The sequence below is a fragment of the Petromyzon marinus genome, chromosome 37, assembly GCF_048934315.1.
Source record: "Petromyzon marinus isolate PM22_M1 ecotype Great Lakes invasive population chromosome 37, UKy_Petmar_22M1.pri1.0, whole genome shotgun sequence".
In the NCBI taxonomy this organism is placed as follows: Eukaryota; Metazoa; Chordata; class Hyperoartia; order Petromyzontiformes; family Petromyzontidae; genus Petromyzon; species Petromyzon marinus.
Genome location: NC_133703.1, coordinates 3,866,323 through 3,938,411, shown reverse-complemented (window position 1 = coordinate 3,938,411; position 72,089 = coordinate 3,866,323). Strand labels below are relative to the sequence as shown.

General features: G+C 46.2%; 1 protein-coding gene across 45 annotated transcripts; it reads right to left on the bottom strand.

The window, feature by feature from the left end:
- Nucleotides 1-20,315: 20,315 nt before the first annotated feature.
- Nucleotides 20,316-47,981, bottom strand: LOC142930149 (uncharacterized). 45 transcript variants are annotated; one of them, XR_012946138.1, is made up of 13 exons: nucleotides 45,569-45,646; nucleotides 43,934-45,041; nucleotides 42,376-42,478; nucleotides 41,512-41,669; nucleotides 29,593-29,724; nucleotides 26,862-26,938; nucleotides 25,812-25,885; nucleotides 25,176-25,280; nucleotides 24,719-24,936; nucleotides 24,336-24,408; nucleotides 23,290-23,444; nucleotides 22,125-22,188; nucleotides 21,437-21,461 (listed from the first exon to the last, which is right to left on the bottom strand). XR_012946138.1 is itself a non-coding variant. In XM_076072217.1 (11 exons), the coding sequence occupies exons 2-11, from the start codon at nucleotides 45,635-45,637 to the stop codon at nucleotides 21,289-21,291; spliced, it is 1,011 nt and encodes a 336-aa protein (XP_075928332.1). In that variant the 5' UTR covers nucleotides 45,638-45,646; nucleotides 47,628-47,981; the 3' UTR covers nucleotides 20,316-21,288. The 45 variants fall into 45 exon arrangements, 20 of the variants coding, with proteins under 20 accessions (XP_075928332.1, XP_075928335.1, XP_075928327.1 ...); XR_012946140.1 differs by having other exon boundaries at nucleotides 25,176-25,237; XR_012946146.1 differs by lacking the exon at nucleotides 26,862-26,938 and adding an exon at nucleotides 26,546-26,598.
- Nucleotides 47,982-72,089: the final 24,108 nt, after the last annotated feature.

Genomic DNA, 72,089 nt, shown 5'->3' with positions numbered 1-72,089 from the left:
TTTTTTACTTGCCAATTTTTTTCGACTGCTCTTTTTTAACAGGCCAATTATTTTTTGGTAGGCCACTGTTTTTTTAATGGCCACTCTTTTTTAACCGGTCACTTTTTTGGATGGCCATTCATCTTTTTTACCGGCCAATTTTTTCGACTGGTCTTTTTTTTTTATGGGCCAATTCTTTTTTGATCGGCCACATTTTTTTAATGGCCACTCTTTTTTAACCGGTCACTTTTTTTGATGGCCATTTATCTTTTTTACCGGCCAATTTTTTTCACTTTTTTCATGGCCATTTTTTTTTTACCAGTGAAATTTTTTTCATTAATGTCCACTCTTTTTTAACCAGTCACTTTTTTTGATGGCCAATTATCTTTTTTACTGGCCAATTTTTTCAGTTTGACTTTCTTTACCATTTTGAATTAAAGCTTTCGTGACTGCAAGGATTCATATTCTTGGTTCTTTCGGTAAAGCCACGTAGAAGGGAATTTAATTGTTTTGTATATATATATTTTTACCAGTCAAACTTTTTCATGGCCACTCATCTTTTTTTACTGGCCAATTATTTTACTGCTCTCTTTTTTTACAGGCCACCTACCTCTTCCGCCTCCTCCTCCTCCTCCGCCTCCTCCGCCTCCTCCACCTCACTGTGTGATGGCCAATACATTTTTTTACTGACCAATTTTGCTTGACTGGTCTTTCCTTTTTTACGGGCCAATTTTTTGTAGTCATTTTTTTTAATGGGCAATTTTTTTAACCGGTCACTTTTTTTGATGGCCACTTATCTTTTTTACTGGCCAATTTTTTTCGACTGGTCTTTTTTTACGGGCCAATTATTTTTTGGTAGGTCACTGTTTTTTTAATGGCCACTCTTTTTTAACCGGTCACTTTTTTGGATGGCCTTTCATCTTTTTTACCGGCCAATTTTTTTCGATTGGTATTTTTTTTATGGGCCAATTCTTTTTTGATCGGCCACTTTTTTAATGGCCACTGATTTTTTAACTGGTCGCTTTTATTGATGGCCATTTATCTTTTTTACCGGCCAAATTTTTTCACTTTTTTCATGACCATTTTTTTTTAACAGTCAGATTTTTTCAATAATGGCCACTCTTTTTTAACCAGTCACTTTTTTTGATGGCCAATTATCTTTTTTACTGGCCAATTTTTTCAGTTTAACTTTTTTACCATTTTGAATTAAAGCTTTCGTGACTGCAGGGATTCATATTCTTGGTTCTTTCGGTAAAGTCACGTAGAAGGGAATTTAATTGTTTTATATATATATTTTTTACCAGTCAAACTTTTTTTATGGCCACTCATCTTTTTTTTCCTGGCAATTATTTTACTGGTCTCTTTTTTTATGGGCCACCTACCTCTTCCGCCTCATCCTCCTCCTCCTCCTGCGCCTCCTCCTCCGCCTCCGCCTTCTCCTCCGCCGCCTCCTCCTCCGCCTCCTCCGCCTCCTCCGCCTCCTCCACCTCACTGTGTGATGGCCAATACATTTTTCTACTGACCAATTTTGTTTGACTGGTTTTTCCTTTTTACGGGCCAATTTTTTGTACTCACTTTTTTTAATGGGCAATTTTTTTAACCGGTCACTTTTTTTGATGGCCACATATCTTTTTAACTGGCCAATTTTTTTCGACTGGTCTCTTTTTTACGGGCCAATTATTTTTTGGTAGGCCACTGTTTTTTTAATGGCCACTCTTTTTTAACCGGTCACTTTTTTGGATGGCCATTCATCTTTTTTACCGGCCAATTTTTTTTCGACTGGTCTTTTTTTTATGGGCCAATTCTTTTCTGATCGGCCACTTTTTTAATGGCCACTGATTTTTTAACCGGTCACTTTCATTGATGGCCATTTATCTTTTTTACCGGCCAAATTTTTTCACTTTTTTCATGACCATTTTTTTTTTACCAGTCAGATTTTTTCAATAATGGCCACTCTTTTTTAACTGGTCACTTTTTTTGATGGCCAATTATCTTTTTTACTGGCCAATTTTTTCAGTTTAACTTTTTTACCATTTTGAATTAAAGCTTTCGTGACTGCAGGGATTCATATTCTTGGTTCTTTCGGTAAAGTCACGTAGAAGGGAATTTAATTGTTTTATATATATATATTTTTTACCAGTCAAACTTTTTTTATGGCCACTCATCTTTTTTTTCCTGGCAATTATTTTACTGGTCTCTTTTTTTATGGGCCACCTACCTCTTCCGCCTCATCCTCCTCCTCCTCCTGCGCCTCCTCCTCCGCCTCCGCCTTCTCCTCCGCCGCCTCCTCCTCCGCCTCCTCCGCCTCCTCCGCCTCCTCCACCTCACTGTGTGATGGCCAATACATTTTTCTACTGACCAATTTTGTTTGACTGGTTTTTCCTTTTTACGGGCCAATTTTTTGTACTCACTTTTTTTAATGGGCAATTTTTTTAACCGGTCACTTTTTTTGATGGCCACATATCTTTTTAACTGGCCAATTTTTTTCGACTGGTCTCTTTTTTACGGGCCAATTATTTTTTGGTAGGCCACTGTTTTTTTAATGGCCACTCTTTTTTAACCGGTCACTTTTTTGGATGGCCATTCATCTTTTTTACCGGCCAATTTTTTTTCGACTGGTCTTTTTTTTATGGGCCAATTCTTTTCTGATCGGCCACTTTTTTAATGGCCACTGATTTTTTAACCGGTCACTTTCATTGATGGCCATTTATCTTTTTTACCGGCCAAATTTTTTCACTTTTTTCATGACCATTTTTTTTTACCAGTCAGATTTTTTCAATAATGGCCACTCTTTTTTAACCAGTCACTTTTTTTGATGGCCAATTATCTTTTTTACTGGCCAATTTTTTCAGTTTAACTTTTTTACCATTTTGAATTAAAGCTTTCGTGACTGCAGGGATTCATATTCTTGGTTCTTTCGGTAAAGTCACGTAGAAGGGAATTTAATTGTTTTATATATATATTTTTTACCAGTCAAATTTTTTTTATGGCCACTCATCTTTTTTTTCCTGGCAATTATTTTACTGGTCTCTTTTTTTATGGGCCACCTACCTCTTCCGCCTCATCCTCCTCCTCCGCCTCCTCCGCCTCCTCCTCCGCCGCCTCCTCCTCCGCCTCCTCCGCCTCCTCCTCCGCCTCCTCCACCTCACTGTGTGATGGCCAATACATTTTTCTACTGACCAATTTTGTTTGACTGGTTTTTCCTTTTTACGGGCCAATTTTTTGTAGTCACTTTTTTTAATGGGCAATTTTTTTAACCGGTCACTTTTTTTGATGGCCACATATCTTTTTAACTGGCCAATTTTTTTCGACTGGTCTTTTTTTACGGGCCAATTATTTTTTGGTAGGCCACTTTTTTAATCGCCACTGTGGCCAATTTTTTTCAACTGGTCTTTTTTTACGGGCCAATTATTTTTTGGTAGGCCACTGTTTTTTTAATGGCCACTCTTTTTTAACTGGTCACTTTTTTGGATGGCCATTCATCTTTTTTATCGTCCAATTTTTTTCGACTGGTTTTTTTTTATGGGTCAATTATTTTTTGATCGGCCACTTTTTTTAATGGTCACCCTTTTTTAGCCAGTCACTTTTTTTGATGGCCAATTATCTTTTTTACTGGCCAATTTTTTTAGTTTGACCTTCTTTACCATTTTGAATTAAAGCTTTCGTGACTGCAAGGATTCATATTCTTGGTTCTTTCGGTAAAGTAACGCGTGTAACACTCACACGAGTGTAACACTCACACGAGTGAAACACTCGCACGAGTTTAACACTCGCACGAGCGTAACACTCGCACGAGTGAAACACTCACAATAGTGTAACACTCACACGAGTGTAGCACTCACACGAGTGTCGCACTCACACGAATGAAACACTCACACTAGTGTTACACTCACACGAGTGTAGCACTCACACGAGTGTAGCACTCACACGAGTGTAGCACTTACACGAGTGTTACACTCACACGAGTGTTACACTCACACGAGTGTTACACTCACACGAGTATTACACTCACACGAGTGTAACACTCACACTAGTGAAACACTCACACGAGTGTAACACTAACACTAGTGTAACACTCACACGAGTGAAACGCTCACACGAGTGAAACACTCACTCGATTGTAACACTCACTCGAGTGAAACACTCACACGAGCGAAACACTAACTCGAGTGAAACACTCACACGAGTGTAACACTCACACGAGTGAACGTGATACTCACACGACTGAAACACTCACTCGACTGAAACACTCACACGAGTGAAACACTCACTCGACTGAAACACTCACATGAGTGTAACACTCACTCGAGTGAAACACTCACACGAGTGAAACACTCACTCGATTGTAACACTCACACGAGTGAAACACTCACTCGAAAGAAACACTCACACGAGCGAAACACTAACTCGAGTGAAACACTCAAACGAGTGTAACACTCACACGAGTGAACGTGACACTCACACGAGTGAAACACTCACACGAGTGTAGCACTCACTCGAGTGAAACACTCACTCGACTGAAACAATCACACGAGTGAAACACTCACACGAGTGAAACTCACACGAGTCGCTCTAACACTCAGATGAGTGAAACACTCACTCGAGTGAACCTCACACGAGTCGCTCAAACACTCACATGAGTGAAACACTCACTCGAGTGAAACACTCACTCGAGTGTAACACTCACTCGACTGTAACACTCACTCGACTGTAACACTCACTCGACTGTAACACTCACACGAGTCGCTCTAACACTCACACGAGTGAAACACTCACACGAGTGAAACACTCACACGAGTAAAACACTCGCACGAGTGTTACACTCGCACGAGTGTAACACTCGCACGAGTGTAACACTCACTAGTGAAACACTCAAAATAGTGAAACACTCACACAAGTGTAACACTCACTCGACTGAAACACTCACACGAGTGAAACACTCACTCGACTGAAACACTCACACGAGTGTAACACTCACACGAGTGAAACACTCACACGAGTCGCTCTAACACTCACATGAGTGAAACACTCAGACAAGTGAAACACTCACACGAGTGTAACACTCACACGAGTCGCTCTAACACTCACACGAGTGAAACACTCACACTAGTGTTACACTCACACGAGTGTTACACTCATACGAGTGAAACACTCACACTAGTGTAACACTCATACGAGTGTAACACTCGCACGAGTGTAACACTCACACTAGTGAACGTGACACAAACACGAGTGAAACACTCACACGAGTGTTACACTCACACGAGTGTAGCACTCACACGAGTGTTACACTCACACGAGTGTTACACTCACACGAGTGTAGCAATCACACGAGCATTACACTCACACGAGTATTACACTCACACGAGTGAAACACTCACACGAGTGTTACACTCACACGAGTGAAACACTCACACGAGTGTTACACTCACACGAGTGTAACACTCACACTAGTGTAACACTCACACTAGTTTTACACTCACACGAGTGTTACACTCACACGAGTGTAGCACTCGCACGAGTGTAACACTCACTAGTGAAACACTCACGATAGTGAAACACTCACACAAGTGTAACACTCACTCGACTGAAACACTCACACGAGTGAAACACTCACTCGACTGAAACACTCACACGAGTGTAACACTCACACGAGTGAAACACTCACACGAGTCGCTCTAACACTCACATGAGTGAAACACTCACACAAGTGAAACACTCACACAAGTGAAACACTCACACGAGTGTAACACTCACACGAGTGTTACACTCACACGAGTGTAACACTCACACGAGTGTTACACTCACACGATTGAAACACTCGCGCAAGTTAAACACTTACACGAGTGTTACACTCACACGAGTGTAGCACTCACACGAGTGTTACACTCACACGAGTGAAACACTCACACGAGTGAAACACTCACACTAGTGTTACACTCACCCTAGTGTTACACTCACACTAGTGTTACACTCACACGAGTGTTACACTCACACGAGTGTAGCACTCGCACGAGTGTAACACTCACTAGTGAAACACTCACACGAGTGAAACACTCACTCGACTGAAACACTCACACGAGTGTAACACTCACACGAGTGAAACACTCACACGAGTAGCTCTAACACTCACATGAGTGAAACACTCACACAAGTGAAACACACACAAGTGAAACACTCACACGAGTGTAACACTCACACGAGTCGCTCTAACACTCACACGAGTGAAACACTCACACTAGTGTTACACTCACCCTAGTGTTACACTCACACTAGTGTTACACTCACACGAGTGTAGCACTCACACGAGTGAAACACTCACACTAGTGTTACACTCACACGAGTGTAGCACTCACACGAGAGTTACTCACACGAGTGTTACACTCACACGAGTGTTACACTCACACGAGTGTAGCACTCACACGAGTGTTACACTCACACGAGTGTAGCACTCACACGAGTGTAGCACTCACACGAATGAAACACTCACACTAGTGTTACACTCACACGAGTGTAGCACTCACACGAATGAAACACTCACACTAGTGTTACACTCACACGAGTGTAGCACTCACACGAGTGTTACACTCACACGAGTGTTACACTCACACGAGTGCAGCACTCACACGAGTGAAACACTCACACGAGTGTTACACTCATATGAGTGTTACACTCACATGAGTGAAACACTCACACGAGTGTTACACTCACACGAGTGTAACACTCACACTAGTGTAACACTCACACTAGTGTTACACTCACACGAATGTTACACTCACACGAGTGTAGCACTCACACGAGTGTTACACTCACATGAGTGTAACACTCACGAGTGAAACACTCACACGAGTGTCACAATCACACGAGTGTAACACTCACACTAGTGTAACACTCACACTAGTTTTACACTCACACGAGTGTTACACTCACACGAGTGTAGCAATCACACGAGTGTAACACTCACTAGTGAAACACTCACACTAGTGTTACACTCACCCTAGTGTTACACTCATACTAGTGTTACACTCACACGAGTGTAGCACTCACACGAGTGAAACACTCACACGAGTGTAACACTCACACTAGTGAAACACTCACACGAGTGTTACTCACACGAGTGTTACACTCACACGAGTGTTACACTCACACGAGTGTTACACTCACACGAGTGTAGCACTCACACGAGTGTAGCACTCACACGAATGAAACACTCATACTAGTGTTACACTTACACGAGTGTAGCACTCACACGAGTGTAGCACTCACACGAGTGTAGCACTCACACGAATGAAACACTCACACTAGTGTTTCACTCACACGAGTGTAGCACTCACACGAGTGTTACACTCACACGAGTGTAGCACTCACACGAGTGTTACACTCACACGAGTGTTACACTCACACGAGTGTTACACTCACACGAGTGTTACACTCACACGAGTGTAACACTCACACTAGTGTAACACTCACACTAGTGTTACACTCACACGAGTGTAGCACTCACACGAGTGTTACACTCACACGAGTGTAGAACTCACACGAGTGTTACCCTCACACGAGTGTAGCACTCACACGAGTGTTACACTCACACGAGTGTAGCACTCACACGAGTGTTACTTTCACACGAGTGTAACACTCACTAGTGAAACACTCATACCAGTGTAACACTCACACCAGTGTAACACTTACACCAGTGTAACACTCACACCAGTGTAACACTCACACTAGTGTAACACTCACACTAGTGCTACACTCACACTAGTGTTACACTCACACGAGTGTAGCACTAACACGAGTGTTACACTCACACGAGTGTAGCACTCACACGAGTCTAGCACTCACACGAGTGAAACACTCACACTAGTGTTACACTCACACGAGTGTAGCACTCACACGAGTGTTACTCACACGAGTGTTACACTCACACGAGTGTAGCACTCACACGAGTGTTACACTCACACGAGTGTAGCACTCACACGAATGAAACACTCACACTAGTGTTACACTCACACGAGTGTAGCACTCACACGAGTGTTACACACTAGTGAAACACTCACACGAGTGTTACTCACACGAGTGTTACACTCACACGAGTGTTACACTCACACGAGTGTTACACTCACACGAGTGTAGCAATCACACGAGCATTACACTCACACGAGTATTACACTCACACGAGTGTTACACTCACACGAGTGTTACACTCACACGAGTGAAACACTCACACGAGTGTTACACTCACACGAGTGTAACACTCGCACGAGTGTAACACTCACTAGTGAAACACTCACGATAGTGAAACACTCACTCGACTGAAACACTCACACGAGTGTAACACTCACACGAGTGAAACACTCACACGAGTCGCTCTAACACTCACATGAGTGAAACACTCACACAAGTGAAACACTCACACAAGTGAAACACTCACACGAGTCGCTCTAACACTCACACGAGTGAAACACTCACACTAGTGTTACACTCACACGAGTGTTACACTCATACGAGTGAAACACTCACACTAGTGTAACACTCACACGAGTGTAACACTCGCACGAGTGTAACACTCACACTAGTGAACGTGACACAAACACGAGTGAAACACTCACCCGAGTGTTACACTCACACGAGTGTAACACTCACGAGTGAAACACTCACACGAGTGTTACAATCACACGAGTGTAACACTCACACTAGTGTAACACTCACACTAGTTTTACACTCACACGAGTGTTACACTCACACGAGTGTAGCAATCACACGAGTGTAACACTCACTAGTGAAACACTCACACTAGTGTTACACTCACCCTAGTGTTACACTCATACTAGTGTTACACTCACACGAGTGTAGCACTCACACGAGTGAAACACTCACACGAGTGTAACACTCACACTAGTGAAACACTCACACGAGTGTTACTCACACGAGTGTTACACTCACACGAGTGTTACACTCACACGAGTGTTACACTCACACGAGTGTAGCACTCACACGAGTGTAGCACTCACACGAATGAAACACTCATACTAGTGTTACACTTACACGAGTGTAGCACTCACACGAGTGTAGCACTCACACGAGTGTAGCACTCACACGAATGAAACACTCACACTAGTGTTTCACTCACACGAGTGTAGCACTCACACGAGTGTTACACTCACACGAGTGTTACACTCACACGAGTGTAGCACTCACACGAGTGTTACACTCACACGAGTGTTACACTCACACGAGTGTTACACTCACACGAGTGTTACACTCACACGAGTGTAACACTCACACTAGTGTAACACTCACACTAGTGTTACACTCACACGAGTGTAGCACTCACACGAGTGTTACACTCACACGAGTGTAGAACTCACACGAGTGTTACCCTCACACGAGTGTAGCACTCACACGAGTGTTACACTCACACGAGTGTAGCACTCACACGAGTGTTACTTTCACACGAGTGTAACACTCACTAGTGAAACACTCATACCAGTGTAACACTCACACCAGTGTAACACTCACACCAGTGTAACACTTACACCAGTGTAACACTCACACCAGTGTAACACTCACACTAGTGTAACACTCACACTAGTGCTACACTCACACTAGTGTTACACTCACACGAGTGTAGCACTAACACGAGTGTTACACTCACACGAGTGTAGCACTCACACGAGTCTAGCACTCACACGAGTGAAACACTCACACTAGTGTTACACTCACACGAGTGTAGCACTCACACGAGTGTTACTCACACGAGTGTTACACTCACACGAGTGTAGCACTCACACGAGTGTTACACTCACACGAGTGTAGCACTCACACGAATGAAACACTCACACTAGTGTTACACTCACACGAGTGTAGCACTCACACGAGTGTTACACTCACACGAGTGTTACACTCACACGAGTGTAGCAATCACACGAGCATTACACTCACACGAGTATTACACTCACACGAGTGTTACACTCACACGAGTGTTACACTCACACGAGTGAAACACTCACACGAGTGTTACACTCACACGAGTGTAACACTCGCACGAGTGTAACACTCACTAGTGAAACACTCACGATAGTGAAACACTCACTCGACTGAAACACTCACACGAGTGTAACACTCACACGAGTGAAACACTCACACGAGTCGCTCTAACACTCACATGAGTGAAACACTCACACAAGTGAAACACTCACACAAGTGAAACACTCACACGAGTCGCTCTAACACTCACACGAGTGAAACACTCACACTAGTGTTACACTCACACGAGTGTTACACTCATACGAGTGAAACACTCACACTAGTGTAACACTCACACGAGTGTAACACTCGCACGAGTGTAACACTCACACTAGTGAACGTGACACAAACACGAGTGAAACACTCACCCGAGTGTTACACTCACACGAGTGTAGCACTCACACGAGTGTTACACTCACACGAGTGTTACACTCACACGAGTGTAGCAATCACACGAGCGTTACACTCACACGAGTATTACACTCACACGAGTGAAACACTCACACGAGTGTTACACTCACACGAGTGAAACACTCACACGAGTGTTACACTCACACGAGTGTAACACTCACACTAGTGTAACACTCACACTAGTTTTACACTCACACGAGTGTTACACTCACACGAGTGTAGCACTCGCACGAGTGTAACACTCACTAGTGAAACACTCACGATAGTGAAACACTCACACAAGTGTAACACTCACTCGACTGAAACACTCACATGAGTGAAACACTCACTCGACTGAAACACTCACACGAGTGTAACACTCACACGAGTGAAACACTCACACGAGTCGCTCTAACACTCACATGAGTGAAACACTCACACTAGTGTTACACTCACACGAGTGTAGCACTCACACGAATGAAACACTCACACTAGTGTTACACTCACACGAGTGTAGCACTCACACGAGTGTTACACTCACACGAGTGTTACACTCACACGAGTGCAGCACTCACACGAGTGAAACACTCACACGAGTGTTACACTCATATGAGTGTTACACTCACACGAGTGAAACACTCACACGAGTGTTACACTCACACGAGTGTAACACTCACACGAGTGTAACACTCACACTAGTGTAACACTCACACTAGTGTTACACTCACACGAGTGTTACACTCACACGAGTGTAGCACTCACACGAGTGTAGCACTCACACGAGTGTTACACTCACACGAGTGTAACACTCACACTAGTGTAACACTCACACTAGTTTTACACTCACACGAGTGTTACACTCACACGAGTGTAGCACTCGCACGAGTGTAACACTCACTAGTGAAACACTCACGATAGTGAAACACTCACTCGACTGAAACACTCACACGAGTGTAACACTCACACGAGTGAAACACTCACACGAGTCGCTCTAACACTCACATGAGTGAAACACTCACACAAGTGAAACACTCACACAAGTGAAACACTCACACGAGTCGCTCTAACACTCACACGAGTGAAACACTCACACTAGTGTTACACTCACACGAGTGTTACACTCATACGATTGAAACACTCACACTAGTGTAACACTCACACGAGTGTAACACTCGCACGAGTGTAACACTCACACTAGGGAACGTGACACAAACACGAGTGAAACACTCACACGAGTGTTACACTCACACGAGTGTAGCACTCACACGAGTGTTACACTCACACGAGTGTTACACTCACACGAGTGTAGCAATCACTCGAGCATTACACTCACACGAGTATTACACTCACACGAGTGAAACACTCACACGAGTATTACACTCACACGAGTGAAACACTCACACGAGTGTTACACTCACACGAGTGAAACACTCACACGAGTGTTACACTCACACGAGTGTAACACTCACACTAGTGTAACACTCACACTAGTTTTACACTCACACGAGTGTTACACTCACACGAGTGTAGCACTCGCACGAGTGTAACACTCACTAGTGAAACACTCACGATAGTGAAACACTCACACAAGTGTAACACTCACTCGATTGAAACACTCACACGAGTGAAACACTCACTCGACTGAAACACTCACACGAGTGTAACACTCACACGAGTGAAACACTCACACGAGTCGCTCTAACACTCACATGAGTGAAACACTCACACAAGTGAAACACTCACACAAGTGAAACACTCACACGAGTGTAACACTCACACGAGTCGCTCTAACACTCACACGAGTGAAACACTCACACTAGTGTTACACTCACACGAGTGTTACACTCATACGAGTGAAACACTCACACGAGTGTTATACTCACACGAGTGTAACACTCACACGAGTGTTACACTCACACGAGTGAAACACTCGCGCAAGTGAAACACTTACACGAGTGTTACACTCACACGAGTGTTACACTCACACGAGTGTAGCACTCACACGAGTGAAACACTCACACTAGTGTTACACTCACACGAGTGTAGCACTCACACGAGAGTTACTCACACGAGTGTTACACTCACACGAGTGTAGCACTCACACGAGTGTTACACTCACACGAGTGTAGCACTCACACGAGTGTAGCACTCACACGAATGAAACACTCACACTAGTGTTACACTCACACGAGTGTAGCACTCACACGAATGAAACACTCACACTAGTGTTACACTCACACGAGTGTAGCACTCACACGAGTGTTACACTCACACGAGTGTTACACTCACACGAGTGTTACACTCACACGAGTGCAGCACTCACACGAGTGAAACACTCACACGAGTGTTACACTCATATGAGTGTTACACTCACACGAGTGAAACACTCACACGAGTGTTACACTCACACGAGTGTAACACTCACACTAGTGTAACACTCACACTAGTGTTACACTCACACGAGTGTTACACTCACACGAGTGTAGCACTCACACGAGTGTTACACTCACATGAGTGTTACACTCACACGAGTGTAGCACTCACACGAGTGTTACACTCACATGAGTGTAACACTCACTAGTGAAACACTCACACCAGTGCAACACTCACACTAGTGTAACACTCACACTAGTGTAACACTCACACTAGTGTTACACTCACACGAGTGTTACACTCACACGAGTGTAGCACTAACACGAGTGTTACACTCACACGAGTGTAGCACTCACACGAGTGTAGCACTCACACGAGTCTAGCACTCACACGAGTGAAACACTCACACTAGTGTTACACTCACACGAGTGTAGCACTCACACGAGTGTTACTCACACGAGTGTTACACTCACACGAGTGTTACACTCACAAGAGTGTAGCACTCACACGAGTGTAGCACTCACACGAATGAAACACTCACACTAGTGTTACACTCACACGAGTGTAGCACTCACACGAGTGTTACACTCACACGAGTGTTACACTCACACGAGTGTAGCAATCACACGAGCATTACACTCACACGAGTATTACACTCACACGAGTGTTACACTCACACGAGTGTTACACTCACACGAGTGAAACACTCACACGAGTGTTACACTCACATGAGTGTAACACTCGCACGAGTGTAACACTCACTAGTGAAACACTCACGATAGTGAAACACTCACACAAGTGTAACACTCACTCGACTGAAACACTCACATGAGTGAAACACTCACTCGACTGAAACACTCACACGAGTGTAACACTCACAGGAGTGAAACACTCACACGAGTCGCTCTAACACTCACATGAGTGAAACACTCACACAAGTGAAACACTCACACAAGTGAAACACTCACACAAGTGAAACACTCACACGAGTCGCTCTAACACTCACACGAGTGAAACACTCACACTAGTGTTACACTCACACGAGTGTTACACTCATACGAGTGAAACACTCACACTAGTGTAACACTCACACGAGTGTAACACTAGCACGAGTGTAACACTCACACTAGTGAACGTTACACAAACACGAGTGAAACACTCACACGAGTGTTACACTCACACGAGTGTAGCACTCACACGAGTGTTACACTCACACGAGTGTTACACTCACACGAGTGTTACACTCACACGAGTGTAGCACTCACACGAGTGTTACACTCACACGAGTGTAGCACTCACACGAATGAAACACTCACACTAGTTTTACACTCACACGAGTGTAGCACTCACACGAGTGTTACACTCACACGAGTGTTACACTCACACGAGTGTAGCAATCACACGAGTGTTACACTCACACGAGTGAAACACTCACACGAGTGTTACACTCACACGAGTGTAACACTCGCACGAGTGTAACACTCACTAGTGAAACACTCACGATAGTGAAACACTCACACAAGTGTAACACTCACTCGACTGAAACACTCACACGAGTGAAACACTCACTCGACTGAAACACTCACACGAGTGTAACACTCACACGAGTGAAACACTCACACGAGTCGCTCTAACACTCACATGAGTGAAACACTCACACAAGTGAAACACTCACACAAGTGAAACACTCACACGAGTGTAACACTCACACGAGTCGCTCTAACACTCACACGAGTGAAACACTCACACTAGTGTTACACTCACACGAGTGTTACACTCATACGAGTGAAACACTCACACTAGTGTAACACTCTCACGAGTGTAACACTCGCACGAGTGTAACACTCACACTAGTGAACGTGACACAAACACGAGTGAAACACTCACACGAGTGTTACACTCACGCGAGTGTAGCCCTCACACGAGTGTAACACTCACACGAGTGTTACACTCACACGAGTGTAGCAATCACACGAGCATTACACTCACACGAGTATTACACTCACACGAGTGAAACACTCACACGAGTGTTACACTCACACGAGTGAAACACTCACACGAGTGTTACACTCACACGAGTGTAACACTCACACTAGTGTAACACTCACACTAGTTTTACACTCACACGAGTGTTACACTCACACGAGTGTAGCACTCGCACGAGTGTAACACTCACTAGTGAAACACTCACGATAGTGAAACACTCACACAAGTGTAACACTCACTCGACTGAAACACACACGAGTGAAACACTCACTCGACTGAAACACTCACACGAGTGTAGCACTCACACGAGTGAAACACTCACACGAGTCGCTCTAACACTCACATGAGTGAAACACTCACACAAGTGAAACACTCACACAAGTGAAACACTCACACGAGTGTTACACTCATACGAGTGAAACACTCACACGAGTGTTACACTCACACGAGTGAAACACTCACACGAGTGAAACACTCACACTAGTGTTACACTCACCCTAGTGTTACACTCACACTAGTGTTACACTCACACGAGTGTAGCACTCACACGAGTGTTACACTCACACGAGTGTTACACTCACACGAGTGTTACACTCACACGAGTGTAGCACTCACACGAGTGTTACACTCACACGAGTGTAGCACTCACACGAGTGTAGCACTCACACGAATGAAACACTCACACTAGTGTTACACTCACACGAGTGTAGCACTCACACGAATGAAACACTCACACTAGTGTTACACTCACACGAGTGTTACACTCACACGAGTGCAGCACTCACACGAATGAAACACTCACACGAGTGTTACACTCATATGAGTGTTACACTCACACGAGTGAAACACTCACACGAGTGTTACACTCACACGAGTGAAACACTCACACGAGTGTTACACTCACACGAGTGTAACACTCACACTAGTGTAACACTCACACTAGTGTTACACTCACACGAGTGTTACACTCACACGAGTGTAGCACTCACACGAGTGTTACACTCACACGAGTGTAACACTCACTAGTGAAACACTCACACCAGTGTAACACTCACACTCGTGTAACACTCACACTAGTGAAACACTCACACTAGTGAAACACTCACACTAGTGAAACACTCACACTAGTGAAACACTCACACTAGTGAAACACTCACACCAGTGTAACACTCACACCAGTGTTACACTCACACGAGTGTTACACTCACACGAGTGTAGCACTCACACGAGTGTAGCACTCACACGAGTGTAGCACTCACACGAATGAAACACTCACACTAGTGTTACACTCACACGAGTGTAGCACTCACACGAGTGTTACACTCACACGAGTGAAACACTCACACGAGTGAAACACTCACACTAGTGTTACACTCACCCTAGTGTTACACTCACACTAGTGTTACACTCACACGAGTGTAGCACTCACACGATTGAAACACTCACACGAGTGAAACACTCACACTAGTGTTACACTCACACGAGTGTAGCACTCACACGAGAGTTACTCACACGAGTGTTACACTCACACGAGTGTTACACTCACACGAGTGTAGCACTCACACGAGTGTTACACTCACACGAGTGTAGCACTCACACGAGTGTAGCACTCACACGAATGAAACACTCACACTAGTGTTACACTCACACGAGTGTAGCACTCACACGAATGAAACACTCACACTAGTGTTACACTCACACGAGTGTAGCACTCAAACGAGTGTTATACTCACACGAGTGTTACACTCACACGAGTGCAGCACTCACACGAGTGAAACACTCACACGAGTGTTACACTCATATGAGTGTTACACTCACACGAGTGAAACACTCACACGAGTGTTACACTCACACGAGTGTAACACTCACACTAGTGTAACACTCACACTAGTGTTACACTCAAACGAGTGTTACACTCACACGAGTGTAACACTCGCACGAGTGTAACTCACACTAGTGAACGTGACACAAACACGAGTGAAACACTCACACGAGTGTTACACTCACACGAGTGTAGCCCTCACACGAGTGTTACACTCACACGAGTGTTACACTCACACGAGTGTAGCCCTCACACGAGTGTTACACTTACACGAGTGTTACACTCACACGAGTGTAGCACTCACACGAGTGTTACACTCACACGAGTGTAGCAATCACACGAGCATTACACTCACACGAGTATTACACTCACACGAGTGAAACACTCACACGAGTGTTACACTCACACGAGTGAAACACTCACACGAGTGTTACACTCACACGAGTGTAACACTCACACTAGTGTAACACTCACACTAGTTTTACACTCACACGAGTGTTACACTCACACGAGTGTAGCACTCGCACGAGTGTAACACTCACTAGTGAAACACTCACGATAGTGAAACACTCACACAAGTGTAATACTCACTCGACTGAAACACTCACACGAGTGAAACACTCACTCGACTGAAACACTCACACGAGTGTAACACTCACACGAGTGAAACACTCACACGAGTCGCTCTAACACTCACATGAGTGAAACACTCACACAAGTGAAACACTCACACAAGTGAAACACTCACACGAGTGTAACACTCACACGAGTCGCTCTAACACTCACACGAGTGAAACACTCACACTAGTGTTACACTCACACGAGTGTTACACTCATACGAGTGAAACACTCACACGAGTGTTACACTCACACGAGTGAAACACTCACACGAGTGAAACACTCACACTAGTGTTACACTCACCCTAGTGTTACACTCACACTAGTGTTACACTCACACGAGTGTAGCACTCACACGAGTGAAACACTCACACTAGTGTTACACTCACACGAGAGTTACTCTCACACGAGTGTTACACTCACACGAGTGTTACACTCACACGAGTGTTACACTCACACGAGTGTAGCACTCACACGAGTGTAGCACTCACACGAATGAAACACTCACACTAGTGTTACACTCACACGAGTGTAGCACTCACACGAATGAAACACTCACACTAGTGTTACACTCACACGAGTGTAGCACTCACACGAGTGTTACACTCACACGAGTGTTACACTCACACGAGTGCAGCACTCACACGAATGAAACACTCACACGAGTGTTACACTCATATGAGTGTTACACTCACACGAGTGAAACACTCACACGAGTGTTACACTCACACGAGTGAAACACTCACACGAGTGTTACACTCACACGAGTGTAACACTCACACTAGTGTAACACTCACACTAGTGTTACACTCACACGAGTGTTACACTCACACGAGTGTAGCACTCACACGAGTGTTACACTCACACGAGTGTAACACTCACTTGTGAAACACTCACACCAGTGTAACACTCACACTCGTGTAACACTCACACTCGTGTAACACTCACACTCGTGTAACACTCACACTAGTGAAACACTCACACTAGTGAAACACTCACACTAGTGAAACACTCACACCAGTGAAACACTCACACCAGTGTTACACTCACACGAGTGTTACACTCACACGAGTGTAGCACTCACACGAGTGTAGCACTCACACGAGTGTAGCACTCACACGAATGAAACACTCACACTAGTGTTACACTCACACGAGTGTAGCACTCACACGAGTGTTACACTCACACGAGTGTTACACTCACACGAGTGTAGCACTCACACGAGTGTAGCACTCACACGAGTGTTACACTCACACGAGTGTTACACTCACACGAGTGTTACACTCACACGAGTGAAACACTCACACGAGTGAAACACTCACACGAGTGTACAGCCTTAGCGCCGGCATTCCTAGTATCGGCTGGCCATAGCAAATGTTGTGGTAAAGCGGTGTCTAGTTGTGCGGTCGTGGTGGAAGTGTACAGCGTGTTAATAGTCGTGTGGTAGTGTTGTGGTACAGTGCAGTCGTGAGGCGGAGCGCAGTTGAGCCAACTTGAAATTGATGTCGCCTTAAGTTTGACCCGCACCGCACTTTCACCCGCCCCTCGATGTCCGTCGACTCCACTCGAGGCTCAAACCGCGTGCGTGCGGAGAGACGCCCAAAGACTTGGCGCTCTCCGCCGCGACGTAATAAGAGGGCGTGGTAGACGTCGCCCCCTTCCTTCACGCCCATAAACGCAAAGGGCGCTGTACGAAACGTTGCAGCGCAACAACCACACGAGCAGACGTGACACAAACACGACTGTAACGTACGGAGCCCGGCGGTCGCTTGACCGTTGGTCCAGCCTTAGCGACGGCATCCCTAGCAACGGCCGGGTATAGCAAACGGCGTGATTAAGCGGTATAGAATGTAGTGTATTCGTACAACGTAATAAGTCGCAGTGGTAGCGCAATTGTAGCTACTTGTAATTAATGTATCCTTCAACGTGACCTGATTCACACGTACTCACCCGTATCTGCTCCGCCACTTGGATGTCTGTCGTTTCGAATGTCGACAGAGCTTAAAACCGCGTCCGTGCGGCGAGACGACTTCGTGCTGCCGCAACTTCCGCCGTTGTGCATTCTGTTGCTAGGCGACGTAGTAGGGAAGGGGGCGTGGTGAACAAGGCCACGCCCATCGACTCGAGGAATGGTCACGTGCCCGCTCATGAACATCGCCAGTAAACGATGCACGCACTACCGCCATTCACCACTAGGTGTCGGCGCCGATAACAACGGCGAAGTGCACAACATACCCAGGTGCCGTGGGCTGAGATGACTGACTGGAAGACACACCATGGTCCCAACTGCTAACCTGGGTTTTAACCGTATAGCGCTCTGCTCGTTGTCACTGGAGGGCGACTGCCTCCAACTCCCCAGCGGCGTCCTTCACGAACCTCCTCCACAGTGGCCGATCTTGACACCGCTGGTACCAGTAATCGGCAGTCCAATCAGCTCCGCATCCTTCTGCACCACTGTATTCCATCTCCCTAGTATGTGCCACACCCATTTATCCCTATCTATCCGGCCAAACAGAAGCTGGCATGCAGTGGCTAGGTATGCAGGCTACATGTCACCGATGGAAGTGTCCAGATCTTTCAAGGTTCTGTGGGTTCCTCGCACAATCCAGTCTGGTTAAATCCAGAATGGATCGTATGGCTAGCCTGAAGGTTTAAAAGTTACGCAGATGTTCCATTAAGAGGGCTACACGTTTCACAAGCATAGAGGGCATAACAAGCCAGGTAGCTTCTACATAGCGTTACACAGCTGATGAAAAGATGTCGCTCGACTGATTCAGAGACCTCGGCTGCCAAACCAGAGCTGGTCATAAGCGCACTGCCCAAGTACAGAGACTTCTCTACTCTCCCCACAACTCTCCCATCACTTATGAGGAGTTAATGGAGGGGAGCATGTGATGACATAAAATACCCAGGCAGGTACTTTGTTTTTGTGGGGCCAATGGCAAGGCGCTATTTCTGAAGTAGCATGCTCCAGGTTCAGCAGTAGGATCTGCAACTCTTTCTCAGTGGGAAGCAATCGCCAGATAATCCGCATACGTAGTATGGTTGACACAGACATGTAGACATGCAAAGATTCCCCCAACTCATGTACTGTACCACTAGGACTGCACTAAACAGCATCTTGGATGAAATACAATTTTATACAAAACTGTGTTGCCTTTAAGGACTAGCCTTATTCAAAATCAGTCAAATTCACTACGGGGTTGCACAAAACTTTCAACATGCAAACCATAGGATATCACATAATCCACATTCATAATTCTCAAAAAATTAATACTCAATTGAAAGTGTGCACTATTGACTTTTTAGGCTGAATTTGAAGAAATATTCTGACACAGCAGGTTGCTGGACGTATGTGGAACGTCTTTCGTACCATACATATCCAACCATGCTAATAAGTACTTAAATCAGTTCTAAATAATGTTAGTTAATGCTGGAGCACCTGGATGTAACATCTTTCAAAAACAGATATCTTGGGCCGTCATCATCCTCTTCCACACAAAAGAGAGAGAGAATAGTGCGTGAGCAACATCTTCCATTTTTAAACCATGAGACTTTCTTTAAAGTAGCAATCACAGTACAAACGTGTAGGGACTGTGTTGGATACCGTCTCCTTTACTAAAACAGATGCTCCCTGCTTCCCCATCTCAATCTCTCCACTGTCAAGTGGTTCAGATGGACAAGCCTCTGAAGGAACCGGAATGGCGCAAGGGTCACGTGCGGCTGCACCGAGCCCTGCTGCAGAGAACATGGGAGAGCCCTCGTCTGCATAGACTGGCTGCTCAACACTTTTAAGATGCCCGGCGCTTGCTGTACACCTTTGTGATCACGCCATTAGTGCGGGTTCCATCCAAGGGTGAGGCGATGGGGGTGATCGCATCCCCCTTGAGACGCCAAAATAGCTTTTCTAGTGTTATTTCTTCTATCTACGTGGCTTTCCCAAAAGACCCAAATAATCTTTTATTGATATTTACCAGTAAGACGTGTTTTAAGCAGCTTAAAATGTCGGCGCTACCGTCTCTCCCGTTACGAAGTTTATAGACCCGCCTCTGCACTACTGTGCACTGCAACTCTAATCCAGTGTTGTTGCGCTGCTAGGTGTCATTCAGTGGGCAGGCAGGAACATCGAGACGTCGCTGCTGGGGTTCACTCGAAGTGTGCAGCGCGTGTGGTCCTCGGTGGAGAATGGGGGTCTGGGACAAGTCCGTCGTCCACATCTTCACAGAAGAGGAATACTGTTTGGAATCGGAGACGTCCACATACGAATCTGCCAGCATCACAAAACAAATATTGGCGATGAGTAAAATTCCATCTTTGGTCACAAATTTTCTTTTGAAATGTGAAAATAAGTACATTTAACTTCACATTGTTTTAGTGTAAGTGCTCATCTCAGAAATATCCACATGCAGCTGATTGCTCACACCATTGCCGGCAGAAGGAACTCAACTGGGGGAGCTCTGGAGAGCTCCTCGAGGATTATCAATTATCTTTAAAGATGGACAGGCGTCTTGGAAAGGAAGTACCCACATGCGTATTGCCGATAAACTCGTTGCAGTGCGCCTATTTTACTGCTGGGTGGACAGGCACTGTGAATTTAGGAAACATGCTTTCACCTTTAGGTCAACCCAGCCTTAAATTAGTCTGAACCTATACTAGGTCTCCCCTAGGTCAAATCAGCCTTAAGTTAATACAAACCTAAATTGGCCCTCCCTTATGGTTTACTTTGGATACATACAAGGCACAATTATTACAACTAATACTCATAACCATACTATCCACCCTACCCCTAAATCTATTCCGAACATTTGCTCCTGTCTGTAGCCGGAAGGTTACACTTCATATGAAAGTGTATGTGCTTGTATTTTAGATGTAAATTTGCAGCATGGGTCTTGCAACGTTGTCATGTACACTCAATGGGGAGAAAACTCGCCACGCAGGAAGTTGCCCATGGTGGAAATGGAACGATGAGATGGGCTGTGTGCAGGGGACGGGTCCTGGCATCACAGGACAATGCAGGGTGGTAAGTGGCCTTGATCAGTGACCATCATGGCTGCTGATTGAGAGCATACAGTAATGTTTCACGACGGATTACCACAACATTTTTTCTTAATAGTAGAGTTTTGTTATGGGTATAGTGCAACAAAACATTCCGTAAAAGTAATCTTCCTACAATATATACATTGCAAGCAGTATTTGAACATGACTTTCTCTAATTTTGTACAAACTTTTTGTGTTTAAAAAGGAAAACATTTCATTTCAATGTTTGTTTGCAATCTGTCCCTTTGAATATTATACGTATGGAAATTAACCAGAGAAAGCCCACAGAAACCACGGGATAACACTCAAGCTAAGTCATTCAGTACTACGTCGCATATCCGACTTGCTGGGGAGTGTGGTATAGGCATATCGGTGAAACGTTTGTATGTGACTGAACATCTATATACAATGACAGTCAATACATGCAAAGATGCTGCACTGGGTGTGGCCGGTGAATTGATCAGGACGAACATGCAACGTACTCTATGTCAAGCATTCTTGCTGTACCAAATCCTACAGGTACCATCCCATCACCCTGCAGGCGCGTGCCCCCAGCAAACACGATGGCTCCATCTCCACAAATCCCACCAAACCCCAACTACAAACCACTGGTTCACAGGCTCATGTCACAGTGGTTATCATGCTGATTTACCCAGCAAAGCGTCACTGAGCAGTGACTATTTTTCAGAAGAGTCTTGCCAGGTTCTCACAGGAGGGGGTTACGATTGCTATGTATATTCCCAATTGAATCATTCGGGCACAATTGTTCATGAGAATAACATGACTCATGATGCCGCCACACAATGGCCTAACCTTGCGAATGACGTCACAAGATCTTTAATGTCCACTCTGAAGCAGACTGAGTGTATGTTTACAGTTAATAAACCCGCAGTATCAAATCCGAGCAGCCGCTGGATTCTAACCGCGCACCTTCGTAATAAGCGGCAAACGCACGACTGCTAGGCGGTCACCGCCCATTTGATTTTCGACCTCCCATTATCTTTGCATGAAAACAAATCACTTTGTTGACGTTTGTTTTCGCCACTAATTTCACGAACCAAATGAACCGTGACCCGGTGAATGTCACCGGAGCGCAGTGGCGACAATGGAGCCTCCAGACGGCGCTCTGCCAGAAGCGCGGAGCGAGTCCCGTGAGCCAGGCCGGCTCCAGTGCCATCACTTTCCTCACGAAGAAGCGAGACGTCTGCACCATCTCGTTCAACACCACCCAAACGCGCGTGCACAAAAGCACGCAGAGAGTGACCTTCGTTTAGAATTAAATACTGGAGGGGGCTGCTGTGGTGCAATGCCTAGCACGCTGGCCTGGCAACAGAGAGGTTGCTCGTTAGACCCTCTGGCACAGCAGTTGAAACAAATGGTCAAGTAATCTTAAATTCCCCTGCCTATCTACCAAGCGGTAAAACATATGACCAGTGTGGAAGAGTAGACCAAATATTTTGTAAAGGGGCTCTCACACGAGCATCCTCGTGGAAATTCTTTCTGCCAGCAGAGGCATGAGAAAAAGCAATATCATGACTGTGCCACAGCTCCACAATCCCAATTGTTTTGGCAAAGTGGTCAAAGAATGTTGCTAATTAAAAAGGTTGCTTATGTATTTAACACGTGGGTGTTTAGAGGCCAGAGCACTAAACTGGCACCACCGAGTACCTGAGTTTGAATCCAGGCAGCTGCCTGTGATTAAAGCGGGTTCTCAAATCGAGTGAGTTAATGGTCTCAGTCCGGTCGTCATTGACTGCACAAAATAATGCATCACATTACTGTCACTCTGCACTTTATTGGGATATATTTCCAGCTATGAGAAGTCACAACATTATTACGATTAACATTACTCCCATATGAGGAACGGGTGGGAAAGTCCTGCCCTTTACTATGTGGACGAAAGGTCAATTTAAAGGGTACAAAGTAGCTCTGTGATATCAGATTTAGTGGGCTATGATCTAACACAAGGCTTGTATTGCTCTGTAAGACACGAATGACTACTTGGGGACCCATGACATGATGGCGAGAGCACAGTCGCGGTAAATTGGGAAAATATGGAAAAAAAATGCAGGTTTACGAATAAAAAACATTGCGGGTTTATTACCAATACAGTGGCTTCTTGGAATTGAGCACGGAGGTGGGTGTGGATGTGGAGCTGAAAGTCATCTCATACCTTCCTGTTCCAATAAAAAGTGTAAAATCAGAGTACTAGTCAACAGACGTCTACTGCCATTAATATCAACAAAAAATATATAACACACACATTTGCATGAAATTGTCCACGTCTACAACATGGCCGTGATGAACCCAGTGAGACAGTCAAAGCTGGGGACAGCATGAAGAATCTCAGTACTGTTAGATCAGTTTCTCTGGCAAAGACACTGACACAGAAGCATGTACACATACAAAGACACCCCATATAGCCTTTACCAAACTTTTGGAACAAGTGGTGTTTTTGCAAGAACCCATGAAGTCCGGCTGGCATACTTGGAGCTGGGTGGCCAGCACCACGCCCGGCCGCCTTCGTCTCCCAAGTGGGTATGTTTACACACCGCACCAGGTACTGATTTCAGGTTGAGTCGACATAGAGGAGGCCGAAGACCGGTTCGGATAATCGTCACTGGTGTTGGCCATGAGCGGGACCGAACTCGGGTCACCAGGTTCGTAGTGCAGCTCGCTAAGCGCTACAATACCACTCCCCACCACTGCACACATACGTACACTCACACACAAAACAAAAACACAAAGAGTCACATCGTTTATACAGGCTGCCAGGCAAGTGCTGCTGGTATGTGCCTATTAAGACTGGCAATGTGCACAAGGGGGTGGTGGGGCCAGTTCCAAGCCTAGCTCCCTTTGCTGATGTTAATACACGCTGAAACATGCACTTATTTGGAGCTGAGACTACATACAGGAGACTCGAATTGGTTAAGATATCACTCACCACTGATGTGAGCCATGGCACGGAATCAAACTTAGGTCGCTGGATTTGTAGCCACTAGCCTCCTGCAACACATACGCCAATTTCTACACACGTACACTCAGACCCCTGAAAAAACAAACAGAAATTACCAGGGATCCAACCTCAGGTGTCAACAGTGCCAGCGTAGTGTATCTGACCCTGGCCATTGTGAACTCTTTCAGAGCAGCAGGTAGATACCCCTCTTAATCCAGGAGCTCAGCAGTGCTCACTTCATGTAGGACATAGCCATTCTGATTGCCCTGAACCACACAACCAACTTTTCTTATTCCAAGCCAAACGTTCCATTATTGCATGTAGTCAGCTGCTTCTATTTCCTTTCTCCGTGAGCTTCCATTCCGTGCCTCTTTTCTCGTCATATCCACCGTCCTCGTGTCTCGTGCCACCGCAGCCTCCCATCTCCCCCTCGGTCGCGCTCTACTCCTTTGGTGCTGCATCGGTAGCATCTCCATAGCAACTTTCCCTTACACCTCCTTTGTCTCTTCTCAACACATACCATCAAAGTCTAACCTCTCTAACCTTCGCGATAATCTCAAAAACCCCTAAGGCACATGACCACTTCGTCACATTAAAACATGAGGCAGGATGGAGAAACTGCACCTGTAAGATTCACTGTGGTGCAGTTTGGCAGCATTGGTGAAGAAACCGGACACAATGCACGGGGTTGGCATCTCCTACTCATGCAGATGGAGCGGAAAACAAGACACACAACACACACATTGGGAATAGTGACTCAAATCCAATTCTTTGGTTCTTTCAGTAAAGTCACGAAGACAGAAAAATAAAACAAAAAATAATATATCACGACGTTAGGATCGCAACACAAGCGCTGCTTCAGCAGTTCCGCTGCTGGATTATTTTTTCTGCCTGAGGACGACCGCTTGTGTTGCGATCGAAACGTGATATATATTTTTTAATTTTCTACCTACGTGACTTCACTGAAATAACCAAAGAGTATGGATTCCTGCAGTCACAAAAGACTCAAATCAAAATTAAAATCCAATTATCTGTGATTCAATTTTCGCCTTATCTGTATTTGTCCACGGGTAAGAGCAGATAATGAGAAAGTTGGCAATGTGGGAAATATCCTGGGTCAGCTGGGGATTTGATGAAAATAACGCTGCAAATAAAAATGGAAAGGAGAAGGGGAAGAGGGAGGAACTGATCAGTTGGTGGAAAAATGTGAACAGTTAGACGGGACTCTCCATGAGAAGAGCCTGAAGATCACGAAAGATGAAGAGCATCGTTCTTGGGCATCAACCCTCGGTTATAACGACGACAAGAGATGGACAAGAGCAATGAGATAAGAGTTGTCATGCAACATGTAACATTACATTTGGTTTTGCACTTCAGCCAGGCAGAGGTGGCGCAAGCCTGTGATCCAGTACTGTGGAGGCAAGAGTTGGCGTCACACAAATGTTTGTTAGAATGCAGCACAGCACAAATCTTGACGCCACCTGTTCCATCTGTATGGGAAGGAATGTTGCACTCCTCCGCACTCAGAGACTGATCTAGGCAACCATACTAAAGGAAAGTGTGCTACTTGAAGGTGAATTGCGAATAAAATTACGATGAACGCTTACAAACCACTGCATTGACATAGTTGGGAACCCAGGTAACCGCAACTACCGGTCAACCCGATATGTTTACCTGTGACACTTGGATCGGACTCGCACGAGTTCAGCCCGTGAGTCTGTCACTCCACATGGTCTCAAAGTGCCCCTAGCCTGGGCAGAAGCAGACATCGTCGGGAAGTCATCTGTACTTGTAGAACATCTCTGAGAGATGGTTGCATCCCTCCACGGTTAGGACGGTGCTCGTGTACTTGTGGTTGAAGAGCTTTGGAATTTCTGGATTAAAAGTAGAAAGTCATGGTGCAGTTCTACAATTATTTGCTTGTGTCACTGCTGGCAGAAGGGCCTCCACTCGAGAGACCGTGCAGTGGCTGGTGCACCAAGCAGTGGCGAGGCCTTTGTGTTCCTGAGGTTGGTGATCATCAGTGTTGATTTCGTCAGCATTTCACTCGTTTAGTATTCGTCTACAATAACCTGCAACATTTTAGTCAACCCATCATCTGTTTTATTTAGACATTAAAATAAACATGCCAACTAAATGAAATCCACAGAATAAGACGTTACGTAAATTCCACAGGTATTTGGTAACTAACAAAATTAACGCTCCTGTTGATACATCAGAAGCCACCGACTACTTTTACTCAGAGTTGACCTACAATAATGGGAACAAAGCAGCATGGGTCAGTATAACCGTAGCACTGAGAACCAACACGGCCTGCTCATCACATGCAATAGCACGGCATCGATACTTGCATTTTAAAGCCACGCTAGCATCAACCACACAATCAACTCAAACCTCTATATCAAAAGTAGCAGATGTAATAATCCTCAGCTCTTCTCTCTTCTTCTTGATTTGCCAATAAAAAGAATACCATGTGTAAGTATGTATGTTGAAACTTCTTTTGCACCATTCAAAGTCAACTGTGCTAATCGGAGGTGTGGAAATTTAAGGTGAATTGTGAATAAAAGTATGAAATAAAGACAATTAGGGCAGGAGATAGTGCTTTTGGAATATCGATTTGATCATCAAAAGCAGCACGACAAAGTGCCTGAATAATAAAGGTTGTTTCCAATCGGTACACATTACCCACTGTGAAAATGATCAGAAAACAATGACACTAAGCTGAAACTTATGCAAAGAACAGAGTTGCATTCTTGGGATTGCAGTGAAAGACAGATAGGGGAACATGTGATTCAGGGAACAAACAGAATCAGAGAAATCTTATTGTAGATGTAGAGGTGCTAACTACTCACTGTTCGGTAACCTGCATTGCCACTAGGTATCAAAGGGGCAGTGCAGCGCTACCTCTGTGTGAATAACGGTTGGGGTCAGACGAGGTGAACTGGATCGTAGCCACAGTTTGGTAACAACCAATCAGACAGTTCCACGTGGGAATGTGGGATTGGTTACACCTGGCCACAAACGGGTATAAGAAGGGTGAGCGCGCGAAGCGCGGGGAGTTCTCTCCCTACACGAAGACCGAAGCCCGGGCTGAAGATAGCCAGGACCCTGGACCCAGCCTTCCAGCCCTTCTGAGGGCTAAGGCTCAGCGTATCCAATGGTCAAGACCCACCGGGCCAGCAGTGGGTCAGATAGCCTCCCCTAGGTCCCAGCCGGAGGACTCTAGGATAGCGGTAGACTCGAGAGTAAGTCCCGCCAAGACAGGAAGCTGTACTTCCTTAGGTTAGCAAGAGACCTGTGTAGGTCCCGCTAAGTCTAGAGGCTGTACCTCCTTAGGTTAGCAAGAGACCTGTGTGTAGGTCCCGCTAAGTCTGGAGGCTGTGCCTCCTTAGGTTAGGAAGAGACCTGTGGGTAGGTCCCGCTAAGTCTGGAGGCTGTGCCTCCTTAGGTTAGCAAGAGACCTGTGTGTAGGTCCCGCTAAGTCTGGAGGCTGTGCCTCCTTAGGTTAGGAAGAGACCTGTGGGTAGGTCCCGCTAAGTCTAGAGGCTGTACCTTCTTAGGTGAGGGGACCGTATACCCCTTTGTGTGTTAAGGACTGTGTAAGAGAAGACAATAAAGAGTGTGCCTCATAAGAAGTGTATTTATCATTATAAACACTACATATGTATGTACAACTTCTTTCGTACAGTATAAAGCCAACCACGCCAATCAAACTGTTAAGAAAAGCAAGGAGGGGCTTAGGCTGGACACCACTCGATGGGATGATAGCCGATGGACAAAACCGGTGCCGGAATTGCAGCCAAAGAAGAAAACAAGGGCAAGACAGAGCGATGAGATTAGTTCAAGAGCGCGATGGATTGTGGCACCGCGCAGGGCAATGAGGGATGCCGATGGCATGGGGATCTGTTCATTCAGCAGTGCAGATACCAGGGCTGATGTTGACAATGTACATTTACATATACAGTACATTGACGATTAATTCTGTACAGAAAGTACAGCTGTTCCATTACGATTACTGTCAATCTTAGCTCATTACACCGAGGTTAAAACGTTCCCATATAAATAAGGTAAATTGTTCTAACTTTCTCAGCAGCCCAAGCGTAATGAATATTGGTGTACAGTGTCCACTCATGTGCTTCATCAAATATAATGGCATAGCGGGCACAAAAAACAAAACTCAATTAACCCTCGCACAGCACTCACTAAACACTACACCAGGAAGCAGAGTGCATTAGACACATTGTTTAAGGGAGGATGAGATACAATCCTGAACTGTATGACTGAAACCACTGCTGGCTGCAGGGCCTCAACTAGAGGGAACCCTAGAGAGGTGAGTGTGACAGTGAGACAGACCAAGGTGAGTGAGCAAGCGCGTGAGTCGCGAGCAAGGCAGCGTCCCTCTCACCGTTGCGTGGGGGGTCGGGCACGAGGCTGTGGCTGCCACTGCAGGTCGTGCACCCCCACGCGTAGCTCCATCGTGTGGCTGGCAAAGATAGTTGTCACCGATGGTGGCCGTGAGCAGGAATCCACCTACACCCTACACATACATAGACAGAGTTGTCATTAAAATGGATCCTCGAGTTGTATTGATTTCATGGTTTCAGCACAGCCACCAATGATTTACATCAAGACCCAGTGTGTCGCACAAGACACCCATAAGCGCACATAGAGACACAGACTCCCAATGAGTTGTGATTAAACCTGATCCTCCATTTCAGTGAGTTGATGGTCTCAGCTCAATCACCGATGACTTACGTAAAGAACAATAGACTATTCTGGAGATACGACTCCTCTACTTAGCCTGGCACCATCAGTAAACCTCATGGCACCTGGGTTTCCCCCGTGACCTTCTGCACCTAGCCTGGCACCATCAGTAAACCTCATGGCACCTGGGCTTCCCCCGTGACCTTCTGCACCTAGCCTGGCACCATCAGTAAACCTCATGGCACCTGGGTTTCCCCCGTGACCTCCTGCACCTAGCCTGGCACAATCATTAAACCCCTTGGCACCTGGGTCTGTCATATGACCTGCTGCACATTGCCTGGTAACATCAGTTAACCCATAACACCTAGGTCTGTCACGAAACCTCCTGCACCTAGCCTGGCACCATCACTCAAACCCGTGGCACCTGGGCCTGCAGAATGACCTTCTGCACCTTGCCTGGCATCATCAGTAAACCCCTTGGCACATGTGTCTGTCCAATGACCTCCTACACCAACCATGTCACAATCAGACAACCCAAAGTACCTGGGTCTATCCTGTGATCTTCTGCAGCACATAGCCTGGCATTTTCAACAACCCCTTGGCACCTGGGGTTGTCCTGTGACATCCGGTACTTAGCCTGGCACCACCAGTTAACACCTTGACACCTGGGTCTGTAGCGTGACCTCCTGCACATAGCCTCGCACAATCTATGAACCCCATGGCACAAGGATCTACCAGTTACATCCTGCACCTGGTCTGGCACCATAAGTCAACCCCTTGACACCTGGGTGTGTCCTGTGATATCCTGCACATAGCCTGGCACCACCAGTCAACCCCATGGCACAAAAGTCTGACATGTGACCTTCAGCACCACTCTTCCTGCCTGTACCCTCTCATCTCACTCTACCTCCCTCCACACACTCACCTGTCTCTCATCTCACTTTACTCCCCTCCACAAAGTGACTTGTCTCCCATTCTAGATTTGAAGTTTTCGTGACTGCAAAGATCCATACTCTTTAGTTCTTTCGGTAAAGTCACGTAGGTAAAAAATAAAATAAAACAAAAAGTGAAAACTAAATCAAATCACGGCGTTTCGGAGGCAGCACAAGCTTCCGTCATCAGGTGGCAACAGTCACAGCAAAATTACTGTGGTGAGTCGAGAGAGCTGTTTGTGACAAGAGATTATATCGGGTAAGAAGGGGGGAGGAGCCAGGGAGGACGGATGCAGGGTGGGGGGGTGTTGGGGGACGGAGATTAGAGAAGCTCCTGGGCATGGTACTCATGTACCACGGATGGGGGGGGGGGAGAGTGGGATGAGGGACAAATTTGCACGACTGAAACATTGCACGTCAAATTTCATAGTGATGGTAGTGTGTAAGGCTGGGAGTAAAAGACCGGAGATATGAATATAAACTATAAGGCAGTTAAAGTTTAACTTGGTTAATAACATCCTTCCAATGATTGCTCAATTGCTCAACACTCTCGTCCACTCACCTACCTCTCCCCTCTCATATCACTCTAGTCCACACGCTCACCTGTTTCTCCCCTCTCCTCAATCTACTTCCCTCCACAAACTCATCCGTCTCTCCCCACTCACCCTACTCGACTCCCCTTCACACTAACCTGTCTCTCCCCTTTCATCTCTCTACGCCCCTCCACACACTCACTGTCACTCCCCTCTAATCCGACTTTACTCCCTCCACATACTCTGCTGCCTGTCCCCTCTCATCTCACTCTACTCAACTCCACATACACAACTATCGTCCACTCTCATCCCATTGTACTCCCCTCCCCACACACACAATCACTTCCCCCTCATCTCACTCTAGGCCACAATCACCTGTCTCTCTCCTTTCATCTCATTCTACTCGTCTCCCCACTCACTGTCACTCCCCTCTCATACCACTGTAGTCCCCTCCACACACTCACCTGTCTCACACCTCTCATCCCACTCTGCTCACCTCAATACACTCATCCATCTCTCCCCGCTCATCGCACTCGAAACCCTCCACACACTATCCTGCCTCTCTCCCCTCTCTTCTAACTCTACTCCCCTCCACAAACTCACCTGTCTCTCCCTTATCGTCTAACTATACTACACTCCACACTCACCAGTCTCTCCCCTCATTTCCATGTACTCCCCTCCACACACTCACTGTCGCTCCTCTTGAATCCCCCTCTACGCCGCTCCACAAACTCCGCTTCCTCTGTACTCTCTCATCCACTGTGCTCCCCTCCCCACACTCACTAGGCTCTCACCTTTCATCTCACTCTACTCCCCTCACACACTAATCCATCTCTCTCCCCTCATCTCACTCTAGGCCACATTCAGCTGTCTCTCTCCCCTCTCATCTTACTCTAGGCCACACTCAGCTGTCTCTCTCTCCTCTCACTCGAGGCCACACTCAGCTGTCTCTCTCTCCTCTCATCTCATTCTACTCCTCTCCCCACACTCACTGTCACTCCCCTCGCATACCACTGCAGTCCCCTCCACACACTCCCCTGCCTCTACCCTTTCACCTCACTCGACTCCACTCCACACACTCACCTGTCTCGCCTCTTTCATCTAACTCTACTCCCTACCATACACTAACCTGTCTCCCCCTCTCATCCCACTCTACTCCCCTCCACGAACTCACTTGTCTCTCCCGTCTCATTTCACTCTAGTCCACACTCATCTGTATCTCCCATCTCATCTCACTACTCCTCTCCATACACTCACTGTCACTCCCCTCTCATCCCACTCTACTCCCCTGCCTCTCCCCTTTCATCTAGCACAACTACCCTCGACACTCACCTGTCTCCTCTCATACCACTCGACTCCGCTCCACACTCACCTAACCCCTCTCATCCCACTCTACTCCCTCAACAAACTCACATGACCCTCTCATCTCACTCTACTCACCTTCACACACTCACCCGTCTCTCCCCTCTCATCTCACTCTACTCCCCTCCACACTCACCAGTCTCTCCCCTCATCCTAATGTTCTCCCCTCCACACACTCAGTCACTCCTCTCTCATCCCACTGTACTCTCCTCCACACACTCACCTGCCTCTCCACTTCCAACTTACTCTACTCCTCTCCACACACTCACCTGTCTCGCCCCTTTTATCTAACTCTACTCCCTACCATACACTAACCTGTTTCTCCCCTCTCATCTCACTCTAGGCCACAATCACCTGTCTCTCTCCTTTCATCTCATTCTACTCCTCTCCCCACTCACTGTCATTCCCCTCTCATACCACTGTAGTCCCCTCCACACACTCACCTGTCTCACCCCTCTCATCCCACTCTGCTCACCTCAATACACTCATCCATCTCTCCCTGCTCATTGCACTCGAAACCCTCCACACACTATCCTGCCTCTCTCCCCTCTCTTCTAACTCTACTCCCCTCCACAAACTCACCTGTCTCTCCCTTATCGTCTAACTATACTACACTCCATACTCACCAGTCTCTCCCCTCATTTCCATGTACTCCCCTCCACACACTCATTGTCGCTCCTCTTGAATCCCCCTCTACGCCGCTCCACAAACTCCGCTTCCTCTGTACTCTCTCATCCACTGTGCTCCCCACCCCACACTCACTAGGCTCTCCCCTTTCATCTCACTACTCGCCTCCACACACTAATCCATCTCTCTCCCGTCATCTCACTTTAGGCCACACTCAGCTGTCTCTCTCCTCTCTCATCTCACTCGAGGCCGCACTCAGCTGTCTCTCTCCTCTCTCATCTCACTCTAGGCCACACTCAGCTGTCTCTCCCCTCATCTCACTCTAGGCCACACTCAGCTGTCTCTCTCCCCTCATCTCACTCTAGGCCACACTCAGCTGTCTCTCTCCTTCATCTCATTCTACACCTCTCCCCACATTCACTGTCACTCCCCTCTCATACCACTGTAGTCCCCTCCACACACTCCCCTGCCTCTACCCTTTCACCTCACTCGACTCCACTCCACACACTCACCTGTCTCGCCCCTTTCATCTAACTCTAATCCCTACCATACACTAACTTGTCTCCCCCTCTCATCCCACTCTACTCCCCTCCACGAACTCACTTGTCTCTCCCCTCTCATCTCACTCTAGTCCACACTCATCTGTATCTCCCATCTCATCTCACTACTCCTCTCCATACACTCACTGTCACTCCCCTCTCATCCCACTGTACTCCCCTCCACAAACTCACCCATCTCTCCCCTCTCATCTCACTCAAATCTGCTCCACACTCACCTGTCTCTCCCCTCATCTCAATGTACTCCTCTCCACACACTCACAGTCACTAACCTCTCATCCCACTGTACTCCCCCCCCCCCCAACACACTCCCCTGCCTCTCCCCTTTGACCTCACTCTACTCCACTCCACATACTCACCTGTCTCCCCCTCGCATCCCAATCTACTCCCCTCCACAAAGTCACCCGTCTCTCCCCGCTCATCTCTCTCTACTCCTCTCCACACACTATCCTGCCTCTCTCCCCTCTCCTCTAACTCTACTCCCCTCCACAAACTCACCTGTCTCTACCCTCTCTTCTCACTCCACTCTGCTCCACACTCACCAGTCTCTCCCCTCAATTCAATGTACTCACCTCCACACACTCACTGTCGCTCCTCTCGAATCCCACTCTACGCCCCTCCACACACTCTGCTTCCTATGTCCCCTATCATCCACTGTACTCCTCTCCACACACTCACCTATCTCTCCCCTCTCATCTCACTACTCCTCACAACACACTGCCCTGTCTCCCCCTCTCATCCCATTCTACTCCCCTTAATAAACTCATCCCTCTCTCCCCGCTCATCCCCCTCTACGCCCCTCCACACACTCTGCTTCCTGTCCCCTCTCATCCACTGTACTCCACCTCCACACACTTCCCTGCCTCTTCCCTTTCACCTCACTCTTCTCCACTCCAGACTCACCTGTCTCCCCCTCTCAACCCACTCGACTCCGCTCCACACACTCACCTTTCTCACCCACCTCATTCCAGTCCATGCCCCTCCACACACTCCTCTGCCTCCTACCTCTCATCTCACTCTACTGCTCTCCATAAATTCACTTGTCTCTCCCCAATCAACCCATTCACTCTACTCCCCATCACATGCAAGAACCTGTCTCTACCCTCTCATCTCACTCTAGGCCACACTCGCCTGTTTTTACCCTCATCCCACTGTACTCCCCTCCCCACACTCACCGTCACTCCCCTCTTATCCAACTGTACTACTCTCCACACACTCCCCTGCCTCTCTTTGAACTCTACTCCCCTCCACAAACTCACCTGTGTCTCCCTTATCATCTAACTATACTACACTCCACACTCACCAGTCTCTCCCCTCATTTCCATGTACTCCCCTCCACACACTCACTGTCGCTCCTCTTGAATCCCCCTCAACGCCGCTCCACAAACTCCGCTTCCTCTGTACTCTCTCATCCACTGTGCTCCCCTCCCCACACTCACTAGGCTCTCACCTTTCATCTCACTCTACTCCCCTCACACACTAATCCATCTCTCTCCCTTCATCTCACTCTAGGCCACATTCAGCTGTCTCTCTCCCCTCTCATCTTACTCTAGGCCACACTCAGCTGTCTATCTCTCCTCTCATCTCACTCGAGGCCACACTCAGCTGTCTCTCTCTCTCCTCTCATCTCATTCTACTCCTCTCCCCACACTCACTGTCACTCCCCTCTCATACCACTGCAGTCCCCTCCACACACTCCCCTGCCTCTACCCTTTCACCTCACTCGACTCCACTCCACACACTCACCTGTCTCGCCTCTTTCATCTAACTCTACTCCCTACCATACACTAAGCTGTCTCCCCCTCTCATCCCACTCTACTCCCTTCCACGAACTCACTTGTCTCTCCCGTCTCATCTCACTCTAGTCCACACTCATCTGTATCTCCCATCTCATCTCACTACTCCTCTCCATACACTCACTGTCACTCCCCTCTCATCCCACTCTACTCCCCTGCCTCTCCCCTTTCATCTAGCGCTACTACCCTCGACACTCACGTGTCTCCTCCTCTCATACCACTCGACTCCGCTCCACACTCACCTAACCCCTCTCATCCCACTCTACTCCCTCAACAAACTCACCTGACCCTCTCATCTCACTCTACTCCCCTCCACACTCACCAGTCTCTCCCCTCATCCTAATGTTCTCCCCTCCACACACTCAGTCACTCCTCTCTCATCCCACTGTACTCTCCTCCACACACTCACCTGCCTCTCCACTTCCAACTTACTCTACTCCTCTCCACACACTCACCTGTCTCGCCCCTTTTATCTAACTCTACTCCCTACCATACACTAACCTGTTTCTCCCCTCTCATCTCACTCTAGGCCACAATCACCTGTCTCTCTCCTTTCATCTCATTCTACTCCTCTCCCCACTCACTGTCATTCCCCTCTCATACCACTGTAGTCCCCTCCACACACTCACCTGTCTCACCCCTCTCATCCCACTCTGCTCACCTCAATACACTCATCCATCTCTCCCTGCTCATTGCACTCGAAACCCTCCACACACTATCCTGCCTCTCTCCCCTCTCTTCTAACTCTACTCCCCTCCACAAACTCACCTGTCTCTCCCTTATCGTCTAACTATACTACACTCCATACTCACCAGTCTCTCCCCTCATTTCCATGTACTCCCCTCCACACACTCATTGTCGCTCCTCTTGAATCCCCCTCTACGCCGCTCCACAAACTCCGCTTCCTCTGTACTCTCTCATCCACTGTGCTCCCCACCCCACACTCACTAGGCTCTCCCCTTTCATCTCACTACTCGCCTCCACACACTAATCCATCTCTCTCCCGTCATCTCACTTTAGGCCACACTCAGCTGTCTCTCTCCTCTCTCATCTCACTCGAGGCCGCACTCAGCTGTCTCTCTCCTCTCTCATCTCACTCTAGGCCACACTCAGCTGTCTCTCTCCTTCATCTCATTCTACACCTCTCCCCACATTCACTGTCACTCCCCTCTCATACCACTGCAGTCCCCTCCACACACTCCCCTGCCTCTACCCTTTCACCTCAGTCGACTCCACTCCACACACTCACCTGTCTCGCCCCTTTCATCTAACTCTAATCCCTACCATACACTAACTTGTCTCCCCCTCTCATCCCACTCTACTCCCCTCCACGAACTCACTTGTCTCTCCCCTCTCATCTCACTCTAGTCCACACTCATCTGTATCTCCCATCTCATCTCACTACTCCTCTCCATACACTCACTGTCACTCCCCTCTCATCCCACTGTACTCCCCTCCACAAACTCACCCATCTCTCCCCTCTCATCTCACTCAAATCTGCTCCACACTCACCTGTCTCTCCCCTCATCTCAATGTACTCCTCTCCACACACTCACAGTCACTAACCTCTCATCCCACTGTACTCCCCCCCCCCCCAACACACTCCCCTGCCTCTCCCCTTTGACCTCACTCTACTCCACTCCACATACTCACCTGTCTCCCCCTCGCATCCCAATCTACTCCCCTCCACAAAGTCACCCGTCTCTCCCCGCTCATCTCTCTCTACTCCTCTCCACACACTATCCTGCCTCTCTCCCCTCTCCTCTAACTCTACTCCCCTCCACAAACTCACCTGTCTCTACCCTCTCTTCTCACTCCACTCTGCTCCACACTCACCAGTCTCTCCCCTCAATTCAATGTACTCACCTCCACACACTCACTGTCGCTCCTCTCGAATCCCACTCTACGCCCCTCCACACACTCTGCTTCCTATGTCCCCTATCATCCACTGTACTCCTCTCCACACACTCACCTATCTCTCCCCTCTCATCTCACTACTCCTCACAACACACTGCCCTGTCTCCCCCTCTCATCCCATTCTACTCCCCTTAATAAACTCATCCCTCTCTCCCCGCTCATCCCCCTCTACGCCCCTCCACACACTCTGCTTCCTCTGTCCCCTCTCATCCACTGTACTCCACCTCCACACACTTCCCTGCCTCTTCCCTTTCACCTCACTCTTCTCCACTCCAGACTCACCTGTCTCCCCCTCTCAACCCACTCGACTCCGCTCCACACACTCACCTTTCTCACCCACCTCATTCCAGTCCATGCCCCTCCACACACTCCTCTGCCTCCTACCTCTCATCTCACTCTACTGCTCTCCATAAATTCACTTGTCTCTCCCCAATCAACCCATTCACTCTACTCCCCATCACATGCAAGAACCTGTCTCTACCCTCTCATCTCACTCTAGGCCACACTCGCCTGTTTTTACCCTCATCCCACTGTACTCCCCTCCCCACACTCACCGTCACTCCCCTCTTATCCAACTGTACTACTCTCCACACACTCCCCTGCCTCTCTTTGAACTCTACTCCCCTCCACAAACTCACCTGTGTCTCCCTTATCATCTAACTATACTACACTCCACACTCACCAGTCTCTCCCCTCATTTCCATGTACTCCCCTCCACACACTCACTGTCGCTCCTCTTGAATCCCCCTCAACGCCGCTCCACAAACTCCGCTTCCTCTGTACTCTCTCATCCACTGTGCTCCCCTCCCCACACTCACTAGTCTCTCCCCTTTCATCTCACTCTACTCCCCTCACACACTAATCCATCTCTCTCCCCTCATCTCACTCTAGGCCACACTCAGCTGTCTCTCTCCCCTCTCATCTTACTCTAGGCCACACTCAGCTGTCTCTCTCTCCTCTCATCTCACTCGAGGCCACACTCAGCTGTCTCTCTCTCCTCTCATCTCATTCTACTCCTCTCCCCACACTCACTGTCACTCCCCTCTCATACCACTGCAGTCCCCTCCACACACTCCCCTGCCTCTACCCTTTCACCTCACTCGACTCCACTCCACACACTCACCTGTCTCGCCTCTTTCATCTAACTCTACTCCCTACCATACACTAACCTGTCTCCCCCTCTCATCCCACTCTACTCCCTTCCACGAACTCACTTGTCTCTCCCGTCTCATCTCACTCTAGTCCACACTCATCTGTATCTCCCATCTCATCTCACTACTCCTCTCCATACACTCACTGTCACTCCCCTCTCATCCCACTCTACTCCCCTGCCTCTCCCCTTTCATCTAGCGCTACTACCCTCGACACTCACGTGTCTCCTCCTCTCATACCACTCGACTCTGCTCCACACTCACCTAACCCCTCTCATCCCACTCTACTCCCTCAACAAACTCACCTGACCCTCTCATCTCACTCTACTCACCTTCACACACTCACCCGTCTCTCCCCTCTCATCTCACTCTACTCCCCTCCACACTCACCAGTCTCTCCCCTCATCCTAATGTTCTCCCCTCCACACACTCAGTCACTCCTCTCTCATCCCACTGTACTCTCCTTCACACACTCACCTGCCTCTCCACTTCCAACTTACTCTACTCCTCTCCACACACTCACCTGTCTCGCCCCTTTTATCTAACTCTACTCCCTACCATACACTAACCTGTCTCCCCCTCTCATCTCACTCTAGGCCACAATCACCTGTCTCTCTCCTTTCATCTCATTCTACTCCTCTCCCCATTCACTGTCACTCCCCTCTCATACCACTGTAGTCCCCTCCACACACTCACCTGTCTCACCCCTCTCATCTCACTCTACTCCCCTCACACACCAATCCATCTCTCTCCCCTCATCTCACTTTAGGCCACACTCAGCTGTCTCTCTCCTCTCATCTCACTCTAGGCCACACTCAGCTGTCTCTCTCCTCTCTCATCTCACTCGAGGCCACACTCAGCTGTCTCTCTCTCCTCTCATCTCACTCGAGGCCGCACTCAGCTGTCTCTCTCCCCTCTCATCTTACTCTAGGCCGCACTCAGCTGTCTCTCTCCTCTCTCATCTCTAGGCCACACTCAGCTGTCTCTCTCCCCTCTCATCTCACTCGAGGCCACACTCAGCTGTCTCTCTCCTCTCTCATCTCTAGGCCACACTCAGCTGTCTCTCTCTCCTCTCATCTCACTCGAGGCCACACTCAGCTGTCTCTCTCCCCTCTCATCTCACTCTAGGTCACACTCAGCTGTCTCTCTCCTTCATCTCATTCTACTCCTCTCCCCACACTCACTGTCACTCCCCTCTCATACCACTGCAGTCCCCTCCACACTCCCCTGCCTCTACCCTTTCACCTCACTCGACTCCACTCCACACACTCGCATGTCTCGCCCCTTTCATCTAACTCTACTCCCTACCATACACTAACCTGTCTCCCCCTCTCATCCCACTCTACTCCCCTCCACGAACTCACTTGTCTCTCCCGTCTCATCTCACTCTAGTTCACACTCATCTGTATCTCCCATCTCATCTCACTACTCCTCTCCATACACTCACTGTCACTCCCCTCTCATCCCACTCTACTCCCCTCCACAAACTCACCCATCTCTCCCCTCTCATCTCACTCAAATCCGCTCCACACTCACCTGTCTCTCCCCTCATCTCAATGTACTCCTCTCCACACACTCACAGTCACTAACCTGTCATCCCACTGTACTCCCCTCACACACTCCCCTGCCTCTCCCCTTTGACCTCACTCTACTCCACTCCACATACTCATCTGTCTCCCCCTCTCATCCCAATCTACTCCCCTCCACAAAGTCACCCGTCTCTCCCCGCGCATCTCTCTCTACTCCTCTCCACACACTATCCTGCCTCTCTCCCCTCTCTTCTAACTCTCCTCTGCTCCACACTCACCAGTCTCTCCCCTCATTTCAATGTACTCACCTCCACACACTCACTGTCGCTCCTCTCGAATCCCACTCTACGCCCCTCCACACACTCTGCTTCCTATGTCCCCTATCATCCACTGTACTCCTCTCCACACACTCACCTATCTCTCCCCTCTCATCTCACTACTCCTCACAACACACTGCCCTGTCTCCCCCTCTCATCCCACTCTATTCCCCTCAATAAACTCATCCCTCTCTCCCCGCTCATCCCTCTCTACGCCCCTCCACACACTCTCCTTCCTCTGTCCCCTCTCATCCACTGTACTCCACCTCCACACACTTCCCTGACTCTCCCCTTCTATCTTACGCTACTCCTCTCCAAACACTCACCTGTCACCCACTCTCGTCCCACTCGACACCTCTCCACACACTCCCCTGTCTCTCCCCTCTCATCCCACTCGATTCGCCCCCACAAACTCACCTGTCGCTCCCCTCTAATCCCACTAGACTCCCATCCACACAATTGTATCTTACCTCTCATCTCACTGTACCCCTCCACACACTCCCCTGCCTCTCCCTTTTCACCTCCCTCGAATCAGCTCCACACACTCACCTGTCTCACCCCTCTCATTCCCCTCTACTCCCCTCAGAAAAATCACCTGTCTCCTCTCATCTCACTCTACTCTCCTCCACACACTCAACTGCCTCTCCTCTCTCATCCCACTCTACTCCCCTCCACAAACTCACCCGTCTCTCCCCGCTCATCTCACTCTACTCAGCTCTACACTCACCAGTCTCTCCCCTCATCTCAATGTACTCCCCTCCACACACTCACTGTCGCTCCTCTGGAATCCCACTCTACGCCCCTCCACACACTCTGCTTCCTCTGTCCCCGCCCATCCCACTCTACTCTCCTCCACACACTCCCCTTCCATCTTACTCTACTCCCCTCCACAAACTCACCTGTTTCTTCCCTGCGAGTTTGCGTTGCATTGTAGCCATGCCAGCTGCCCCGGGGAGCGCCAGGACCTGCGCGCAGTTCCAGGTAGGCGAGTGGCGCCGCTGGTGTTGAGTTCCCACCACACTCGCCGCGCCACAGCTGGGTGCAGACCCCAGCTGCGCTGTAGGGGCGGGGGGCAGACACAGAGAGAAGCAGATGCTCGCCGATTGATTCGCTGCTGGGTGGACGACGTGGCAGCGCATCGACGTGCAGAGGGGGAGCGCAGGAGGGAGGAACAGGATCAGGATCTGCCCGAGCAGACTCCCACCACAGGGAGTTCATGGAATATTCTTGATTCCTCACAGGATACGGTTGTTCTTGCTCTATTTCACCCTTGCAAATGCTTCCAAGCTCCTCTCTCGAGTCCTCACCTGGTGACATAAAATCAACTCTGGGACACTTAAGAATCGTGTCTGGTTCACAGGTGTGTTTCTGGGTCGTGCCGCGAGGCGTGGTTCAGCACGATGAGCGACGTCTTGCTCCACGTGTTGGGAGCTCGTGCAGGAACTGTGGGGAAGGCGGTGTTGGTGGGCGGGGACAATCGGGGTGGGACGGCTTCACGAGTAGCGAGACAACATATAATGAGGACGCCTGTCTCCACGGCTGCATCGCATCGTAACAGCAATGCCGGCGATTGAACTAAGACACCGTGAGGCGGGTGCCGCCACATTTGGATGTTTGACGACAAATTCCATTACTCGTCACAGATTAGCATCATGTGGGAGGAAACCGGAGACCCCGGGAGAAAACCTGCCATGTGTAAGTGGAGACAAGAGGCTGATATTTAGGAATCCACTGCACATGTATCACGTGTCGCTGTGCACCACCTGCCCTTCCCGCACGCGTTCTGGGAGTAGTCGGTGAGCCGGTGGCTCCACGCGCCGGCGACGATCGTGCAGATCGACTCTCCGCCACCGGGGGGTCCTGGTCCTGAAACAACAACAAACACGAAGATTCCCCCATAGCCTCAATGCTACGTTGGGGCAAGTGCCGAGTTGAAACCACGTGCTGAGTTTGTATGGTGTCTCCCTTTTTTGCAGAGTGTAGAGTGTGAGCGAGTATATATGTGTTTGGGAGCGTGTCTGAGTGTGTGATAATGTACAAGTGTTTGCGAGTGGGGAGCAGTAGCGTAGTGGCGTGAACCCAGCGAACCGAGTTCTATTCCTGCTCACGACCATTATCAGTGACAAATATACAAACCTGTTCCGAGCCTCCCCTAAATCAGCCTTAAATGAGTACAGGCAGATCCTGGGTTACGGAAGACCCGACTTTATGAAAATGAAATTTGATTTAAAGCTTTCGTGACTGCAGGGATTCATATTCTTGGTTCTTTTAGTGAGAATTTTATTGTTTTATGAAAATGCTCTGATAAATGCATTAAAAAATTAAGATTCAGAAATGTTTGCATAAGTTAAGCGCAAATAGTGCAGCGCGGTGAGGTTGCGGATGAATACCGCGGAGGGACGCATAAGGCACGCCGCCTTACGCCTCACTCCACCAAAACGCCTCCTTCACCAAGCCCCACCACGATTATGGGCAATGTAATTTTTGTATACCATTACATTATTGTTTGTTCTCTATGCTTCGAATTATCTTTTCCCCCATGTTTCTATTGTTAGGTTTTTACTGTATTTAATGTGCGTGCATGTGTGTGCGTGTGTATGTAAAGTCTAGGCCTAGCCTAATGCACGGTAAACAAACATTCGGAAGTGACTGCTTTCTGTTAACGATTTTTATTAAAATGTTTCCTGGTATTCATAAACAATTGGATCCAGAATATGTCCCATTAGTTTAATTATTGGTAGTGTTATTCGATTAAATGAAAAACGAATATGAAGTGCAGAGTATGTAGAGCAATAGAATATAGGTAGCAATAGAAAACAGCACAATACAGTCCTGAGGGAAAACGAACTAGTATTCAGGTAGGGGAGGCACAACTATTTCTGGCTATTGGATTTTAGCTTTAATTCAGGGACAAATTGTTCAATTACTGACATATGGAAAATTCGGGTTACGGATCGTTCTCAGGAACCTAACCCTTTCGTAACCCGGGGACGACATGTACCTGGTGCTGTGTGTAAAACATCAGCACTGGGGAGACTAAGCCAGGTGTGGTGTTGGCCACCCACCCTCTCGTGTGATGTGTCGACCTTCACAGGTGCTCTCGAACAGCACTTTTCCCAGGTAGCGTGTGTCTGCAGATTGCCCGATATGATATAATCACAACTTTCTGGACCACAGAGGACACGTGCTGCAGGATTGGAAGGATACCTTAGTGGTCCCCCTCTATAAGGGGGACCGTACTACCGGAGCATCTTCCTACTCAGCGTGCCGGGAAAGGTCCTAGCAAAAAAATGTTCAACATCGCCCTCTCGCCAAACACACCGAGGAAAGGCTTGCAGTGCCCGAGTGTGGCTTCAGACGGGGCGGCCTGCACGGATGTAGTATTCTCTGTCCGTCTGCTATAGCAGCAGCAGATGCAGCCAAAGCAGCTCCACTTCTCAGGAAGAAATGTGAACTTGGCTTCCGATGAGGTGGACTCGCCATGTTCATGATGCAGGTGGTGTCCACCTCCATGAAAACAACCCCTCAGTGTAATAGGGTTTTTCCCCTTTTTTCTGGCACCGAAACTGAAACCTATTTACAAGGATTCATGTCTGGTCGAGCACCAATTGGGTCGAGGCTCGAAAGAAAGCCGTCCCTTGGTGTGGACCAATCAGTTTCAAGGACAATGCATATATTATCATAGTATGTTTTCCTGTTTGCATTTTGACTGCAAGTATTGTGGTTAATGCAGACATGGATCCTTGTAAAAAGGTTTCAGTTTCGTTGCCAAAAAAAAGGGGAAAAACCCTATTATTATATTTTGGTACTGGCAAAGGAGGTCTAATGATGAAGATGCTAACCCCTCAGTGTTTAGTGGCAGCAGTAGTAGAGGAAGGCACGCCATAAAGGAGCGCGCGTGACAGAGGGGAGCACAGAAATTGTTATAACAGTTTATTATAGTCATGAATAATGTTACCACCTTCGAAATATTATCGTTGTTTATCAAGTAGAATGCAATGTTGTTAATTTTATCATAGTTTATTGTTCTAAACAATGTTAAGAATGTTATAAAGGTTGTCAATGTTGATATAGAAGAATGCAATGTTGTTAATGTCGATTTAGTTCATAATACAGTTGACTCAATTATCCGCTTGCGATTTATCCCATTTGAGGATTAACCACGCACCTGATATTGACACAAATTAATAACTCATGGATGTTTCCCTTAATCCCAAATTAATAATCTAAAAACAGTGATACACTTATTCATGGAAATGTTTATTACAAGTCACGTGCTCCGGTTAATCTGAAATCCATGTGATCGCCCCTACGGTACTTTAGTTGCATATCTTTACAACAGTGGGCGGAGTTTGATGTTGATTGGCGTGGCTCTGCTTCTGTCCACTTAGTGGGCCGAGTCTTCTGCGCGGGAGCAGGAAAGTTATCCCTGAGCATGTGCATCGTTCGGTCGATCGTTAGCATTCGTTCTAAATCAAATACTTTTGTAACAAAAAACAAGATCAATACATTCTTTACTAAAAAAATGTTGTTCATTAACAAACTCAATTTCCTTAACTTAAACATAATGTATATCTATATTAGTGGTTTTTGGCAAAGAGATCCACGTAAAATGGATATTTTTGGATGGTCCGCAATTTTTTATTAGCCATGGCTGTCCTCGGCATTAGCACGGATAGTCAAGAGGCTACTGTATTGTAATATATGTTACCATTTATCAATGTTGATATAGTAAAATGCAATGTTAATGGGGGAGAACATACAAACTCCACGCTCTCTTATACTCACTCTTATATTCACTCACTCAACCTCTTGCATACTCACACTGCGGAATAGCGGGGGAACATACAGAATCCACATGCTCTGATACTCACTCGCACACACACACACGCTCTTACCAAATAAATACATTAATTTTAAAAATGTAAAGGTGCAACCCTGGAATTGCTTGCTCACGTCACTGTTGGTGGAAGGGGCCTCCAGTAGAAGGAGCTCTAGTAGGAAAGCCGTGATCCAGCAGTACATTGAACATCGCTGTAAATAGAAATGTGGCACCCATGAAATCATAGAAGTCATGTTACCGGCTTCCTGGACTACCTGGGACAGCTTTCCCTGACACTCCCCACCGGCTCGCGGTTGACGACGCACTGACAAACCAGTGACTATGCCAATATAGTAAACCTTCTCTATTCACGAGGGTTACAGCCTTGTGTTGCAGTCGAAACGTCGCGAGAATTTTATTGTTTTATATATATTTTATTGTTTCCCTTCAACGTGACTTTACCGAAAGAACCAAGAATATGTAGAAATCTTGTTCACAGTAAAAATGTGATAGTTATTGATAAGAGAACACAGCACTGGGGGGCGATAGCCGCAACACTTTCCCTGATTGCATTCGCCTCATTCTTGATGGATCTCACAGTCCACGCCAAAATGTCGGCCTATCACAGACGTGCTCTCGAGTGCTAAAATGATAACTGTGCGTTGTTGTTATCAAACACCTGCATCTCCCGATGAGTCGTCCACCTGAATTCCTCACCATCTCCATTGTCATCAAATCATCATGAAAGGTAATAAAAACGAATTGTCATTCATATTTTATTATTTATTGTAGTCAGTGGTATTAAACATTTACTATTCCCCCCTATGTTCACTCGTGCCAGGAACGCAACCCCATTTTTCCTGGTCAACAAGGTTTCTACATTCGCGCGCGTTTTCAAGAACATAACCCTTGTGGTTTGAGAGGGTTTACTGTCCATATTTTATCCTGGAAGAAGCCAGTGTTATTGACGAATGCGTCCATGTATTTGTTGTTGTGCTTGTGTACCACTGCCAAAGTAGAAACACCAAGTCATTCGCTGTGCGCTGTGTACATGAGAGCAAACAGTCGGTGCGGTAGACCAAAATTGTTAACATGGGTGAGGGAATGAATCTGACTGCTCACCCTTCATCTAGATGAATCATCGATTGTGCATTTCATATATTGTACCGTCAAAATACACGACTGCATTCTTCTTCAGCGTCATTGTCAATGACGCGACACAACTGGGTGGGATCGTTTTGCATTAGTTCACCGATTTCAGGCTCACAGCCTTGCAGGTCAATGCCGCGCAAAGAACACATTGGCAGTTCAAACGTCTTTTGTGCATTCCATGTCGCCTTGGGTCTCATAAAGCCATCCTCACTGTCGATGTGATGGTAATGTCTGTCACTAATGGCTTCTCTAGGCCAGTGGTTCGCAACCGGGGGGGGGGGGGAGTACGTGAGGTGATTTATAAATGTGTGAAATTATAGCAAACATGAGTCACTGGTGAATAATCACGTATGAATCTGCCAATAGAAAATTACGACGCTAACATCGAAGTCCATATCGTGACCTAGATCGGTATAAAAGACCTTTCTAAATAAATTATCAACAATGTTGTTTCCAAAAGTAACCAGCGAGCGCGAACAAATTACGCCGTTGATTTGTTTATTCGCTTACAAGTTACTGGCTAGTTAGGGATACCTCACAAAATGGCCAACTGGTTAACATTGATGTACATTAGTCATACAATTATTTCTCAGAGCCGTGATGGGTCAGGCAAGCGAGGGTAATCGGTTGAAACACAATTCTACAAGAGGGCTAATAGTAGCCAGAGAAGGTTGCATTCTTTTTAAACGAATCTAGACAGAATATATTCAAACCTACGAACATAAATGTACAAAAGACACTTAAATTGACGACTTGGTTAAGTTTGACTTTTAAACGCTTATCTTAACACTTGTTTTCGATAGAAAGTAAAATAAACATTGAGTGAACCTCTAGGTGGGGGGAGGGGGTAACGCGCAAAACGATTCTGTGATATTTCCATTTGTCCCGCCAAAATACTGTACACGTGAGTTTTACTCAAACTTGCCGCTACCAAAAACTGCAGCCCTTAAGCGTCGGGCACAAAGAGAAGACTACATACCTGATATATAAAATCTATATGTAACACAACAATAATATATGCATAGTCAAGAGCTTACTTACCGACCGCTGTTGTTTGCGAGGGCTGGCAATTTGCGATGGCGGCCCCGCCCGCCGATCCTCGGGTGTGGGTGGGGTGGCTCACACCACGCCCGGCCGCCTTTGTCTCCCCGGTGGCGATGTTTACACACCGTACTCATTTGATGCCGAGTCGACCTCGGAGTGTCCCAGGACCACCTCGTACAATCGTCACCCGTGTTGGCCGTGAGCGGGAGTCGCGAGTAGCTCCCCACGCGCCGCCATGACAGTTTCGCCACCAACACCACGTGGCCCCCACCTGGGTCACGTGCTCAGGCGGCGCGTGCTCCGGCGGCACGCGCAGCACAGGAGATTGAGAATCTGATGGCTGGGCGTAGGGAACGTGGTAATACGATCCCATTGTTGTAGCGTAGCGGCCCTTGCCAACACGGGACGCGTTTGGTTGATCGGCCTCCGCTTGTTTCGGGAACATGTTCTCGTGTTGCGAACAAATTGAGAGTTATAGCAGACTCTCGTGAAGGAGAACGCTCGTTAAGCGAGACGCGCCTGTGGTTGGGAAACGAAACGACGTGAATGCAAATGTTGCAATGAAACCACAAATATACAAATGAGCGATCAAATCACAGCATCCGTGAGAGATGGTGTGTGCAAGATGAGTTTGTTGAAGTTGAACTGCCGGCTCCACTCAATTTCCAAAGTGTCTTTCCACTTGGGCGAAGACTCACCACCTCAGCTGCCTGGACGCACACTTCGCAACCAATTTCCCTGATTTCGACGTGAAAAGGTGTCACTAGGCACGAAACCCATTTCAATGCCCAGCCTAAAACAATGGATGTGACCGCGGCTGAAACGAAACAACTCGTTGAAATGTCACGTGATGAGTTTTTTTTTTTCACGGAAAAGAGAGAATCCGCAAACCCCGACATCTTAACGCGTGCCTCGAAACCGATGGTACCCTTTGCAAGCATGTAGTGTACACGTGAGTGAGCGCACTGACTTTGGATGTGACCGCTGAAGGTGGGATGTGCAATGTCAGCCACACCGCAAGATTTTGAGAAGCTGTGTCGCATGCCTCAAGCAACACGCGTCTCGACACTCGACCTGGTGAGTCCAAATTATTGCTTCATTTATTTATCAAAAAAATTCATATTTGTTGTTCTATAATACCGACACAAAATGAACGTACAGAAATATCCTGTCACTTGAAATGTTTTTAAATTATGGTTATTGTCAGTTTAATAGGAATTTTGTCTTCAAATAGGGTCATATTGCAAAATTGTTTTGAAAGTGCTGCTATACAGTGCGGTTAAATTGCAATCTTCAGAATCGAATATTAGTGTAATTGATTAATTGCAAATATTGGAGGTTATTCCACACAATCAAAATATTCAAGTTGATCTGTGCAGAGTCCCAAAGACGCCAAGCGTCCAGCAACAAACAGCACCATCAAATGTCAAAGGAATGAGACCCACGTGAGTATTGAACACATCGAACACAGAGCCTAGGACGAGGGTGGGCGGAGCAGAAGTGGTGGTTACATCGAGTTTCCCCCTCCCAAAGGAAAGTGGAATATTGACCACCTTGCTGAGAGCTGCATACAGAATGGCATTGCAGCCCATGCTCGTTTGGAGCAGCAAGACTCAGATTTTTCAGTTTATGCCAAAATACACTTTCATTTACAAAAGCAAACCTGACAGCTCATTTGCGAGTCCACTGCTGTACAAGGGCCTCCACACACCGTGTCGGTCATTTTTGTTGTTCGACCATACTTTACCATGCTGCTCGGTATGGGTTGGGGGGGGTACAGGATCTGTTCAGATGTCACCGATGTCAGCCATGGCCAGGAATCAAACTCAGACGACGCAGTGCATGAACCACTGCATCATCACTCCATCCATTATCTTGGATCCAGCTAAAGGTAAAAACAATTGCTGTAACATTTTTTTGTTGCAGCAGGAAACCATGAATAGCGAATACAGTACTATAAAGACAAAATCGGTAGCACACGGATACCTTGAGTTTGCTATATCGCAGGTGAGTTCGTTGTCACATTGTGTTTGATATGCCGTTATGTGACACGCACTTGCGAGATCATATGGATTTGTTTTACTGAAATCATGTGTTTTTATGGTGAATTCCTGATTTAGACCCCACCCCGCCCTCAAGCTGGCTAATGTAGACGCAGAGCAACAACTGCAATCTCACATTCAGGTGGTCAAGCCAGACAACCGCGCCAAGAGCAGTGGAGTGTATCATCACTGTGATGTCTCTTTCGTATTTGTGGATCGGGCGTTGCGTCGTTATATGCTGTACGGTCTGTTCTGGATGACCACAGTCACACACTACTGGGGAGTTTTTAATTTTCCACTTGTGCATCAGGTATCCGCATCTACTGCCGTGGTTTGTGCAGTGGATACAGTTTAGGGTGGACCATGAGCTTCGTGGAAGATCAAACATAGGGATCTTCTTGCGTTGGCTCTTTCACAACAAGGCGGTGTTTGTGGGCGATGGGTGAGGGGCATGTCTAGTATGCGAGACTGAGACTGCGAGCGCAAGACATGGAAACGTCTCCTCGTGGTACATGCAGGCAGTGGTTTGCAAGGCTGGCACGGCCCGGTTTTATTCATTCGGGCTTTAATCGTTTTTTTATATAAAACCGGAGCACCTGGATCCTGCCCAAATCCGGTTTTATTCGGTTTTATTAAAGTGAAGTCGGGATTTCAGTCGCACGCACCTATTAGCAGCGTTCGGGCCGGGGCCCGGGCTCAGCCGCCGTGCGCGTGAGTCACGCGCACGGCGGCATGGCCACGTCGACCGCCGCTGCTGCTGCGTCTGAGCGAAACTGCTCGACGATGGGATTTATCCACTCCAAGTTGAGGAACAGCCTGGCGCCCAGCACAGTCGAGAAGCTCGTCTTCATTAAGTCGAACCTCAATGCGTTCTACGACTGCCCCACGCCCGGCGATGGCCACGACAACACCGAGTCCAGCGGCGAGAGCGACGACGAAGACGACGCAGCGGCGGACGACGACGACGAGCAGGATTGAAGTGTGCACGAGACGCCGATAATACAACCAGGTTTTAATCGGCAAAATCGGGTTTAATTCCATTAAAACCAATAACCCGATTTGTCGGGCAAAAAAAAATCGGGGTTTTCCCACCCTTGAGTGGTGGTGCTGGCCTATTTGGTGACCCCGAGCAGAAATTGTTTTGCCCCTACCCCTTTCCTATCCATAAACTCATTGTGAGACGACACGGAAGATGTAGCAGTTTTATATTGAATCACTTTTTAAAATATTCCTTAGAAATTGAAATCGAGCTTAAATTTAGTCGACCTCTAGTGTCCTGAGTTCGAGACCCTGCATGATTATACAGTTCTATTTTCCTATAACGCGGTAGTTGCGTTCCTGAAGAACACCGCGTTATGGAAAATCGCGTTACAATAAATAATGTACGGGGTGCTTAAATTGTTTTAATACTTGTGAGAATGTGCAACAATACCACAAGAAATGTGCCTCCGGGCTCTGGAGACCACCTAGAGAAGATTCCAGGCATGTGTTGACAATGATGGCGAGCAAGTGGAGACTCTTTGACTTTTTGCAGCTATTAACATACATTTCTTTATCATGTTACAGTGTATTATCCGTTCTTTTTCCATTAAAAACGATAGTCCCATATAAGTGTTAAAAACATGTTGAAGCACCCTGCATAATATAGGGTAAAGCAATGTCTGCGATAACACGTGATGTGCGTACGCAGCCTGAACAAAGACTGAGGCGTGTGGGTAGCATCAAGAGCATCCAGCAGCATCCCACCTTGTGTGATGCTACACCGAGGTCGCCTTACAACTGCTTGTTCCTACTCGCGCAACGTAGTTCTGTTCACTCGATTGCTTTATAACCAATTCGTATGCGCGTTATAAAAATGTGTTCCCTAATACATTCATAGAATTATATCCAATTCGCCTTATGAAAACACGCAGCATTACAGAACAGGGGTTGCGCAATCAGAGGGGAGGCTGAGCGCGTCGCTGCCTCACCTCTCGTCTCTTCCTGTATTTGCAGCGGAGCTCCGCAAATTTGGCGACTTTGACTATAAAAATGTTTGGAATCGTACAGAAATGACATTTATAACACAGATCAGTGGGAAAATTTAAATTTTTATTTGATTATTCTTTTTTTTCGTAACAGCTATTCTCATTGGAGTATGACAGGTGAGGCTGTGCCTCCCCTGACCGCACGTCCCTGCGCTACACGTACATACAAGTGTATTTGATTTTACATTGAGATATGCCGTGCTGTATGTAAGTTGTTGATCCTTGTTATGGAGGTGGTTTTATTGGAGACTAAAGAGAAGCCATTGAGTTTCAACAGCTCTCTGTGCCACCCCGCCCTCTATAACCCTATCTATTGTACGAATTTACAAGAGCTTGCCATCACATGCCAAGCTATTGTAAATGATAGAGCAGCTAAGCAGTCCGAGGGCCTCAAAACGCCAAATTAGAAGATTGATCAGGTAAAAAGTATTTGTATTGTTTTAATATAATATAAACTACTTTAGTTTTAAAATGACTCCTTGTTAATTGAATTTCGTGGAGATTATAGAAACAAACGTACAGCCAAGCATACAGATTAGCCACTTATAGAGTAGATGCCCTCCAGTTGGCCAGTGGACCTCCACTAACCGATACATTTCAAATAAACCACCTCAGAAACAATTACGGCGTGTTTCAAGGTACCTACTGAATTTCCCTCTGACTATACAGCACGATAGCATGATGCATGAAAGAGCCATTGTTATCACGTCTCACATGCCGACTGTAAATACTTTTTTCGTAACATTTTTCACCTCGTGCGCATCACTGTTTATGTGAATAAACACAAAAAGTAAAAAAACACGGTTAATCTTCTTTGGTTCCTTCGGTAAAGTCACGTAGAATGAGAATAAAATAATAAATTGATAAAATTAAATAACACAATAATATTCTCACTTTAGTTTTGAGAATATTATTGTGTTTTGAGAATAAGTGAGAATATTATTCTGTTATTTTATTTTATCAATTTATTATTTTATTCTCATTCTACGTGACTTTACCGAAAGAACCAAAGAAGATGAATCATTGCAGTCACGAAAGCTTTAAATCGAAATACGGTTAAAATCAAAACAATTACAAGAGCAAATTTTGATTTAAAGCTTTCGTGACTGCAGTAATTCATATTCTTAGCTCTTTCGGTAAAGTCACGTTGAAGGGAAACAATAAAATATATATAAAACAATAAAAATTCTCACGACGTTTCGACCATAACACAAACGGTCATCATCAGGTGTGTCGGTTTGCATTAATGTATTTATTTTTAAACGGTGTATTTATTTATTTATTTTAAAAAAACCGTTTGCGCCCTTCGCAGCGATTTGGCAGTTTTATTGTTTCCCTTCAACGTGACTTTACCGAAAGAGCTAAGAATATGAATTACAAGAGCACTTTAAAAAGGAGGAAAAAACCTCCCGCCTGCCCCGATAAGTCCGGTATGCCCGATACCTTAGATGCCCCTTGGAACTGCTGCCCGGAGTGTCAAAATATTGCAATGTATGATGCGAGGGAGGATGTGGAATAAAATATTTTTCATGAATAAAAATTTGGGCCAAAAAAGAAATGGTCAAATATCCTCAAGCAGTGCTGTTCACGAGGGATGTTTGACCATACTTCACTCAGCTTGTCAGTGCTGTTTAACAAAGGGGGCATCCAGGACCAGTTCAGATACCACTCCGCACTGCTTTTTAGCGGTGGCCGGGGATCGAACTTGCTTCGCTGGGTTCACAGCGCAATGCACGAAAACCACCGCGCCGTTCATCCACCCCCATCTTCGATAAACAAGGGGTCATCGTTGGCTTTAGAAACGCATTGTAAATATTGTGCTTCGGTTAAACGCAAATCAACTCTAGGCAAGTGCTATTTTTTAAAAGCTGAAGAAAACAAGGCACTTTCACAGCTCGATTTAAAAACACGACCCAACGCAAAGGCGCCGAGGAGGCTCGCGCGTTACTCGCGTTGGAACCTCGCTCGCGGCACGCTCAGTGGCGCCGATTCTCGTCCTCCAAGAGGTCCTGCTCGATGAGGACGTCCTCGTGCTCCACGAGGCTGCCCTGGCTGATGCACGTGGCCACCGTGGAGGCGCTGCTGACGTGCGGCTCGCTCGCGTGCAGCACGTGACGCGCCTCGTCACGTACAGGGTGCGCGCGTGCACACAGCACGTGACGAGCCTCGTCACGTGCAGGGTGCGCGCGTGCACACAGTGCGTCCCGGGGACCCGGGGGCCCTGCCACGCGTGCTCACGGTGCACAAAGCACACCGACCTGAGACTCTCACCACACTACCACCAGCGTATCGCAGTCGTCTACGGTTGGCCACGTACGGTGCTAAAGAAGTTCAACGTACGTACGTCTCTACTACTATCCTCACCACTGCCATCGTTACAAAGATACTCACCACCATCGTCGTCAGCCAATTCCTATCCGTCCTCACCACCCCCATGATGAGGCAGCCAATCTCCGTCTCTCGCGATCGTCATCCAACGTCAACCATCTGCCGAGACTTGTCATCGTAATCATTGTTACCCAATGAATATGTATGTTGAACTTCTTTCACGCCGTACGTAGAGAACGTGCTAATCGGGGGTGCGGGGGTAGGAAAACAAACTAAATAGGATTGGTTCAAGTGTCGCTCACGTTAGCCTTGGCTGAGAATCAAACTTAGGGGCACGGGGTTTTCATCAGTGGTACGTGTTTAATGCTACTGTACTGCTCCACCCAAACAATTACAGCAACAAAACTTATTGGGTTGGTTATTTATGCATGTCATGATGTCTTAAAGTGAGGTTTGTGTTTATATAATGCTGATAAAACGATAGCGGTATAGAGAACGGATCAGAGAATTATGTCGATTCACTCACGCGCTTTACTGCAGTGTTAATTTCTTCATCGGGATGCTGTCGGTAACTACCCCCGGAACAATATGCTGCCTTGCCCAAATCTTTTTTTCTATCACAGTTGCTTAGCACAGGCCCAAAATGCCCATCGGCCATCAACAAACAGCACTCCTGAAGTTGAAAAAAACAAAATATATTTCTTGCATTGAGCGAGGTTACAAGATCTTGGGAAAGAGACGATGGGAGGGAATGTCGGCGTCACGGTCCAAATTGTGCAAATTGTCTGCAAAAGCCACTCATTAGGAGAAATGCACAGCAACATCACCCCCCCTCCCACTCCCCCCCGCAAAACTCCTGCGGGTCTGCGAGACAGAGAGAATTGGATCGTCGCTTATTAATGCTCGTGGCTGGCGATCGCGAGAGTCGGCGGAGTGGCGCTGTGGCCCTCCAGCTGCGCTCACCCTGGGGGTTGTAGCAGTCCTCGGCCATGCAGCTGAGCTGCTGCCCGGAAGGGCGCGCAGCGCTGTGCGTGTCGGGGCGCTGCACGCGCGTGGGCCACACGCCGCCTGGCACCGGTAGCACGGCGATGTGGGCACGCCCATCTGTCCCCAGCCGCTGCTCACAAACAAGCAGAATATTGATTTATACTGGAGGAATCCCATGAGCTATGAAGCTCTTTTTCACAGATGTCCAGTTAGGGGCGGATCAGAACGTTACAACCACAAATAATACAAAAACACGACAGCAGGACAAATTAGGGGTAGTTTCAAACAATATATAGTTGATAAGGCCTTCTGAACCATGAGCGCCCAGGGCATCAGAAGACGTGCCATGCTTGGGGAAGGTCTTGACGACCCCATCGATTTGTTCCATGCTTGTGATCACTTCAGAAGGTTTATTTGATACGTCTTCATTATTAATCTGTTGTTTATTTTGATAATACTCTATATTTACTACTTTCGTAATCGTATACAAAATACATTGCGCTAATTATTTTCAATGATTTTCGTTCTCATCATCAGCAGCAATGTTCAATCCACTGCCGGATGAAGGCCTCCCCCAAACAATTTAATAATCCACCGAACACGAGCACCTGTGCGCGAGCCGATGTCGTCGCTCCATCTCCGCAGTGGACACTCTCTGAGATGCGTTTCATTCCTTGCCTGCTGCCACTATCTGTCCTCAACACGGCTTTTGTGGTTCCAGAGGATTTGCTCTCAGTTTGCTTTCACACCCCCCACTTTATACTCTACATCACTATGCAAATGTATTTGAGTGGCGACATTCTTTTAAATGGTTTGCTCCTCTCGTATTACGATATACATTTTTATTTATAAAACACCGTATCTCATGCGCACTCGCGCACAACTCGCGTAAACTTTGCGAATCAATGCATCAATACACACATACAAGCTGTCCCTTTTATCGCCGTCAACCTGAAGGTGTTATCGCAGGTTGTGCAGTTGAAGAGCGCTCCACTCCCCCACTCCCTGTCCCGTGGCACTGGCTGGTACTTCCTGTTGCAGCTCCTGCACTGGGACACCTGCACAGCAAAGACAACGAATGATCCACACCCCGATCAGCAACGGTGGAAGCAACAGAAGTTGTTGTTGGCGGTGGCATTGCCGCTCGTTGGCAAGGTTCACGATTCATCCCCGTGGCCACCCTGGTTAATGCCGTGGGTGTATTACCAGAAAATATATGCCGTATGCTCCACAGTGGATGTGACAAATCCCGTGACGCGATTAGGAAAAAGAGTAGGCCACGTGCACTAGGGTCATGGTTCAAATAAATACAAATATTTGCAGATTACCCAATTGATAAAACCCATTGAAACATTTCGGGCAACTGGCAAACTGCTACCTACTTGCAGCCTGGGGCTGTGTTCACCTTGTGCCATATGGGGACAGCTGCCATCAGGGGCTCCCCTGGGCTAAAAATAAAGTTAAGTATTGGAATGATTGAGATGAGATGGAAGATGCGAGTTTCTGAGGCAAGCACCTTATAAATGGAACTGCAAATCCTACTCGAGCTAATTTATATGAGGCAAGGTTCCAACTCACTCCACACTCACTATTTGCGTTCACCTAAGGCAGGGGTGGGTTACCTTTTATCTGCCAAGGGCCATTTGTATATTTATAACATCATTCGCAGGCCATACAAAATTATCAACTTAAAATTAGCCTGTTATATTTGGTCAAACATTTAATTAACTCGCCCCCTAATGTGATGGCTGGAACTGCTTCTCTTTGGTGAGGCGTATCCTTCTCTACATCAAAGGTCTGCCCGGCTAACCCACGATACCCCACCGCCACTGGTGTGCCCGTCTCGGTGCCTTCACAGACATCCGCTTCCCTCTCTACCCATCAACAGGGGCCGCCGTTGGGTCGTTGCCATTGGCCACGGCGTGCAAACATACTTTTCCGGCCAATCGGATGCTTCCCCTGGTGCTCGTGTGGACCTAACCGCGGTAACTGAGTAGCCTCGTCGTGACCATGCAATTGCACGTCAATTCATGGCTCCGCGGTGTAATTCAACCTGGGGGAAGTCGTCCAATTCCCTGGCCCCAGGAAACCGTGGGGGATGTCCCTACAAAGAGGGCCCCTGGGTGAAAACCTGGAGGCCAGGTGACTTCCCCACGAGGTCCTACGTGGGGGTGTGGGTGTTGTGTGTGCTCATTTGGGGGGTGGTGAGGGAGAAGCAGTGTCGGCCCGGACGCTCTCCCGTGGTGGCGTTGCAGGAACGGCTCCGACGGAGAGGCTTCGCTGTTGTGGCACCACATAGTCTCTCCAAAGGGCCACTGATACTCATTCTTATCCAAGTGCTCCTTACTTGTCTTACCCCAGAATGGACGATGGGTTGAGTCAACTTCCGACTAGCATATGATCTATCTGCCTGTTGTGGGATGGGTGCTCTGCTACCTGGCGAGATGACTTGCGATGTTATTTACAAAACACAGCCAATTCTGGCTGTCACCTGATAAGGATGGTTGTAATTACTGTCGAAACGTCGTACTCGACTTTTTAATGGTGTGGGTTTACTCTCCAACACACAACCGGTGTGCTGAACGAGTAAGGGAAAAAAAGTGAGGGAAAAAAGTATTTGATCCCCTGCTGATTTTGTACGTTTGCCCGCTGACAAATAAATTATCAGTCTATAATTTTAATGGTAGGTTTAATTGAACAGTGAGAGACAGAATAACAACAACAAAATCCAGAAAAACGCATGTCAAAAATGTTATAAATTGATTTGCATTTTAATGAGGGAAATAAGTATTTGACCCCTTCTCAATCAGAAAGATGTCAGGGACAAGATTGTAGACCTACACAAGGCTGGAATGGGCTACAAGACCATTGCCAAGCAGCTTGGTGAGAAGGTGACAACAGTTGGTGCGATTATTCGCAAATGGAAGAAACACAAAAGAACTGTCAATCTCCCTCGGCCTGGGGCTCCATGCAAGATCTCACCTCGTGGAGTTGCAATGATCATGAGAACGGTGAGGAGTCAGCCCAGAACTACACGGGAGTATCTTGTCAATGATCTCAAGGCAGCTGGGACCATAGTCACCAAGAAAACAATTGGTAACACACTACGCCGTGAAGGACTGAACTCCTGCAGCGCCCGCAAGGTCCCCATGCTCAAGAAAGCACATATACATGCCCGTCTGAAGTTTGCCAGTGAACATCTGAATGATTCAGAGGACAACTGGGTGAAAGTGTTGTGGTCAGATGAGACCAAAATGGAGCTCTTTGGCATCAAGTCAACTCGCCGTGTTTGGAGGAGGAGGAATGCTGCCTATGACCCCAAGAACACCATCCCCACCGTCAAACATGGAGGTGGAAACATTATACTTTGGGGGTGTTTTTCTGCTAAGGGGACAGGACAACTTCACCGCATCAATGGGGCCGTGGACGGGGCCATGTACCGTCAAATCTTGGGTGAAAACCTCCTTCTCTCAGCCAGGGCATTGAAAATGGGTCGTGGATGGGTATTCCAGCATGACAATGACCCAAAACACACGGCCAAGGCAACAAAAGAGTGGCTCAAGAAGCACATTAAGGTCCTGGAGTGGCCTAGCCAGTCTCCAGACCTTAATCCCATAGAAAATCTGTGGAGGGAGTTGAAGGTTCGAGTTGCCAAACGTCAGCCTCGAAACCTTAATGACTTGGAGAAGATCTGCAAAGAGGAGTGGGACAAAATCCCTCCTGAGATCTGTGCAAACCTGGTGGCCATCTACAAGAAACGTCTGACCTCTGTGATTGCCAACAAGGGTTTTGTCACCAATTACTCATGTTTTAAGTCATCTTTTGCAGAGGAGTCAAATACTTATTTCCATCATTAAAATGCAAATCAATTTATAACATTTTTGACATGCGTTTTTCTGGATTGAAAATGGCCTTGCTGTCGCTGCCGTTTATTTAATTGGAAACTTTGGCATTAGTTCCAGCTTGGTATTTTTCTCCAGTTTGCACTGTGATTGTGTATTGCTTCACCCTAAGTGCTGTAATCTCCATATATATAAAAGGGAAATTTGTGATTGTGTGTTTGTTCAAAATGTTTAGTGTACTTCCCAACATGCAACAAACTTTAAATTTGCCATGTGGGTACTTTCCAGACTGTACACCATGCAAAAAGTATAAAACAGACTTTTGTATTTTGGGGGGGGGGGGGCTCAATAATGCATATATTTTTTGCACGGCAAGTGAGCTGTGATGTCACATCTGTCATGTGACCCGTCTGCGGAAGCGAAACGGAGTGTGCCTGCTGATCGCGGCTGAAGTGAAATCCAAATGTGTTGCAGGTCTAAGGCGTTCTTCGCGCAGCATTGCTTTATTATTTCAGTCGTTTACTGCCGAATGCACCCTGAAAGTTGTGTGTCTGCAGCAAGCGCGTCTATGTGTACCTATGGTTAGCGCGCTGCGCTACGAACCCGGCGACCTGAGTTCAATTCCCGTTCATGGCCACCGCCGGTGACGATTATTTGAACCGATCCTAGGCCTCCCCTAGGTCGACTCAGCCTCAAACGAGTTACTGGTGTAGGGAGACAACGGCGGCCAGGCGTGGTGAATCCAAGTCCCGAGCGAAGCCGGGTAGTAAAGCTAGTGTATCATATAATAAAAGTGTATACTGTGTAGGAAGTGGTCAGGCATTGTGATGTATGCCCAAATCTGGTGGTATTATGTGAAATGTTATAGTTTACTGCACAGCTGTATAGGCGCAGCCTGACAGAAATGTTAGGAGTTTGTGGAAGCCCCCGTGCCATTTGGCTTCTGAGAGGTACTCCCACCTCTTCCAACATGTCTGCCCCAGCATGGAAGTGGAGACCAAAATCTCAGTGATAGACCAGAGGACGCAAAAAGGCGAACAGCACAAAGACAATGCCACTATGAGGACAGTGAGAGCTCGGGGTGAGCAGCTACATCATGGGACCTCCCTTGCCAGTATCAAAATATAAGAATAGGTTTGACCCTTTCTGGCAATAAAACAAATTCTTATATTTTGATTGTCTCTGTGCTGTTCGCCCTTTGGCTTCTTCTGGTCTAACACTGTTTGAGACTTGGCTTTAAAGAAAGCGATCTCTGGTGTGGATCAATCCGTTTCAAAGACAATGCATATACTATCAAAGCACGTGTTTGTTTGCATGCTCACGACAAGTATATGTGCTTGATGCAGACATGGATGCTTGCAAAATGTTTCAGTTTGGTGTTTTAACATCTTAACACCTTTTATTATATGAATTCCTGTAGTCACGAAAGCTTTAAATCAAAATCTTAACACCTGTTTTATTGCCAGAAAGGGTAAAACCTATTCTTATATTTTGATACTGGCAAGGGAGGTCCCATGATGTCTGGTGATTGTTGAGGGTGGGCAACATAGCAAGGGTGACACTAATGGTGGAATAACAACCAGTAAGTAGAGTGGAGAAAGGCCAGGGCTACCCTCTACTCCATGAAAAACAACCTAAATAGGCCATCATCCTTTACAAGAAAAACAAGTGATTTTCAACAGCCAAAGTAATGCAGTATTGTGTATCCTTTAAGTAATGGGTGAATACACAAGTCCGACATTTTTAAAATCTCTATTGTCGAGCACATGTCATCCACAAAGTTTAAGGCACTTCGGCAAAATTAAGACCATACTTTTACAAACAGACATTCCCCGATTTACGCCCAGGATGCATCCCTAAAAACCAGAAATTTTATCGAAGTAAAGAGATGGGATGGTGGATCAGTCAGGGACGCGAACGCTTCGGCGCCACCTGGCACGTAAATGTCGCTAAACAGCGTAAACAATGTTGGGTCTAAATGGTAAAGTTCGTAAATCTCGAGTATGTTATCGCAACGTGCCACAGTACGTAAAATGGGATAGGGTATAAATAAGTTGAGTACGTTCTCGTTAACGTACATAAAACGGGAGAGCGTACAAACTTAAAAACACTCGTAAAATAATAAAAATACATTTTTTGGATTTTTAAAAACCAGTAATATCATCTTCTTTCGTATGGCTGATGTAATGATCCCCGCTATGGGGTAAACACTTCGTTGAGAATAAGGGGTAAGGGCATCAAATGGCCCAGCTGGAAAGTGGCAGGAGTGGAAAAAGTAGGGTTGTTATCCTTTGAGCAAGTACAGGCAAGTTATAACATCCCCTGGTCGCATTTCTTAAGGAACCGACAGATTAGTGGGATGCCATCACCAAAACCCCAGACAAGAACTTTGATCACTCTGCACACCCCTATCCTTGACCGGCTAGAGGCACCGAAACTTAATTATAGACTAGAAGCATACCGTCTTGTGGACAGTGAGGGATTTTTGATTATACGCAGCATTAGGTGTGGCACCTAGTCTCTTGCCTGCTGTTCCAGGCTCACCTTTATCGGTGTTACTATTATATTTTCGGTAAGCCAAGTCACTCCTGTGTATTGTGGGTCAAGTCTAGTGAGAACAGTCGTGCCCATTCACCTGAGGCGATTCAATAGGGTCGGTCTGTCTTAAATTTTTAGACAAGCCACCCTGCCAGTTGTCACGCAGTAGCGTATCTCTGGGACAACACGGTGCGCTCACAATGTTACAGGATGACCCCTTTATCCCGACACTCACACCTAAGCCTACACGTTCCCAAACACTCACACACCCTTCTTTGGTTCTTTCGGTAAAGTCACGTAGAATGAGAATAAAATAATAAATTGATAAAATAAAATAACACAATAATATTCTCACGACGTTTTGGCCACAACACAAGCGGCCTTCATCAGGTGAAGGGACGAGACTGTCTGGTAGGACAGCGCTGGAGTGAAAGAGCCACGTTCAGATCACAGCCTTTAAGCTGTGTGAGAGGAACAAAGCGCCTTGACAAAGGAATTAGCATATAATTTAGCATTGAAATGGCTGAATGATTAGCTTGTGACTGGTCACAGAAATAGCTATGTTAAAAGTTAAAGAATACACATCCGCAGAGGCACCCCTTGATAAAGGAATTAGCATAGAATTTAGCATTGAAATAGCTAAGTTAAAGCATACACATCCGCAGAGGCACCCCTTGACAATGGAATTAGCATAGAATTTAGCATTGAAATAGCTGAGTGATTAGCTTGTAACTGCTCACAGAAATAGCTACGTTAAAGTCAGAGCATACACATTCACCGAGGCACTTAGTACAAATCAAACAGGAGAATTTAGCATTGAAATAACTAGGCGAATTTAGCATTGAAATAACTGAGTGATTAGCTAGTGACTGGTCACAGAAATGACTATGTTGAAGTCAAGGCCTACACATCTGAGCTATTCACAGTACTGTATAGTGAACCAATAAAAAAAACTAAAATATAAATTACCTTAATGTTATCAATAAACTCTATATTTTCCAATCAGCTAAGCTACCAACAATAAGTCGTTATATATCACAATGCTATATGGCGAAAAAATGGGTTGATTTGGAATGGAAATAAAATAATAAAAATAAAACAATAAAATAAGATTCTCACGACGTTTCGGCCATGAAACAAGTAGCCTTCTTCAGGTGAATAAACAGGACTGTCCAGAAGACAGCGCTCGAGTGAACATTGCAAAGCCTGGATCGCGTCTTTTTAAGCTGTGTGGGCCGAATTAACATATGAATTAGCATGTTACCAGTACCAGCACCACCAGATCGGGGGAGGGTGGCGGCGGGTACACAGAAAAACGGAAAGAAAAAAGGAATAGGATAGGTGCGCTGCTCTGTCCTATATTGCGTTAATAACTATGCTATAAACTGGACTACTATACAATGTAATATTATACCTTCAATCTAAACTACATGGTATAATATCATATCCATAGACAAAAAATTCACCTTTGAATTATACAATGCGTTACTCTACACTGCCCTATACTTTAGACTATAAAATATTAGACTTGTAATTTTACACTGTCTTATTTTATCAACCCCACTATATGCCACACTGCTGTATATTCACTATACAATTACGATAACTATATATTGCCATATGAATTGTGTTATTCATATTTGGAAAGGAAAATGCAGATCATAAAGAGGAGGGGTAGAGGCGGGAAAGATGAAAAGTGAAGTGACCCATTCGTTGGGGTTGGTGCCGTGCACCTTCAGGACCATTTTAAACCAAGCAGACGAAGTGAAGGCGACTGTGCAGCAATGTTTTGCTATTGTACCCCCTTCTCTGAAGTCCGGAAACGCATCCCCTATGCCTCAGATGTTATACCTAACTCTGGTAACGACGTTTCTGATAACAAAGTGACGTCATGGAATGCATTTACTTCGTTAACCGAGGTATTACTATACACACACTATGTATTAACAGATTATAAGTTGCATGCACACAGGTAAGTTTTAGCTCTCCGATTTCTTTTATTTGCCAATCTTAAGACTCCCTAGGGAAGGAGTTCTTAAATCCTATTTTAATATGACCAAAACACATGCGATGAGTAGAAATTTTAACTATCGATAGTGTAGTCAATAGTTTGATGAGAACTGTAGAGTAGCTATAGTTTTCTTTAAGGAAGACTCCAAATTTGAATTATTGAAATCCAATAGCATGGTTTAACAAATACAGATTCGATTGCAGGGCCTTCGGCCCTCTATAAAATTAAGAATTAAATTTCGCCAGCAAGCGTACAACATGACAGGCATTGCTCCATCACCAACGAAGAGCTACTTTGCCCACTCTAATTTCAGCCTTCGCGGATTTGACCGTTGCCAAATTTATTGAGGTATAGCTTGCCCATCGTGCCCCTGCGGCTTGACCATCCACAGTTGACCATGAGATTCCTTTATGCATCATAAAGAAGTACTATACTCTAACTGCACTGCTCCCGATGATGAGACCATGAAAACCACATGAAATCATCTTTCATAGTATGTAAAAGTATTTTTAGTTCATGTTTTAAACTGCAAAAAAAAGTACATGTTATTAACCTCATCTTAATTTTCATATTTACTTTAGCGTGTACAGTACAGCACTAGAGATTACACTAAAAACACATTAATCATATTTTACATTTAAATAAATACTTCCCGCTCCATGGTTGGGTTAATGTAGGGTAACATAAAACAAAATGAGCAGTTGTCGTAGTACAAATCAAACCCTATTTGTCTTATGCCTCAGAGTTTGTGGATTTCGTATTTGCCGATTGTGCCAGGGACCCTTGTTGACCCCAGTATGAAGGAGCGTAGATGGCTCGATTTTTTTCCCCCCAAAAGTATTTAATCAACAAAACGATATCAGGTACAGAGGATGTGAAAGGGGGTTGACACCAGTACAAACACACGTTACGAATTACAGTTCAATGGAAACCTGTCTAAACTGCATGTTGAAATAAAATCGACAACCCCAGTCTTCCTAAGCTCTGATACCCCTGTAGGAAAAAAAGGGAGGGGGGGAAGTGCCTAAATGTCCTAATGAATACTCTTAAGAATCAATGCCTACTGGAGGAGAGGTCGTGAAAGGGTTCCATGGTTGGTGGTAAGCTTCTTAGTTTGGCACTTAGATGCTCTAGTGGCAAATTTTGAAAGTTTATTGGCCCATTCCTGCACTGTTGGGGGAGCATGCTCTTTCCAGTTGGCTGTAATGGTGCGTTTTGCCATAACATTGAACATTTGGAATACAGTAATGTATTTGCTCCCCTGGAAAGGCCTTGAGGTTTCAACCTCAATAGGGATGTGTCTGGTGAGGGTGAGACGCTCGTTTTGTGTATGTGGTTAGAGTAGCATGTGTTGATTTTAAAAAACTTGTTAATGTCTGGACATTCCCAAAAGGCATGCCTGTATGTTTGAGGGGTATCCGGGAGGCATCGTGGGCAGTTGGAGGAGGTTTGGATGACAAATGTTGACGAAATACATTTATGTGAAATAAAACGTTTATACCAAAGTGACACATTTTTTAAAGATCATCAACAAACTATCCATCACAATTATAAACTAACAATCAGTGTAGTTTTTTAAAACATTAAGTACCGTTTATATGCCAATATTTCTGCATCTATTCAGTTTTTTTCATAAATCCACTGCATATGATTAAAACTTCTCCCCAACAGTCTGCACATAACAATAGCCCCTATGTCATAAAGCAGGAGTTTTTGCTCACCTCTGGGATTTACATCAAGAATTATATTATCTTTCACCAGTGCAAGGTTTTGGAAGTGTTATTTGGAAAATATATTCCCCACTTTCATTCTTCTGAACGTTGCTCAACGTTATTGTTGCTTTGCCCTTAAGGATGTATCCAGACCATGCAGTATTCTTTCGAGCAGATCATAGGTGTTCAAGGTAACCAAGGACCTAAGCAAAGAACATTTTTTTTATTTACTCATTAATGGTCTTTGAAATGTGAATTGTGGTATAAAATATTAAGTGCACCGTTAAAGACACGCAAAATAATGCACGTGCTAAAACTAATCATAGTAATTATCAATGTTTTACTTTAAGAAAAACGTGAGCATCCAACAGCAATGTTGGTAATGCTCTTCATTGAAAATGGATAGATATATGGCTACAGAGCACCATTCCTGAGTAGATATTAAGGATCATGTTCAGGAAATTTACAAATTAAATTAGAAAACGAGATGACTCAGATGTTAGTGTTGAGTTAACACCACTCAGATCCTGGGTTTTAATGCCTTTAACTAAATCTAGGTTCTCAAGGTAGTGAGTTTATGGTCGCAACCTAGAGATCAATGATTGCACTAAAATATCTATATAAAGACCTTAATCTGCATGTCTCAAAAACCTCGAGGGTACTTCTCGACATGGTAAAAATCTGAAATTAGGCACAAAGGTAGCTTTGAGGACAAATGACAGGAAATATGAGAATCTGAGATTTTTCATTTGAAGGCCCCATAAAAGTACCCCCTAAAAATGTTTGTCATTCAGAAACCGTTCAAAATATAAGATTGCGTTTTTTTTCGTTTGATAGAGCATTAAACATCAAATAACATTTAATCGAGAACCATTGTTTCATCTTTTATTGTTTTTTACATATTTCGGACGCATTATGATGTTCAAATTTGAATACGAAAACAGTAAAAGATAGGAGCTTCCCCTCGTAGTATTAAGAAAGCACCCTTGCTGGTCATTAACCACAGAAATACATTCATTCAGAAACTGTGCATTGGCTTAATACATGTAAGTATGGATAAAAGGTGAACATCACAATTGGGAATTAAATATGACTCCCTCCACAGCAGGGTGGTTGCTTATGCAGAGAAATGGATGAGCCAAATGCGAAAACTTTACACACCACCCTGCTCATAAACACCACAGTTATGTCAGAAGAGACCCGTGGAGTGATATAAACTTACCTTAAAGAGTTGCAGCCATTCATTAAATTGGTCTAATTTAGATCGTTGCTCTGGCACGTAGCTGAAGACTGAATTTCATCACAATTCTCATCCATTTCATAAGCGCTCTTCCTGTAACGGTTCACATTGAAAGCCATGAGGTACTGTATGTATTAAATAAGGTACATTCGGGACAGTTTTTAATTACCGATGTGAAATGGCCATTGCTCAATGGAATTAATTGTGCGATGAAACACATTTATTTGCATGTTTACCAAAGTATGCAGTTTGAACATGAATGGGGCACGCACTATCATGTAATAAACATGGATACAACAAAATATGAATATAGATTTGTAACCCTTTCCAACATTTTCTGCTGGATGAGGACCTCCACACAAAGTGGGGGTCGTGTGAGTTAATTGGCCATACTTCACCAGGCTAGTCGGTGCAGGTTAGTGAAGGCTTCCAGTATATAGATGTGGGAGCGTGGAAATGGATGTTGCTGCACTGCCCTCTGCTGCAAATCACGCAGCACTCCAGCTTCTTCTAAATAACCTGCTGTGGTGGGTGCTCTTTCAAGCACTATCCACCAGGCTCAACACTACTTCGCTTCTGAGATCAGATGCATCCAAGGCAATTGGTTATAGACCAGAAACAGATTAACAGCCTTGATATCGACCCTGAAGGTCTACATTTGGATTTCATATTGAACCTTTTCTTTATGAAACACCAATTAAGAGCTCTCAAATAACTTTGGCTGGCTACACATCAGCACACACCTTAGCTATATAAAATAACAGGGAAAACAAAGTGCACGCTGACCAAGCATAACAAAGACTGCACTGATTGAGTGTGCTAGAATTAGAAAGTGTTTCCCGGTCAAAAATATTCCCCTGCAGCACCGGATAAGTGAGGCTAAGATGCTTGCCGTTATGGATAAGTATGATTTGTGGGTAGTTTTGAAGTGGTCAGCATCATGTGGCTGCTAGCCATATAAAATTAATTTGTGGTCAATATGTTGCCCACAGGCCGTAAGTTCCTCACCGCTGTCCTAAAAGCAAACTGATGCTACGTCTCAGCGATTACAAACGAGACGCAAGCTGCGCTGTTCCTGGAATTGATTGGCTTGGTTCTTCTCCCAAGATTGACTTGGATTAAACCCCTTCCCTGCCATCCCCTGCATGGCTGGAAGGCAACAATCCATAAAAAAATATATAAAGAACTTATGTTTGGTTTGTCAATGTTTTGAAAATGTTTACTATGAAGTCAGCACTGTTTCCATCCTAGCTAAAGCAGGTCGAGTGGCCCGATCACAGCTTTCTTGACCTCGTGCCCCACTGCCGTGGGAACCCCGACTTGACCCACTTTTCCAGTTCCCAAACATAGGTCAGTCCACTATTAAATAAATATGGGAATGCGGTGTGTTTTTTCCCTATATGAAGCTCTGTGAAGTGGCTAAATCTGCCTTTTTATGCGAGTTCCTTGCTATCACTTGTATTTACTGACACCATCTGGTCAAATAGTTACAAAAATGAAACATGGAGAAAAATATTCACCTTGTTTATAATGGCAATGGAAATATTGTAAACTACAAGGACAAGGAACAACAGCAGACCGAGGGGTAGAAGGAGTAGTCTGGATATCTGTGGAAACAAAAAAAGCAGCCACCTTGAGACATACAACAATGTAATCGGTTTAAACAGTTTTAAAATACAACACTACAATTGATACACAGTGATACCTCTGTCAACAAATCATCTGGGAAACTAATTCCGTTATAATGAAGTCAACCGTGCAGGGCCCCTTCTGCCCTCCTATTTTTGCAAAAAAAAATGAAAAAAATATCTTCAGAAATAATACACAGTGATTTAAGAGTAAAAGGTTGAATGCTGTGCGTGCACATCACTTTTGGACATCTGTGAAGAGCTTTATAGATCATTGGATTCCTCCAGGATAAATTAATATTCTGATTCTGACTGTGTCAGCAGCCAGTGAAGAGCTGTGCAAGTCTGCCTCACTTGGACCAGTCATCAGCAAGTTTCACCAGTCTTCCCTCATCCCGCTAGCCAGTGCTAGAGCTTAAATTTCTATTTAAAGCTTTCGTGACTGCAGAGATTCATCTTCTGGGTTCTTTCGGTAAAGTCACGTGGAATGGAGATAAAATAATAAAAATAATAATAATAACAGAATCATATTCTCACGACGTTTTGGCCACAACACAAGTAGCCTTCCTTAGGTGAAGAAACTGGACTGTCCGGAAGACAGTGCTTGAGTGAACCCTGCCAAGCTTGGAAACGTCTTTTAAGCTGTGTGGGAGGAACAGAGCGCCTTGACAAAGGAGTTTTACATATACATTAGCATGTAACTGGGGGATTAGCATGATGTTGGTGTGAGGGATGAGCACCACGGAGAGCGACGAGCTCGGACCGGAGGAGGGGGGAGAGGAGTTTACATATACATTAGCATGTAACTGGGGGATTAGCATGATGTTGGTGTGAGGGATAAGTACCACGGAGAGCGACGAGCTTTGTTCAGACGGACGAGTCCATTTACACTATGTATTATTCTACTAACTGTTGTAAATGCCCCCCTATCCATCTTAATATTAACAAGTAATTTTTCAATACATATAGATACATTTTTCTATTGTTTCTTTTAATTTTAATAATGAATAAAAACACCAAACCAGGCCTCAGCATGGCATGTGGAGGTCATATTTACCTTGACCCACTAACACGATTTTGACGTTCAGAGCCCTCCCAGGGTCAGAGGGAGCAGATAGAGAGCAGAGCGCAGCGGATTGCAAGGGGCTGACGTAAACACAAAGCCAGGGTCACTGGGAGGTTGCGTTAGCCTAGATCTTGTTAAGTCAAAAAAGCTAATTGGTTCTGCATTACTATTAAAGTAACTTAAAGTCGGAATTTAATGACAGGGTAGGCTAAAGTTATTGATCTTCACACCCACTTCAATTGAACCCTGCCACAAGCTACGTTAATGTAACCATCACCCGTCTATTAATTTAATATGAAACGTATTTACATATTTTAATAATTTCTATACGACTTGACCCGAAGCCTAACAATCAGGTTTTCCTAAGTCAACATGAATGCTCTAATCCACCCATACGCAAATAATAAGCCGGGTTAAAGTAAGAGTAGAGAGGAAAAGAAATGCAAGCGCACAGCAAAACTGCAACGTAAGCAAAGGGCGATGTTAAACCCAGGGTCGGAGAGAAAGGGAGATCCCGGCCGTCTTTGTATCCCCGCAGCGCGGGGTAGGAGTGTGTATACGCTTGGGGAAACACAAGTCAAAGACCACAACGGGAAGCTGACCCAGACCTTGGATAAATACAGAATCATAACTGTGGAACTCTGATGAAATGAAATGTTAACTTAAAACTTTTTAACCATTTCTTTGTGCGTCGGTGAAAGTCGGAGGGAATATCACCCCTCCCTCCAGGTTGTGCACCCAGACAGAGAGGCGCCTTCAAGACAATTTATAACATTATATTGTTTTACTTGTGGGTTTTATGGTAGGAGTATGACAACGGAATATACCGTGGGTGATCCACACACACTGACACATGTACGGACACACACACGGACGCAGATACATACGGACAAATCCTGACACAGCAAAAATCGATAGAAACCCCGCCTTGTGGGCAGGATCCGAGTGAAGGGATTTTTGGGCATAAAAAGAGGATCCTGAGCATTGAAACCTCAGATCGACAGGAGGGGGTCGGCTCACCAGAGTTCGACCGGGGGGGGGGGTCGGCTCACCAGAGTTCGACCGGGGGGTCGACTCTCGGGAGACAGTTCGACCCGGAGGAGGTCGGAACTCGGGGAGTTCGACCAGCGGGTCGGAACTCGGGGAGTTCGACTCGGAGGAGTTCACCTCGAGGGAGTTCGACCAGGGGGGTCGGAACTCGGGGAGTTCGACCAGGGGGTTGGAAGTCGGGGGAATTCGGCCAGTCGGCTCGACTCATCAGCAGTTCAAACTGGAAACGAGAGCAACAGGTCGCCAGCCGGCGAGCTGCAGAGCAGGGGGCGGCGAGCAGAGGCCAAAGTGGCCCCGTCGCTACTCACAGACGTTGGCAAGACTCGCAGGGTAGTGAGGCGTCACCGAGTGTGATTTCCAAGAGCTGAAAGACAGAGTATTGCTGAAAGTTTAATTTACATTGAATCCAGCTGCAGATCGACCGACGCACCAAGCAAGAGCAAGAGTACGTGCGACTTGAGTCATCCAGGAGTGGAGAAAAACCTGCTTTCAGCAAACCAGCAACGAGTACTTTCGAGTTCTCCACACAGAGAGAGGGAGCGTGCTGATGTAGCTCATCCAGCAGCGGAGAGAAACTGCTGTCAGCGAACCAGCACGAGCGTGATCGCGCAGCTCATCCAGCAGTGGAGAGAGGTGTCCACTGAGCAGCACTAAGAGCGATTAAGCAACTCTCCCCCGTGGACAGAGGCTGGCTGCCGCGTGGAGGAGGGCGGTGATACGTATGATGCACTCCTACACACCTCACCGCTCTAAAGGGAGCAAGTCTATTTCTCCTACAAGTGATGCCAACTTCTGCGTATGTTAACGCAAAGAATTAATTCCAAACACTGACTATTCAAGACAATTCATATCACTCAAACATACACGGGTCCTTAACCAGAAGCGAACACTCAAGTCCGTGAACCATCTGGCTGTGGAAGCATTGATCGTGTGATAACAGTCCGTCGTTTATAAGTATATTCATAATTTTCCTCTTTGATATTTTGTTTTGAACTGTACTTCTAATCGCATAAGTTACCAACCGATCCATCAGTACGAATTAACCCTTGGCACCTTCGCCACGGAGCTACGCTCCCGGGGAGGAATCGTGCTAAACCGATTTTCTGATCATATAATCTTATTCACGAATTAATTAATCTCCCGTGAGATAACACGTTCCGCCGCACACCCTCACACATAAGCCATTTCGGTAATCTTATAGTCTGTCCGGTGGATCTGTTGTTACATTTATGCCTTTGGAAATAATAACTGTTTGATTGTCTTTTTATATGAATACTGTTGCATGTTAATCAATCGCCTGTGATAATGTGCTGACCATTTCAAGCATAATGATCGTTCATATTATAATGTATAAGCTTTTGTGTAGCATAGCATTGGCATGTTCTGACTCTCTCTCTCACTAACAGCAATCGCTTTATGCGGGGTCCATGTGTTATCAAAGTGAAAACGTACAGTCGTTGATGATACTGTCTTGATACCGTGTGGATACTGTGTTGAAGTTCCGAGATTGAGAGTTCACATACATATTATAGTTAAGGTTTAATTAGAAAATAAATTGATTAATACAGAAGTGGTCATGGGATTCTTTCCTGAAATTTTTCCATAAGACCTGTATCCTGCGATGAGATATGAACTCGGGAACCTAAAATATAAACACACCAATCCACACTCATTAAACTAAAGCGAATGATATGAACTTGGGACCTAAAATATTAACACTCGGGGAGTGTTAAAGTGAGAATCATTGTATTATGCTGATCAATAATACGAAGTTAGACAACGAGGCCGAATTGACACTAGCGTAACTGCACACGATTGATTGTGTTATCCTGATTGATAACCCCACCTCGTCAATGAGGCGGGGCCTGATTATCATAAAGGCTATCATTAACACAACCACACCCACTCGTATAAATTAATACGATTACCTCTCTAATTAGCATAGTTATACGCATAGTTACACGAATTAACATAATTTCGGATTAATT

Bases quoted from the DNA above. Each gene is read 5' to 3' on its own strand.
- LOC142930149 (XM_076072212.1), bottom strand. From the start codon at position 44,125: ATGGAGGTGGACACCACCTGCATCATGAACATGGCGAGTCCACCTCAT. The intron at 42,479-43,933 runs GTGTGTTTGGCG...TTGTTGTTTCAG, and splicing joins GCACTGCAAGCCTTTCCTCG to GACCAGGACCCCCCGGTGGC. The intron at 26,939-29,592 runs GTGAGAGGGACG...GCTTCTGCCCAG, and splicing joins GCCCGACCCCCCACGCAACG to GCTAGGGGCACTTTGAGACC.